The sequence below is a fragment of the Oncorhynchus nerka genome, linkage group LG5 (genome assembly GCF_034236695.1).
Source record: "Oncorhynchus nerka isolate Pitt River linkage group LG5, Oner_Uvic_2.0, whole genome shotgun sequence".
In the NCBI taxonomy this organism is placed as follows: domain Eukaryota; kingdom Metazoa; phylum Chordata; class Actinopteri; order Salmoniformes; family Salmonidae; genus Oncorhynchus; species Oncorhynchus nerka.
Window position 1 is genome coordinate 28,607,864 of NC_088400.1, and position 69,089 is coordinate 28,676,952.

The window sequence follows — 69,089 nt, forward strand, 5'->3', positions numbered from 1 at the left end:
CCTGAGGAGTGGTGGCTACAGCTGCAGTGTCGATGGCCTGAGGAGTGGCTACAGCTGCAGTGTCCATGGCCTGAGGAGTGTCGATGGCTACAGCTGCAGTGTCGATGGCCTGAGGAGTGGCTACAGCTGCAGTGTCCATGGCCTGAGGAGTGGCTACAGCTGCAGTGTCGATGGCCTGAGGAGTGGCTACAGCTGCAGTGTCGATGGCCTGAGGAGTGGCTACAGCTGCAGTGTCGATGGCCTGAGGAGTGGCTACAGCTGCAGTGTCGATGGCCTGAGGAGTGGCTACAGCTGCAGTGTCCATGGCCTGAGGAGTGGCTACAGCTGCAGTGTCGATGGCCTGAGGAGTGGCTACAGCTGCAGTGTCGATGGCCTGAGGAGTGGCTACAGCTGCAGTGTCGATGGCCTGAGGAGTGGCTGCACAGCTGCAGTGTCGATGGCCTGAGGAGTGGCTACAGCTGCAGTGTCGATGGCCTGAGGAGTGGCTACAGCTGCAGTGTCCATGGCCTGAGGAGTGGCTACAGCTGCAGTGTCGATGGCCTGAGGAGTGGCTACAGCTGCAGTGTCGATGGCCTGAGTGGCTACAGCTGCAGTGTCGATGGCCTGAGGAGTGGCTACAGCTGCAGTGTCGATGGCCTGAGGAGTGGCTACAGCTGCAGTGTCCATGGCCTGAGGAGTGGCTACAGCTGCAGTGTCGATGGCCTGAGAGTGGGAGTGGCTACAGCTGCAGTGTCGATGGCCTGAGGAGTGGCTACAGCTGCAGTGTCGATGGCCTGAGGATGGCTACAGCTGCAGTGTGATGGCCTGAGTGGCTACAGCTGCAGTGTCGATGGCCTGAGGAGTGGCTACAGCTGCAGTGTCGATGGCCTGAGGAGTGGCTACAGCTGCAGTGTCGATGGCCTGAGGAGTGGCTACAGCTGCAGTGTCGATGGCCTGAGGAGTGGCTACAGCTGCAGTGTCGATGGCCTGAGGAGTGGCTACAGCTGCAGTGTCGATGGCCTGAGGAGTGGCTACAGCTGCAGTGTCGATGGCCTGAGGAGTGGCTACAGCTGCAGTGTCGATGGCCTGAGGAGTGGCTACAGCTGCAGTGTCGATGGCCTGAGGAGTGGCTACAGCTGCAGTGTCGATGGCCTGAGGAGTGGCTACAGCTGCAGTGTCGATGGCCTGAGGAGTGGCTACAGCTGCAGTGTCGATGGCCTGAGGAGTGGCTACAGCTGCAGTGTCGATGGCCTGAGGAGTGGCTACAGCTGCAGTGTCGATGGCCTGAGGAGTGGCTACAGCTGCAGTGTCGATGGCCTGAGGAGTGGCTACAGCTGCAGTGTCGATGGCCTGAGGAGTGGCTACAGCTGCAGTGTCCATGGCCTGAGGAGTGGCTACAGCTGCAGTGTCCATGGCCTGAGGAGTGGCTACAGCTGCAGTGTCGATGGCCTGAGGAGTGGCTACAGCTGCAGTGTCCATGGCCTGAGGAGTGGCTACAGCTGCAGTGTCGATGGCCTGAGGAGTGGCTACAGCTGCAGTGTCGATGGCCTGAGGAGTGGCTACAGCTGCAGTGTCGATGGCCTGAGGAGTGGCTACAGCTGCAGTGTCGATGGCCTGAGGAGTGGCTACAGCTGCAGTGTCGATGGCCTGAGTGCTACAGCTACAGCTGCAGTGTCGATGGCCTGAGGAGTGGCTACAGCTGCAGTGTCCATGGCCTGAGGAGTGGCTACAGCTGCAGTGTCCATGGCCTGAGGAGTGGCTACAGCTGCAGTGTCGATGGCCTGAGGAGTGGCTACAGCTGCAGTGTCGATGGCCTGAGGAGTGGCTACAGCTGCAGTGTCGATGGCCTGAGGAGTGGCTACAGCTGCAGTGTCGATGGCCTGAAAGAGTGGCTACAGCTGCAGTGTCGATGGCCTGAGGAGTGGCTACAGCTGCAGTGTCGATGGCCTGAGGAGTGGCTACAGCTGCAGTGTCGATGGCCTGAGGAGTGGCTACAGCTGCAGTGTCGATGGCCTGAGGAGTGGCTACAGCTGCAGTGTCGATGGCCTGAGGAGTGGCTACAGCTGCAGTGTCGATGGCCTGAGGAGTGGCTACAGCTGCAGTGTCGATGGCCTGAGGAGTGGCTACAGCTGCAGTGTCGATGGCCTGAGGAGTGGCTACAGCTGCAGTGTCGATGGCCTGAGGAGTGGCTACAGCTGCAGTGTCGATGGCCTGAGGAGTGGCTACAGCTGCAGTGTCGATGGCCTGAGGAGTGGCTACAGCTGCAGTGTCAGTGTCTGATGGCCTGAGGAGTGGCTACAGCTGCAGTGTCGATGGCCTGAGGAGTGGCTACAGCTGCAGTGTCGATGGCCTGAAAGAGTGGCTACAGCTGCAGTGTCGATGGCCTGAGGAGTGGCTACAGCTGCAGTGTCGATGGCCTGAGGAGTGGCTACAGCTGCAGTGTCGATGGCCTGAAAGAGTGGCTACAGCTGCAGTGTCGATGGCCTGAGGAGTGGCTACAGCTGCAGTGTCGATGGCCTGAGGAGTGGCTACAGCTGCAGTGTCGATGGCCTGAAGAGTGGCTACAGCTGCAGTGTCGATGGCCTGAAAGAGTGGCTACAGCTGCAGTGTCGATGGCCTGAGGAGTGGCTACAGCTGCAGTGTCCATGGCCTGAGGAGTGGCTACAGCTGCAGTGTCGATGGCCTGAGGAGTGGCTACAGCTGCAGTGTCCATGGCCTGAGGAGTGGCTACAGCTGCAGTGTCGATGGCCTGAAAGAGTGGCTACAGCTGCAGTGTCGATGGCCTGAAGAGTGGCTACAGCTGCAGTGTCGATGGCCTGAGGAGTGGCTACAGCTGCAGTGTCGATGGCCTGAGGAGTGGCTACAGCTGCAGTGTCGATGGCCTGAGGAGTGGCTACAGCTGCAGTGTCGATGGCCTGAAAGAGTGGCTACAGCTGCAGTGTCGATGGCCTGAGGAGTGGCTACAGCTGCAGTGTCGATGGCCTGAGGAGTGGCTACAGCTGCAGTGTCGATGGCCTGAAAGAGTGGCTACAGCTGCAGTGTCGATGGCCTGAAAGAGTGGCTACAGCTGCAGTGTCGATGGCCTGAGGAGTGGCTACAGCTGCAGTGTCGATGGCCTGAAAGAGTGGCTACAGCTGCAGTGTCGATGGCCTGAAAGAGTGGCTACAGCTGCAGTGTCGATGGCCTGAGGAGTGGCTACAGCTGCAGTGTCGATGGCCTGAGGAGTGGCTACAGCTGCAGTGTCGATGGCCTGAGGAGTGGCTACAGCTGCAGTGTCTGAGGAGTGGTAGCCAGATGGCCTGAGGAGTGGCTACAGCTGCAGTGTCGATGGCCTGAGGAGTGGCTACAGCTGCAGTGTCCATGGCCTGAGGAGTGGCTACAGCTGCAGTGTCGATGGCCTGAAGAGTGGCTACAGCTGCAGTGTCGATGGCCTGAAAGAGTGGCTACAGCTGCAGTGTCGATGGCCTGAGGAGTGGCTACAGCTGCAGTGTCGATGGCCTGAGGAGTGGCTACAGCTGCAGTGTCGATGGCCTGAGGAGTGGCTACAGCTGCAGTGTCGATGGCCTGAGGAGTGGCTACAGCTGCAGTGTCGATGGCCTGAGGAGTGGCTACAGCTGCAGTGTCGATGGCCTGAGGAGTGGCTACAGCTGCAGTGTCGATGGCCTGAAAGAGTGGCTACAGCTGCAGTGTCGATGGCCTGAAAGAGTGGCTACAGCTGCAGTGTCGATGGCCTGAGGAGTGGCTACAGCTGCAGTGTCGATGGCCTGAGGAGTGGCTACAGCTGCAGTGTCGATGGCCTGAGGAGTGGCTACAGCTGCGGTGTCGATGGCCTGGAAGAGTGGCTACAGCTGCAGTGTCGATGGCCTGAAAGAGTGGCTACAGCTGCAGTGTCGATGGCCTGAAAGAGTGGCTACAGCTGCAGTGTCGATGGCCTGAGGAGTGGCTACAGCTGCAGTGTCGATGGCCTGAGGAGTGGCTACAGCTGCAGTGTCGATGGCCTGAGGAGTGGCTACAGCTGCAGTGTCGATGGCCTGAGGAGTGGCTACAGCTGCAGTGTCGATGGCCTGAGGAGTGGCTACAGCTGCAGTGTCGATGGCCTGAGGAGTGGCTACAGCTGCAGTGTCGATGGCCTGAGGAGTGGCTACAGCTGCAGTGTCGATGGCCTGAGGAGTGGCTACAGCTGCAGTGTCGATGGCCTGAGGAGTGGCTACAGCTGCAGTGTCGATGGCCTGAGGAGTGGCTACAGCTGCAGTGTCGATGGCCTGAGGAGTGGCTACAGCTGCAGTGTCGATGGCCTGAGGAGTGGCTACAGCTGCAGTGTCGATGGCCTGAAAGAGTGGCTACAGCTGCAGTGTCGATGGCCTGAGGAGTGGCTACAGCTGCAGTGTCGATGGCCTGAGGAGTGGCTACAGCTGCAGTGTCGATGGCCTGAGGAGTGGCTACAGCTGCAGTGTCGATGGCCTGAGGAGTGGCTACAGCTGCAGTGTCGATGGCCTGAGAGTGGCTACAGCTGCAGTGTCGATGGCCTGAGGAGTGGCTACAGCTGCAGTGTCGATGGCCTGAGGAGTGGCTACAGCTGCAGTGTCGATGGCCTGAGGAGTGGCTACAGCTGCAGTGTCGATGGCCTGAAGAGTGGCTACAGCTGCAGTGTCGATGGCCTGAGGAGTGGCTACAGCTGCAGTGTCGATGGCCTGAGGAGTGGCTACAGCTGCAGTGTCGATGGCCTGAGGAGTGGCTACAGCTGCAGTGTCGATGGCCTGAGTGGCTACAGCTGCAGTGTCGATGGCCTGAGGAGTGGCTACAGCTGCAGTGTCGATGGCCTGAGGAGTGGCTACAGCTGCAGTGTCGATGGCCTGAGGAGTGGCTACAGCTGCAGTGTCGATGGCCTGAGGAGTGGCTACAGCTGCAGTGTCGATGGCCTGAGGAGTGGCTACAGCTGCAGTGTCGATGGCCTGAGGAGTGGCTACAGCTGCAGTGTCGATGGCCTGAGGAGTGGCTACAGCTGCAGTGTCGATGGCCTGAGGAGTGGCTACAGCTGCAGTGTCGATGGCCTGAGGAGTGGCTACAGCTGCAGTGTCCATGGCCTGAGGAGTGGCTACAGCTGCAGTGTCGATGGCCTGAGGAGTGGCTACAGCTGCAGTGTCGATGGCCTGAGGAGTGGCTACAGCTGCAGTGTCCATGGCCTGAGGAGTGGCTACAGCTGCAGTGTCGATGGCCTGAGGAGTGGCTACAGCTGCAGTGTCGATGGCCTGAGGAGTGGCTACAGCTGCAGTGTCGATGGCCTGAGGAGTGGCTACAGCTGCAGTGTCGATGGCCTGAGGAGTGGCTACAGCTGCAGTGTCGATGGCCTGAGGAGTGGCTACAGCTGCAGTGTCGATGGCCTGAGGAGTGGCTACAGCTGCAGTGTCCATGGCCTGTGGCTACAGGAGTGGCTACAGCTGCAGTGTCGATGGCCTGAGGAGTGGCTACAGCTGCAGTGTCGATGGCCTGAGGAGTGGCTACAGCTGCAGTGTCGATGGCCTGAGGAGTGGCTACAGCTGCAGTGTCGATGGCCTGAGGAGTGGCTACAGCTGCAGTGTCCATGGCCTGAGGAGTGGCTACAGCTGCAGTGTCGATGGCCTGAGGAGTGGCTACAGCTGCAGTGTCGATGGCCTGAGGAGTGGCTACAGCTGCAGTGTCGATGGCCTGAGGAGTGGCTACAGCTGCAGTGTCGATGGCCTGAGGAGTGGCTACAGCTGCAGTGTCATGGCCTGAGGAGTGGCTACAGCTGCAGTGTCCATGGCCTGAGGAGTGGCTACAGCTGCAGTGTCGATGGCCTGAGGAGTGGCTACAGCTGCAGTGTCGATGGCCTGAGGAGTGGCTACAGCTGCAGTGTCGATGGCCTGAGGAGTGGCTACAGCTGCAGTGTCGATGGCCTGAGGAGTGGCTACAGCTGCAGTGTCGATGGCCTGAGGAGTGGCTACAGCTGCAGTGTCGATGGCCTGAGGAGTGGCTACAGCTGCAGTGTCGATGGCCTGAGGAGTGGCTACAGCTGCAGTGTCGATGGCCTGAGGAGTGGCTACAGCTGCAGTGTCGATGGCCTGAGGAGTGGCTACAGCTGCAGTGTCGATGGCCTGAGGAGTGGCTACAGCTGCAGTGTCGATGGCCTGAGGAGTGGCTACAGCTGCAGTGTCGATGGCCTGAGGAGTGGCTACAGCTGCAGTGTCGATGGCCTGAGGAGTGGCTACAGCTGCAGTGTCGATGGCCTGAGGAGTGGCTACAGCTGCAGTGTCGATGGCCTGAGGAGTGGCTACAGCTGCAGTGTCGATGGCCTGAGGAGTGGCTACAGCTGCAGTGTCGATGGCCTGAAAGAGTGGCTACAGCTGCAGTGTCGATGGCCTGAGGAGTGGCTACAGCTGCAGTGTCGATGGCCTGAGGAGTGGCTACAGCTGCAGTGTCGATGGCCTGAAAGAGTGGCTACAGCTGCAGTGTCGATGGCCTGAGGAGTGGCTACAGCTGCAGTGTCGATGGCCTGAGGAGTGGCTACAGCTGCAGTGTCGATGGCCTGAAAGAGTGGCTACAGCTGCAGTGTCGATGGCCTGAAAGAGTGGCTACAGCTGCAGTGTCGATGGCCTGAGGAGTGGCTACAGCTGCAGTGTCGATGGCCTGAGGAGTGGCTACAGCTGCAGTGTCGATGGCCTGAGGAGTGGCTACAGCTGCAGTGTCCATGGCCTGAGGAGTGGCTACAGCTGCAGTGTCGATGGCCTGAGGAGTGGCTACAGCTGCAGTGTCGATGGCCTGAAAGAGTGGCTACAGCTGCAGTGTCGATGGCCTGAGGAGTGGCTACAGCTGCAGTGTCGATGGCCTGAGGAGTGGCTACAGCTGCAGTGTCGATGGCCTGAGGAGTGGCTACAGCTGCAGTGTCGATGGCCTGAAAGAGTGGCTACAGCTGCAGTGTCGATGGCCTGAGGAGTGGCTACAGCTGCAGTGTCGATGGCCTGAGGAGTGGCTACAGCTGCAGTGTCGATGGCCTGAAAGAGTGGCTACAGCTGCAGTGTCGATGGCCTGAAAGAGTGGCTACAGCTGCAGTGTCGATGGCCTGAGGAGTGGCTACAGCTGCAGTGTCGATGGCCTGAAAGAGTGGCTACAGCTGCAGTGTCGATGGCCTGAAAGAGTGGCTACAGCTGCAGTGTCGATGGCCTGAGGAGTGGCTACAGCTGCAGTGTCGATGGCCTGAGGAGTGGCTACAGCTGCAGTGTCGATGGCCTGAGGAGTGGCTACAGCTGCAGTGTCGATGGCCTGAGGAGTGGCTACAGCTGCAGTGTCGATGGCCTGAGAGTGGCTACAGCTGCAGTGTCCATGGCCTGAGGAGTGGCTACAGCTGCAGTGTCCATGGCCTGAGAGTGGCTACAGCTGCAGTGTCGATGGCCTGAAAGAGTGGCTACAGCTGCAGTGTCGATGGCCTGAAAGAGTGGCAGCTGCAGTGGATGGCCTGAGGAGTGGCTACAGCTGCAGTGTCGATGGCCTGAGGAGTGGCTACAGCTGCAGTGTCGATGGCCTGAGGAGTGGCTACAGCTGCAGTGTCGATGGCCTGAAGAGTGGCTACAGCTGCAGTGTCGATGGCCTGAGGAGTGGCTACAGCTGCAGTGTCGATGGCCTGAGGAGTGGCTACAGCTGCAGTGTCGATGGCCTGAGGAGTGGCTACAGCTGCAGTGTCGATGGCCTGAAAGAGTGGCTACAGCTGCAGTGTCGATGGCCTGAGGAGTGGCTACAGCTGCAGTGTCGATGGCCTGAGGAGTGGCTACAGCTGCAGTGTCGATGGCCTGAGGAGTGGCTACAGCTGCAGTGTCGATGGCCTGCAAAGAGTGGCTACAGCTGCAGTGTCGATGGCCTGAGGAGTGGCTACAGCTGCAGTGTCGATGGCCTGAAAGAGTGGCTACAGCTGCAGTGTCGATGGCCTGAGGAGTGGCTACAGCTGCAGTGTCGATGGCCTGAAGGAGTGGCTACAGCTGCAGTGTCGATGGCCTGAGGAGTGGCTACAGCTGCAGTGTCGATGGCCTGAGGAGTGGCTACAGCTGCAGTGTCGATGGCCTGAGGAGTGGCTACAGCTGCAGTGTCGATGGCCTGAGGAGTGGCTACAGCTGCAGTGTCGATGGCCTGAGGAGTGGCTACAGCTGCAGTGTCGATGGCCTGAGGAGTGGCTACAGCTGCAGTGTCGATGGCCTGAGGAGTGGCTACAGCTGCAGTGTCGATGGCCTGAGGAGTGGCTACAGCTGCAGTGTCGATGGCCTGAGGAGTGGCTACAGCTGCAGTGTCGATGGCCTGAGGAGTGGCTACAGCTGCAGTGTCGATGGCCTGAGGAGTGGCTACAGCTGCAGTGTCGATGGCAGTGTCGATGGCCTGAGGAGTGGGCTACAGCTGCAGTGTCGATGGCCTGAGAGTGGTGTGCAGTGTCGATGGCCTGAGGAGTGGCTACAGCTGCAGTGTCGATGGCCTGAGGAGTGGCTACAGCTGCAGTGTCGATGGCCTGAAAGAGTGGCTACAGCTGCAGTGTCGATGGCCTGAGGAGTGGCTACAGCTGCAGTGTCGATGGCCTGAGGAGTGGCTACAGCTGCAGTGTCGATGGCCTGAGGAGTGGTACAGGCAGTGTCGATGGCCAGCTGCAGTGTCGATGGCCTGAGGAGTGGCTACAGCTGCAGTGTCGATGGCCTGAGGAGTGGCTACAGCTGCAGTGTCGATGGCCTGAGGAGTGGCTACAGCTGCAGTGTCGATGGCCTGAGGAGTGGCTACAGCTGCAGTGTCGATGGCCTGAGGAGTGGCTACAGCTGCAGTGTCGATGGCCTGAGGAGTGGCTACAGCTGCAGTGTCGATGGCCTGAGGAGTGGCTACAGCTGCAGTGTCGATGGCCTGAGGAGTGGCTACAGCTGCAGTGTCGATGGCCTGAGGAGTGGCTACAGCTGCAGTGTCGATGGCCTGAGGAGTGGCTACAGCTGCAGTGTCGCATGGCAGCTGCAGGATGGCCTGAGGCTACAGCTGCAGTGTCGATGGCCTGAGGAGTGGCTACAGCTGCAGGCGATACTGAGGAGCTACAGCTGCAGTGTCGATGGCCTGAGGAGTGGCTACAGCTGCAGTGTCGATGGCCTGAGGAGTGGCTACAGCTGCAGTGTCGATGGCCTGAGGAGTGGCTACAGCTGCAGTGTCGATGGCCTGGCAGCTGCAGTGTCGATGGCTGAGGAGTGGCTACAGCTGCAGTGTCGATGGCCTGAAAGAGTGGCTACAGCTGCAGTGTCGATGGCCTGAGGAGTGGCTACAGCTGCAGTGTCGATGGCCTGAGGAGTGGCTACAGCTGCAGTGTCGATGGCCTGAGGAGTGGCTACAGCTGCAGTGTCGATGGCCTGAGGAGTGGCTACAGCTGCAGTGTCGATGGCCTGAGTGGCTACAGCTGCAGTGTCGATGGTGGCTACAGCTGCAGTGTCGATGGCCTGAGGAGTGGCTACAGCTGCAGTGTCGATGGCCTGAGTGTCGATGGCTAGTGGCAGCTGCAGTGTCGATGGCCTGAGGAGTGGCTACAGCTGCAGTGTCGATGGCCTGAGGAGTGGCTACAGCTGCAGTGTCGATGGCCTGAGGAGTGGCTACAGCTGCAGTGTCGATGGCCTGAGGAGTGGCTACAGCTGCAGTGTCGATGGCCTGAGGAGTGGAGCTGCAGTGTCGTGGCTACAGCTGCAGTGTCGATGGCCTGAGGAGTGGCTACAGCTGCAGTGTCGATGGCCTGAGGAGTGGCTACAGCTGCAGTGTCGATGGCCTGAGGAGTGGCTACAGCTGCAGTGTCGATGGCCTGAGGAGTGGCTACAGCTGCAGTGTCGATGGCCTGAGGAGTGGCTACAGCTGCAGTGTCGATGGCCTGAAAGAGTGGCTACAGCTGCAGTGTCGATGGCCTGAAAGAGTGGCTACAGCTGCAGTGTCGATGGCCTGAGGAGTGGCTACAGCTGCAGTGTCGATGGCCTGAAAGAGTGGCTACAGCTGCAGTGTCGATGGCCTGAGGAGTGGCTACAGCTGCAGTGTCGATGGCCTGAGGAGTGGCTACAGCTGCAGTGTCGATGGCCTGAGGAGTGGCTACAGCTGCAGTGTCGATGGCCTGAGGAGTGGCTACAGCTGCAGTGTCGATGGCCTGAGGAGTGGCTACAGCTGCAGTGTCGATGGCCTGAGGAGTGGCTACAGCTGCAGTGTCGATGGCCTGAGGAGTGGCTACAGCTGCAGTGTCGATGGCCTGAGGAGTGGCTACAGCTGCAGTGTCGATGGCCTGAGGAGTGGCTACAGCTGCAGTGTCGATGGCCTGAGGAGTGGCTACAGCTGCAGTGTCGATGGCCTGAGGAGTGGCTACAGCTGCAGTGTCGATGGCCTGAGGAGTGGCTACAGCTGCAGTGTCGATGGCCTGAGGAGTGGCTACAGCTGCAGTGTCGATGGCCTGAGGAGTGGCTACAGCTGCAGTGTCGATGGCCTGAAAGAGTGGCTACAGCTGCAGTGTCGATGGCCTGAAAGAGTGGCTACAGCTGCAGTGTCGATGGCCTGAGGAGTGGCTACAGCTGCAGTGTCGATGGCCTGAAAGAGTGGCTACAGCTGCAGTGTCGATGGCCTGAGGAGTGGCTACAGCTGCAGTGTCGATGGCCTGAGGAGTGGCTACAGCTGCAGTGTCGATGGCCTGAGGAGTGGCTACAGCTGCAGTGTCGATGGCCTGAGGAGTGGCTACAGCTGCAGTGTCGATGGCCTGAGGAGTGGCTACAGCTGCAGTGTCGATGGCCTGAAAGAGTGGCTACAGCTGCAGTGTCGATGGCCTGAAAGAGTGGCTACAGCTGCAGTGTCGATGGCCTGAAAGAGTGGCTACAGCTGCAGTGTCGATGGCCTGAGGAGTGGCTACAGCTGCAGTGTCGATGGCCTGAAAGAGTGGCTACAGCTGCAGTGTCGATGGCCTGAGGAGTGGCTACAGCTGCAGTGTCGATGGCCTGAAAGAGTGGCTACAGCTGCAGTGTCGATGGCCTGAGGAGTGGCTACAGCTGCAGTGTCGATGGCCTGAGGAGTGGCTACAGCTGCAGTGTCGATGGCCTGAGGAGTGGCTACAGCTGCAGTGTCGATGGCCTGAGTGGCTACAGCTGCAGTGGCTACAGCTGCAGTGTCGATGGCCTGAAAGAGTGGCTACAGCTGCAGTGTCGATGGCCTGAGGAGTGGCTACAGCTGCAGTGTCGATGGCCTGAGGAGTGGCTACAGCTGCAGTGTCGATGGCCTGAGGAGTGGCTACAGCTGCAGTGTCGATGGCCTGAAGGAGTGGCTACAGCTGCAGTGTCGATGGCCTGAGAGTGGCTACAGCTGCAGTGTCGATGGCCTGATGGCCTGGAGTGGCTACAGCTGCAGTGTCGATGGCCTGAGGAGTGGCTACAGCTGCAGTGTCGATGGCCTGAAAGAGTGGCTACAGCTGCAGTGTCGATGGCCTGAGGAGTGGCTACAGCTGCAGTGTCGATGGCCTGAGGAGTGGCTACAGCTGCAGTGTCGATGGCCTGAGGAGTGGCTACACAGCTGCAGTGTCGATGGCCTGAGGAGTGGCTACAGCTGCAGTGTCGATGGCCTGAGGAGTGGCTACAGCTGCAGTGTCGATGGCCTGAAGAGTGGCTACAGCTGCAGTGTCGATGGCCTGAAAGAGTGGCTACAGCTGCAGTGTCGATGGCCTGAGGAGTGGCTACAGCTGCAGTGTCGATGGCCTGAGAGTGGCTACAGCTGTGTCGATGGCCTGAAAGAGTGGCTACAGCTGCAGTGTCGATGGCCTGAAAAGAGTGGCTACAGCTGCAGTGTCGATGGCCTGAGGAGTGGCTACAGCTGCAGTGTCGATGGCCTGAGGAGTGGCTACAGCTGCAGTGTCGATGGCCTGAGGAGTGGCTACAGCTGCAGTGTCGATGGCCTGAGGAGTGGCTACAGCTGCAGTGTCGATGGCCTGAGGAGTGGCTACAGCTGCAGTGTCGATGGCCTGAGGAGTGGCTACAGCTGCAGTGTGTCGATGGCAGCTGCTGATGGGAGGAGTGGCTACAGCTGCAGTGTGTGGCCGATGGCCTGCAGTGTCGAGTGGCTACAGCTGCAGTGTCGATGGCCTGAGGAGTGGCTACAGCTGCAGTGTCGATGGCCTGAAAGAGTGGCTACAGCTGCAGTGTCGATGGCCTGAAAGAGTGGCTACAGCTGCAGTGTCGATGGCCTGAAAGAGTGGCTACAGCTGCAGTGTCGATGGCCTGAGGAGTGGCTACAGCTGCAGTGTCGATGGCCTGAAAGAGTGGCTACAGCTGCAGTGTCGATGGCCTGAAAGAGTGGCTACAGCTGCAGTGTCGATGGCCTGAGGAGTGGCTACAGCTGCAGTGTCGATGGCCTGAGGAGTGGCTACAGCTGCAGTGTCGATGGCCTGAGGAGTGGCTACAGCTGCAGTGTCGATGGCCTGAAAGAGTGGCTACAGCTGCAGTGTCGATGGCCTGAAAGAGTGGCTACAGCTGCAGTGTCGATGGCCTGAGGAGTGGCTACAGCTGCAGTGTCGATGGCCTGAAAGAGTGGCTACAGCTGCAGTGTCGATGGCCTGAAAGAGTGGCTACAGCTGCAGTGTCGATGGCCTGAGGAGTGGCTACAGCTGCAGTGTCGATGGCCTGAGCCTGAGTGGCTACAGCTGCAGTGTCGATGGCCTGAGGAGTGGCTACAGCTGCAGTGTCGATGGCCTGAGGAGTGGCTACAGCTGCAGTGTCGATGGCCTGAGGAGTGGCTACAGCTGCAGTGTCGATGGCCTGAGGAGTGGCTACAGCTGCAGTGTCGATGGCCTGAGGAGTGGCTACAGCTGCAGTGTCGATGGCCTGAGGAGTGGCTACAGCTGCAGTGTCGATGGCCTGAGGAGTGGCTACAGCTGCAGTGTCGATGGCCTGAGGAGTGGCTACAGCTGCAGTGTCGATGGCCTGAAAGAGTGGCTACAGCTGCAGTGTCGATGGCCTGAAAGAGTGGCTACAGCTGCAGTGTCGATGGCCTGAAAGAGTGGCTACAGCTGCAGTGTCGATGGCCTGAAAGAGTGGCTACAGCTGCAGTGTCGATGGCCTGAAAGAGTGGCTACAGCTGCAGTGTCGATGGCCTGAAAGAGTGGCTACAGCTGCAGTGTCGATGGCCTGAAAGAGTGGCTACAGCTGCAGTGTCGATGGCCTGAAAGAGTGGCTACAGCTGCAGTGTCGATGGCCTGAGGAGTGGCTACAGCTGCAGTGTCGATGGCCTGAAAGAGTGGCTACAGCTGCAGTGTCGATGGCCTGAAAGAGTGGCTACAGCTGCAGTGTCGATGGCCTGAGGAGTGGCTACAGCTGCAGTGTCGATGGCCTGAGGAGTGGCTACAGCTGCAGTGTCGATGGCCTGAGGAGTGGCTACAGCTGCAGTGTCGATGGCCTGAGGAGTGGCTACAGCTGCAGTGTCGATGGCCTGAGGAGTGGCTACAGCTGCAGTGTCGATGGCCTGAGGAGTGGCTACAGCTGCAGTGTCGATGGCCTGAGGAGTGGCTACAGCTGCAGTGTCGATGGCCTGAGGAGTGGCTACAGCTGCAGTGTCGATGGCCTGAGGAGTGGCTACAGCTGCAGTGTCGATGGCCTGAGGAGTGGCTACAGCTGCAGTGTCGATGGCCTGAGGAGTGGCTACAGCTGCAGTGTCGATGGCCTGAGGAGTGGCTACAGCTGCAGTGTCGATGGCCTGAGGAGTGGCTACAGCTGCAGTGTCGATGGCCTGAAAGAGTGGCTACAGCTGCAGTGTCGATGGCCTGAGGAGTGGCTACAGCTGCAGTGTCGATGGCCTGAGGAGTGGCTACAGCTGCAGTGTCGATGGCCTGAGGAGTGGCTACAGCTGCAGTGTCGATGGCCTGAGGAGTGGCTACAGCTGCAGTGTCGATGGCCTGAAAGAGTGGCTACAGCTGCAGTGTCGATGGCCTGAGGAGTGGCTACAGCTGCAGTGTCGATGGCCTGAGGAGTGGCTACAGCTGCAGTGTCGATGGCCTGAAAGAGTGGCTACAGCTGCAGTGTCGATGGCCTGAAAGAGTGGCTACAGCTGCAGTGTCGATGGCCTGAAAGAGTGGCTACAGCTGCAGTGTCGATGGCCTGAAAGAGTGGCTACAGCTGCAGTGTCGATGGCCTGAAAGAGTGGCTACAGCTGCAGTGTCGATGGCCTGAGGAGTGGCTACAGCTGCAGTGTCGATGGCCTGAAAGAGTGGCTACAGCTGCAGTGTCGATGGCCTGAAAGAGTGGCTACAGCTGCAGTGTCGATGGCCTGAAAGAGTGGCTACAGCTGTGGTGTCGATGGCCTGAAAGAGTGGCTACAGCTGCAGTGTCGATGGCCTGAAAGAGTGGCTACAGCTGCAGTGTCGATGGCCTGAAAGAGTGGCTACAGCTGTGGTGTCGATGGCCTGAAAGAGTGGCTACAGCTGCAGTGTCGATGGCCTGAGGAGTGGCTACAGCTGCAGTGTCGATGGCCTGAAAGAGTGGCTACAGCTGCAGTGTCGATGGCCTGAAAGAGTGGCTACAGCTGCGGTGTCGATGGCCTGAAAGAGTGGCTACAGCTGCAGTGTCGATGGCCTGAGGAGTGGCTACAGCTGCAGTGTCGATGGCCTGAAAGAGTGGCTACAGCTGTGGTGTCCATGGCCTGAGGAGTGGCTACAGCTGTGGTGTCCATGGCCTGAGGAGTGGCTACAGCTGTGGTGTCCATGGCCTGAGGAGTGGCTACAGCTGCAGTGTCGATGGCCTGAAAGAGTGGCTACAGCTGCAGTGTCGATGGCCTGAAAGAGTGGCTACAGCTGCAGTGTCGATGGCCTGAAAGAGTGGCTACAGCTGCAGTGTCGATGGCCTGAAAGAGTGGCTACAGCTGCGGTGTCGATGGCCTGAAAGAGTGGCTACAGCTGCAGTGTCGATGGCCTGAAAGAGTGGCTACAGCTGCAGTGTCGATGGCCTGAAAGAGTGGCTACAGCTGCGGTGTCGATGGCCTGAGGAGTGGCTACAGCTGCGGTGTCGATGGCCTGAGGAGTGGCTACAGCTGCGGTGTCGATGGCCTGAGGAGTGGCTACAGCTGCGGTGTCGATGGCCTGAAAGAGTGGCTACAGCTGTGGTGTCCATGGCCTGAAAGAGTGGCTACAGCTGCGGTGTCGATGGCCTGAAAGAGTGGCTACAGCTGCGGTGTCGATGGCCTGAGGAGTGGCTACAGCTGTGGTTTAGAGTGGCTACAGCTGTGGTTTAGAGTGGCTACAGCTGTTGTTTAGAGTGGCTACAGCTGTGGTGTCGATGGCCTGAGGAGTGGCTACAGCTGTGGTTTAGAGTGGCTACAGCTGTGGTTTAGAGTGGCTACAGCTGCGGTTTAGAGTGGCTACAGCTGCGGTTTAGAGTGGCTACAGCTGCGGTTTAGAGTGGCTACAGCTGCGGTTTAGAGTGGCTACAGCTGCGGTTTAGAGTGGCTACAGCTGCTGTTTAGAGTGGCTACAGCTGCGGTTTAGAGTGGCTACAGCTGTGGTGTCGATGGCCTGAGGAGTGGCTACAGCTGTGGTGTCGATGGCCTGAGGAGTGGCTACAGCTGTGGTTTAGAGTGGCTACAGCTGCGGTTTAGAGTGGCTACAGCTGCGGTTTAGATGGTGGCTACAGCTGTGGTGTCGATGGCCTGAAAGAGTGGCTACAGCTGTGGTTTAGAGTGCTCGATGGCCTGAAAGAGCTGTGGTTTAGAGTGGCTACAGCTGCGGTTGGCCTGAAAGAGTGGCTACAGCTGCGGTTTAGAGTGGCTACAGCTGCGGTTTAGAGGAGTGGCTACAGCTGCGGTTTAGATGGTGGATACAGCTGAAAGAGTGGCTACAGCCGGTTTGAGTGGCTACAGCTGCGGTTTAGAGTGGCTACAGCTGCGGTCGATGGCCTGAGGGGTGGCTACAGCTGCGGTTTAGAGTGGCTACAGCTGCGGTTTAGAGTGGCTACAGCTGCGGTTTAGAGTGGCTACAGCTGCGGTTTAGAGTGGATACAGCTGTTAAGAGTGGCTACAGTTTAGAGTGGCTACAGCTGCGGTTTAGAGTGGCTACAGCTGCGGTTTAGAGTGGCTACAGCTGCGGAGTGGCTACAGCTGCGGTTTAGAGTGGATACAGCTGCTGTTTAGAGTGGATACAGCTGCTGTTTAGAGTGGCTACAGCTGCTGTTTAGAGTGGCTACAGGGAGACTAGTCAGGATTGAGGGAAAGATGAGTGGAGCAAAGTACAGAGAGATCCTTAATGAAAACCTGCTCCAGAGAGAGCTCAGGACCTCAGACTGGGGCGAGGGTACACCTTCCAACAGGTCAACAACCCTAAGCACACAGCCAAGACACCGCAGGAGTGGTTTCAGGACAAGTCTCTAAATGTCCGTGAGTGGCCCAGCCAGAGCCCAGACTTGAACCCGATCGAACATCTCTGGAGAGACCTGAAATAGCTGTGCAGCGACGCTCCCCATCCAACCTGACAGAGTTTGAGAGGATCTGCAGAGAAGAATGGGACAAACTCCTCAAATACAGGTCTGCCAAGCTTGTCGCATCATGCCCCAGTAGATTCAAAGCTGTAATCGCTGCCAAAGGTGCTTCAACAAAGTACTGAGTAAAGGGTCTGAATATTTGTATAAATGTGATATTTCATTTTTTAAATTTTGTAAATCAGCAACAATTTCTGAAAACCTGTTTTTGCTTTGTGATTATGGGGTATTGTGTGTTGATTGATGCAGATTTTTTTTTAAATGTAATACATTTTAGAATAAGGCTGGAACGTAACAAAATGTGGAAAAAGTCATTACTCTAGGACAAGTTGACATTTTCAAATCTGAGAGTAAAATAGAGCCGACTATACTGATAAAAGTCACCTTGTCCGAGAGAGATTTACATGGTTATCAAGACATCACACCAGGGTAAGCCTACACGAAACACAGACCTTGTGTTTCTAAAATCCCATATAGGAAAAATGAATGGTGGAAAAACGATTGGAACCATTTTCCTGTTTGACCGCTAGGTTTTATGGGTAGTATGACACCTCCAATGTGGGGCTCTATTCAAATCAAATCAAAATGTATTGGTCACATACACATGGTTAGCAGACGTTAATGCGAGTGTAGAGAAATGCTTTTGCTTCCAGTTCCGACAGTACAGTAATATCTTACAGTAATCTAACAATTACACAACAACTACCTAATACACACAAATCTAAAGGGATGCAATAAGAATATTTACATATAAAAATATGGATGAGCGATGACCGTGTGGCATAGACAAGATGCAATAGATGGTATAAAATGGAGTACGGTATATACAGTTGAAGTCGGAAGCTTACATAACATTCACCTTAGCCAAATACATTTAAACTCAGTTTTTCACAATTCCTGACATTTAATGAAGTAAAAAAATCCCAGTTTTAGGTCAGTTAGGATCAACACTTGATTTTAAGAATATGAAATGTCAGAATAATAGTAGAGAGAATGAGTTATTTCAGCTTGTATTTCTTTCATCACATTCCCAGTGCCTCAGAAGTTTACATACACTCAATTAGTATGTGGTAGCATTGCCTTTAAATTGTTTAACTTGAGTCAAACGTTTCAGGTAGCCTTCCCACAATAAATTGGGTGAATTTTGGCCATTTCCTCCTGACAGAGTTGGTGTAACTGAGTCAGGTTTGTAGGCCTCCTTGCTCGCACACGCTTTTTCAGTTCTGCCCACAAATTTTCTATAGGTGTGAAGTCAGGGCTTTGTGATGGCTACTCCAATACCTTGACTTTGTTGTCTTTTGTCCACAACTTTGGAAGCATGCTTGGGGTCATTGTCCATTTGGAAGACCCACTTGCGACCAAGCTTGAACTTCCTGACTGATGTCTTGAGATGTTGCTTCTATATATCCACATAATTTCCCATCCTCATGATGCCATCTATTTTGTGAAGTGCACCAGTCCCGCTTGCAGCAAAGCACCCCCACGACATGATGCTGCCACCCCCGTGCTTCACAGTTGGGATGGTGTTCTTCGGCTTGCAAGCCTCCCCCTTTTTCCTCCAAACATAATGATGGTCATTATGGCCAAACAGTTCTATTTTTGTTTCATCAGACCAGAGGACATTTCTCCAAAAAGTACGATCTTTGTCCCCATGTGCAGTTGCAAAACGTAGTCTGGCTTTTTTATGGCGGTTTTGGAGCAGTGGCTTCTTCCTTGCTGAGTGGCCTTTCAGGTTATGTCAATATAAGACTTGTTTTACTGTGGATACAGATACTTTTGTACCTGTTTCCCCCAGTATCTTCACAAGGTCCTTTGCGGTTGTTCTGGGATTGATTTGCACTTTTCGCACCATTGTACGTTCATCTCTAGGAGACAGAACGCGTCTCCTTCCTGAGCGGTATGGCTGCTGCATGGTCCTATGGTGTTTATATTTAGGTACTACTGTTTGTACAGATGAACGTCGTACCTTCAGGCGTTTGGAAATAGCTCCCAAGGATGAACCAGACTTGTGGAGGTCTACAATTTTTCTTGGCTGATTTCTTTTGATTTTCCCACGATGTCAAGAAAAGAGGCACTGAGTTTGAAGGTAGGCCTTGAAATACATCCACAGGTACACCTCCAATTGACTCAAAATATGTCAATTAGCCTAACAGAAGCTTCTAAAGCCATAACATAATTTTCTAGAATTTTCCAAGCTGTTTAAAGGCACAGTCAACTTAGTGTATGTAAACTTCTGACCCACTGGAATTGTGATACAGTGAATTATAAGTGAAATAATCTGTCTATAAACAATTGTTGGAAAAATGACTTGTGTCATGCACAAAGTAGATATCCTAACCGACTTGCCAAAACTGTAGTTTGTTAACAAGAAATTTGTGGAGTGGTTGAAAAACGAGTTCTAATGACTCCAACATAAGTGTACGTAAACTTACAACTTCAACTGTATATATATATATATATTTCAGTCTCTCGGCCCCAGCTGTGATGCATCTGTACTGACCTCACCTTCTGGATGGTAACTGGGTGAACAGGCAGTGGCTCGGGTGATTGTTGTCCTTGTTGTCCAGGATGCTCTCAATTGTGTACATCTGTAAAAGTTTGAGAGTTTTAGGTGACAAGCCAAATTTCTCCAGCCTCCTGAGGTTGAAATGGCGCTGTTGCGCCTTCTTCACCACATTGTCTTTCTCCACTGGTTTCTCCACTGCTGTTAAATTGCGACTCCACTTCGTCCCTATTCATTTCACTTGCTTGATTGCCTTGCAGAGGGAATAACTACACTGTTAATATTCAGCCATATACCCAGTCATCTTTCCATGGTTAAATGTGGTGGATCGTGCTTTCAGTTTTGCACAAATGCCACCATCTATCCATGGTTTCTGGTTAGGGTAGGTTTAAATAGTCACACTGGGTACAACATCTCCAATACACTTCCTTATAAACTCACTCACTGAATCCGTTTATAAATCGATGTTATTCTCTGAGGCTACCTGTAATATTTCCCAGTCTGCGTAATCAAAACAATCTTGAAGCATGGATTCCGATTGGTCAGACTAGCGTTGAATAGTTCTTGTCACGGGTACATCCTGTTTGAGATTCTGCCTATAGGGCGGTAGAAGAAAAATTGAGTTGTGTTCGGATTTGCTGAAGGGAGGGCAGGGGAGGGCCTTGTATGCATCATGAAGTAAGAGTAGCAGCGATTCAGTGTATTGCCCGCACAAGTGCTACAATCAATGTGCTGATAGAATTTAGGTAGCTTTGTTCTCAAAAGTGCTTTGTTAAAATCCCCAGCTACAATAAATGCATCCTTGGGATATATAGTTTCCTGTTTACATGGAGTCTAGTGAACTTCCTTGAGGGCCATCGTGGTATCTGCTTGAGGGGGGATATACACGGCTGTGACAATAAGCGATGAGAATTCTTTTGGGAGATAATATGGTCGGCATTTGATTGTACGAAATTCTCGGTCAGGTGAACAATAATACTTGAGTTCCTGTTGTTATGATTACACCATGAGTTGTTAATCATGAAGCATACACCCCCGCCCTTCTTCCCAGAGAGATGTTTATTTCTGTTGGCTCGACGCATGAAGAAACCCAGTGGATGTATCGACACCGACAACATATCCCGAGAGAGAGCCATGTTTCCGTGAAACAGAGAATGTTACAATCTCTGTAGAAGGCAACCCTTGCCTTAACTTCATCTACCTTGTTGTCTAGAGACTGGACATTGGAGAGTAATATACTCGGAAGCAGTGGGTGGTGTGCTAACAATGTAAGAAATAATAAATAAATAAAAAATACTGCATAGTATTAGGATCTAAGGATCTCTGTCGGCGCCATCTTATTGTCTTCATCACTCTAAACAGGAAGTGGCAAACCTGAGTTGGGTAATTCTAAGCATATAATTAGATAATATAGTTAGAATTAGAATACATTAGGAATTAGAAGAAATTTGAATATAAATGTAATAAGATCTTTATGATTCTAACAACATTAGTAAATGTTTGATCTTTGGTACATCCTTACAATAAACCCTAAACTTAACCCCTAACCCTTACATAACTCTAACCTTATCCCATACCTTAACCATTTTACATTTAAATGGGTAGGAATGACCCAAGGATCCCTGAGAGCAAATACCCATTAGTAAAGGGGCACCCTCAGTGGGGTGGAATCTTCAGGGGAAAAGTAGAAATGAGGTAAAGGCTGAAAATCAGTTTATTCCGGATGCTTTTGGTTTTCTTCCAACCCACTCAATCGTTACAGAGGATTATACCACAGAGTTTATCAACCCAGAGGCACAGCACTTCCGTAAACGCTTGCAAAACAAACCAAGCAGACCAGGCCGGGGTTCCGGGTTTGAGAAGTGAACAATTTTTCCTTAGTTGTTAATGTTCTCAAAATCTAAAATGCACAACCTAGACTCTAGCCAATCACGTAAGTAGTCTAACATGTTATTACTCCAACTTTGTGAAAGAGACAAATTGACATGTTAACATTTTTAGTAAAAAACAACTTTATATTGAAGGAGTGCCTTTGATTTAATGGCCTGCACATGTGCAGTTCGGTGCGAGATGACCTTTAGACCCAATGACGTGTTGCTGCACATGTGCTTAGCTAGCCAACATAGCCATGACATCGCCTACAACTATGACCGGGGATTTCTATTGGAGAAGCAGTCTCTGCCTATATTCATACTATACTGTCTGTCTTTGATTATACCTTACAAGTGGCACTCGTTCATATAGCACTCCTCACAGAACACAGGCATAAATACACTGCGGATAATGGGGAACATTGGCGACACCTGGAGGGCGGTGGAGACCAGCACAAAGACAGGTGAAACAGATTAGTGTGTTACAGAATAATAGATGTTTGGCGAATCTATTAATTACACTACCGGTCAAAAGTTTTAGAACACCTACACATTCAAGGGTTTTTCTTTATTTGTACTATTTTCTACATTGTAGAATAATAGTGAAGACATCAAAACTATGAAATAACACATATGGAATCATGTAGTAACCAAAAACGTGTTAAACAAATCAAAATATATGTTATATTTAAGATTCTTCAAATAGCCACCCTTTGCATTGATGACAGCTTTGTAGAAAATGGTCAAAATAATGAGTAACCCTTGAATAAGTAGGTGTTCAAAAACATTTGACCAGTGTATGTACGACCACCACGGTGGGAAAAGTATCCAATTGTCTAAAGTCAAATTCACCCCCAAAAATACTAATTGAGTAAAAGTCTAAAAGTATTTGTTTTTAAATAAACTTAAGTATCAAACGTAGAAATAATTTCAAATTGCTTATAGTATGAAAATAAGACGGCACCATTTTATTTTTGTAATTTTATTTACGGAGAGCCAGGGGCACACTACAACACACAGACATCATACACAACCAACACATGTGTTTAATGACTCCTCCAGATCAGAGGCTGTAGGGATGACCAGGGATGTTCTCTTAATAAGTGAGTGAATTTGACCACTTTCCTGTCCTGCTAAACATTGAAACTTCTTGGGTGTGACGGAAAATTGATGGAGTAAAAAGTACATTATTTTCTTTAGGAATCTAGTGAAGTAAAAGTAGTCAAAAATATAAATATTAAAGTAAAGTACAGATACCTAAAAAAAACTACTTAAGTAGTGCTTTAAAGTATTTTTACTTAAGTACTGATGACAGCTGGAGATTTCGCCACTCAAAACATTTTTGTATAGAATCTTTCCAAAAGTATATTCTGTCGGAAGGGTTAATATGAATTTAAAATAATTTGACATGATTTATATGAATAGGGTCATGAACATTGAAATAAACAAGGGAGTATTTAAACGTATGTTAAGTCTGGCATATGCTTTATCCCATACTTTACAATAACTCTTTTGGTCTTAGGTAGTCTCCGATTAGGCTATTCACTCCATAGTTACACTGCTGTGATCGCCATTCAGCACCATAGCACCTTGCGCCTTTGGAAAAGCACCCCTCTGTCTCAGAAGATGCCCTTCTGGAGGCATGAAGCCATAGAGTCATTATAGAATACGTACGTTCAACCTTTTGGCAGCTATCTGGCTCCATAGTGTATGGCTGTGTTCGTGATGATCAAAACCGTAAAGGGTCAATTGTAACCGACTGATCTACAACTAATGAGTAGTTGTTATGATGCATGTTTTTTTGTATATCAGTCGGAAGTCACCTGCACCTTTGGCTGTGATATCGAACACACCCAATGGCTCCCGATGTTTTACCAAGCGATGCCGCTTCCTAGTATACAGGTCGTAGGTTAGTAAAGGGGCTCCACCCTTAGGGTTCAGATCATTTTGTAATCTTGTTTTTTAGGCCAGTTACATTTTATTTGGCAGGGAAAAAAGTACCACTAGATGTCCCCATAGTACAGGCTACTGCCATCAACCTACTGAAATTGGGGCACATATAGGTTAGGTCAAATTCAACATTAGGCGTAATCAATAGAAAGGAAAAGTTAGTGACCCGACATCTCAAGAAAAAAAATCAACACTGAGGTGATGTGAGCTTGGACTGGCGAACCTGTTCTTAGAAAAGAGACATGATTGAGGGTTCAAAGACGTTCAACAAGAAGATAATTATGATGTGAAGAGCGGAGGATGTTTACTCGTCTGAAAGATATTTTTATCCCCCAGTCATTAGGACCCACACTACGGCCATGCAGTTTCCTGCTATCCCTGGAATCCAAGTGTCCACCCCTGTGGGCCGAGAGACTGGGACCGAGAGACTGTTGCACAATTTTTTGTCAACAGTAGACTACTTACTGTAATTAAATTCTCAAATTAAAAATAGTTTGTCACAGATATATATGTCATTAATCCAGCTCTGCAGCATTCCTTGGCCCAATGCCAATGTTATCAACTCAGACGACATGCCTGAATGTTTCACATTCCTACGGAATCAAGCAGATAATATGTAGTTTCCGCAATACTTGTGTGTTCCTTGTTGCCCCTGAAATAGTTGTCAGTTAGTTGAATTGTTCCTCTGTAAATATCTGACAAATTCTATTTCCCTCATGATAAACATTTACTGTAAACTCCATATGATGTTATTGTCTTGTGCTGAGACACACACACACAAATAACAATAGGCTACAATGCATTGCACTGACGTGACGTCAGCCTTGCCTGGCGAACCTGTTCTTAGAAAAGGGACATGTGATTGAGGGTTGGAAGACACACAAGACTTAAAGGTGCGCGTGTGTTTAGTGACAGTGCTGCCTCCGTAGACTAACAGCTACAATTTCTACAGGTATGTTCTCTCTATTAAATATTATAATGTTATCCCCTTGGATAAGAGTTCTCTGTGTGTGCACTGACCTTGTAGTTGGAGCACCACATCTTATGCGAGGAGAAGCTGCTGTTGCTTTAAAGCCAAAGGTCTGTTTCTCTTTTTGTTATCTATATTTCATGTGACTAACTAAGTATCTGACCATGCTAGATCTTATTGCACTGTGTTGTAATATAACATCATACCATGTTTCCGATCTATCACTGATCTACTGTATATACACTTTTGTAAAAGGAAATGTGAATTTATTAGAGCCAGTCTACTGCTGTAATCCTTCTACAGTCCAGTACTGTACTACGCCTAGTACAATCTGTAGAGGTAGTAGGCCTAATGTACTACAACAATCTGCTACTGTACATTGAACTGGGCCATGACCTGCAGTAAGAAAGGAAGATAATTATGATGTGAAGAGTGGAGGATGTTTACTCATCTGAAATATATTTTTATCCCCCAGTCATTAGGACCCACCCATCGGCCATGCAGTTTCCTGCTATCCCTGGAACCCAAGTGTCCACCCCTGTGTATGGGAAGAGTAAGTTATTAATGTTACATGTTGTACAAATCTTTTGTGAACAGTAGACAATTTTGTGAAATGAAATACTCAAATGAAAAATGAGTTTTGGTCATTAGTTTATTTAAAACTACAAGTCAGCATAATGATGACTCCGCAGGTAATTAAACCAGCTCTGCTGCATTCCTTGGCCCAATTCCAATGTTATCAACTCAGACATGCCTGAATGTTTCACATTCCTACGGAATCAACCAGTTAAACACGTAGTTTCCTCAATACTTGTGTGTTCCTTGTTGCCTCTGAAATAGTTGTTAGTGAGTTGAATTGTTCCTCTGTAAATATCTGAGAAAATGTCATTACCCTCATGATAAATACTTACTGTAAACTCCAAATGATTGTATTGTCTTGTGCTGAGACATCCACACAAAGGACACACGTCTAAATTCTTACAGACGGAAAATCAGTACAATTACTTGGGCGGCAATTGCCATTGAATTCACTTGGAGCGTTTACTTCCTGTGAGAAAACATCAGTCGGCGTAGCGCTGTGTCTCCACTTGGCGGGCCAGCCTGTCTTCTTAAATGGGGGCCAGTCAATGAGCTTTTGCCTAAGCAGGCTTCACTTCCTTTCTACAGGCTGCTGCATTCAATCAGCTGATTCAGCACAGAGAGAGGCTGTGTGCTGTGTCTTCTCTGGCCTCCACACTGCTATAGCCTTTCACCTCCTCCCTGCCTCCACCCTTTCCCCCTAACAAACAGCCCAACTGAGCCTCCCATCCCCCCCACAAGCCTCCACTCACACACCCATGCCACATGAAGCCCAGCTCTTAGTGAGTGAGTGGAAAAAGTTACACCAGTCTTTCTGTGTGTTGGCCAGGCAATCGAATGCAGCAGCACACGCCACTGTCCCACAAGCTGAGCTGCGTCTGATCCCAGTCCTCTACTCAAGGTATTGATGCACTTTAATGGCTTTATTCTGCTGTCATTCACTGAGAAACTTCTATTTTCAGCCTGAGGTGAGGTTGTTGCTCAGTGCGACTATTCTATTTAATTGGATGTTTAAACTAGAAATCCAGAGACCAGGGTTGTTATGATTCTGTCTTTGTTTTAATGTACATGTTAATTATGACTCATCAGATACAGATACAACTTTGTTTTAGGTAACTTTTGTTCGGTCGTAAATCACAGGCAAACTACACTTAAAAGTACAATTAATGTTGAAGTCACTGCCGGTGACTGTCCCTCCACATGTTTTTACTCACTATTCCTTTGACACAATCAGTCAAACACAGGGGCTGCCTTTTAAACAGCTAAGCAGTATTACATTGATTGAAATCTGCTAACAAAATGAAATGAAATTGCTTCAGCGGCAACAGCTTTTTAAGAGCAGGACCATCTCGTTTGAACACATCGTATTCCAGCTCAGAGGACAGGCAACAATGCAAAGTAGTCTCCTTATGTCTGCTATAAGCCATTCAGCCCCGCTATAATAACACTGCCACGGGCTGCTACTGCTGGGTGGGATACAGACCTCAGGCTCACATGGAGCTAACGTCCTTTTCTCCGACAGACAGCCCCAGCATGGAGAGCCCCTTGAGTGCAGAATCAGCTCCGCCAACCCCAACCCCAGCTCCCAGAAACCATACTCCTTCTCCAAGTCCAAGAGCTGAGGCCCAAGAGTTGAGAATGGAGGAGAAAGAGAGAACAGCGGACACAGAGGAGGACCCTATATATCTGTCTCTGTTATCAGAAGTGTCAGTGCTTGTGGATGAGCCAGCAGAGGATGCATCAGAGAGGGCTGAGGAGAGAGCTGAGAGAGAGGCTCAGAGGCAGCTCCTGGCCACAGAGGAGCTGGTCTACACAGAGAGGAACTACCTGAGACTCCTCCAGGTCTGCACCTGCACCATCAGGAGCAACCTGCAGAAACTCCAGGTACTGTGCTGCATAGGGCTAAGAGGGTTTCCTGAACATGTAACCTGACCAGTGAAAGCTCTGGGCCCTACTGGGACTACAGTCAAATTACCGCTCTCTAAGATATGGTTCTCTTGAAGCACCATGCTTTATTTCCTTTCACGTCTCGGAAAGTTTTTCAATGACCATATAATCCAATGTCTTTGATTACAAGGCCACGCTTAAAACAGGAGTCTGTTAAAAACAAGTTGGTATCCCATTTTATGGGGTGGAAGACAGGCCTGTCTATGCATCAGCCAGTTGTAATGATGAAGGGGATAATGTCATTATATGTGGGAGAGAGGATGGAGGGAGGAGGATAAAGAGATGGAGGGGATAATGTCATTGTACATGGGAGAGAGGATGGAGGGAGGAGGATAAAGAGATGGAGAGGAGGAGGGGATAATGTCATTGTATATGGGATAGAGGATAGAGGGAGGAGGATGGAGAGGAGGAGGGGATAATGTCATTATATATGGGATAAAGGATGAAGGGAGGAGGATGGAGAGGGGATAATGTCATTGTATATGGGAGAGAGGATGAAGGGAGGAGGATGGAGAGATGGAGAGGATAATGTCATATATGGGATAGAGGATGGAGGGAGGAGGATGGAGAGGAGGAGGGGATAATGTCATTGTATATGGGAGAGAGGATGGAGAGGAGGAGGGGATAATGTCATTATATATGGGATAGAGGATGGAGGGAGGAGGATGGAGAGGAGGAGGGGATAATGTCATTATATATGGGATAGAGGATGGAGGGAGGAGGATAGAGAGGAGGAGGGGATAATGTCATTGTATATGGGAGAGAGGATGGAGAGGAGGGGATCATGTAATTGTATATGGGAGAGAGGATGGAGAGATGGAGAGGAGGAGGGGATAATGTAGTGGTGGGTGAGCAGTAAAGTCAGTCTGTACCTTCTCCCCTACCACAGCCACAGCTGCCTAACCTGGACAGCATGTTCCTGTACATAGAGGAGGTGATCGACGTGTCAGGGCGCCTCCTTAGCCTCCTGGACCAGAAGCAGTTGACACCCCATGATCCTCTCTTCCTGGAGACTCTATGTAAGTAGTAAGAATAGTTCAGTGCTGTATCAGTACAGTTTCCTTGGCTGGAATACACCTAGTGATTTTCACTCCTGGGTAGTTACTAATATATTTGCACCTGCACTACCACACCTACTAATCCTATGAGGCCATCATGAACAGGCTCATGTCCACCCCCTCTGTTGATACCAGCTGCTTGTCATGATGTGTTCTACATGGCTGTGTGTATTAAAGTCCTATTAGCACATTTTCCACCATGGTTATTAGCAACACTTACACATACAGTCCCCCTTGCAGTCAAGCTGCTTGGATGGGTCAGCTAGATAGCGAAAAACAAGAAGTCTCTCTCTGTGGGGACCTTGTTAGCCTCGGTTATATTTCAATGTGGAGCAAACAACAGTGCCAAGTTCCATTTTTCCATTATTTGTTGACCTTGTTCAGCACCTGGACTGCTAGGTGTTCAAACATTGATATTTTCTGCAGAGATCAAACCTGCAAGAACGACTACACAACAGCAACAAAATTAAATTAATTTGTATCACCTTAGCAACGTTCCATGGGATGGATAAAGGACAACATGGGAGGCATACAAGTACATTTATATCACTTCATGAATACTTGATTCATATCCCCTTCAGGTGATGCCTTCCTCAGTCTATCAACAGACATGGAGTCGGCATACAAGGAGTACCTGGCCAACTACAACACCGTCACAGCGTTAGAGAACAGCTACAAGCAGAAAGATGCCCTGTGGACTGAGATGGTGAAAGTCATCAAGTCCTCAGAGTATGTTCATATCTCCCTCTGCATTCCTGTTCCTGACATTCTTTGTCTCTAAAGTCCCATTAAAATCCACGACTGAAACTGGCCTTGATATCACACCCCATCTCTGTGTTATGAACCTCCATGTTTTCTCACTATAAGTCCAGGAAGTATGACCAAGTGAGACTGTTGTGTACAGGCCAGAGGTGAATGCCACCTCTCTGAGCTTCTTCCTGGTGATGCCAGTCCAGAGGATCGCCCGCTACCCTCTTCTCCTCCAGACCATCATGAAACACACAGAGCCTGGGCACCCGGCCTACTCTCTTCTGGAGCAGACTGCCCGCACCGCCATAGCCCTGAACTGCAGGATCAATGAGTACAAACGCTTCAGAGAAGTAGGTGAGAACATGAGCTAGCTAATCACCATCTAGTAATCATTCCCTGTGGTTGGTTCTACTATTCAGGCAGGGATGAGGAATTGATAGATTGTGGCCCTTGCCTTCACTTATTCCTGAACACCCATATTAGAATTTGTTGTCTTGTCATCACAGCCGACAAATACAAGAAGACGGAAACCCTGACTATAAGGGATAAGATGAATCGTCTGAACAGCCACAGCATCGCTAAGAAGACGGCCAGACTGAGTCAGTTCATCAAGCATGAGACGGGGATTGCACCAAAGGTAAGGTACTGTCTGTGTCGGTCCTTGTTAAGATCACTCAGCCATAAAATGAAGCTACACTTTCAACAAGTAAGAGAAACCGTGGTAAGAGAACAAATGATGACTAGTGTTTACCTGCTGTATTCAAACCTTGATGCCATTGAGGAGCATTTGTTACATAAAGTATGTAGAGAGTCGTTGACCACAATGACTCATGCTATGCTGGAGGATTCTCACATGGTTATGAGTATTCCTTTGCGGACATTTTTATACATATTATTCATCAAGTCACAAACTGAAGCTCTGGTTCTCTTTTTAGCTATGGATGGTAGAACTACTAGAATGTTCCTCTTTTAATATCTGTTACGATTTATAGAGTTTACTGTTAAAAGGGTACTTTGGGAGTTTGGCAATGAGGCCCTTGATCTACTTCCTCAGAGTCAAATGCACATGTAGACACTATTTACATCTCAGTGTCCAGTATGAAGGAAGTTAGAGGTAGTTTCTAGAGCCAATGCTAACTAGCATGCTAGCAGATACCAATAGACTAACGCTAGTTAACATTGGTTCACGAAACTACCTCAAACTTCCTTCATACTGGACACAGAGATGTAAAAATGGTATCCGTGAGGTCATCTGACTCTGGGGAAGTAAATAAAAAACCTCATTGCTAAAATCCCAAAGTGTCCCTTTAATAACTTCCCTCTGTTCAATTCCAGCTGGTAGATGAGGAGTTTGATGCCTTGGAGGGTTTTTTCTACATCCTTGAAAATGGTATCACCGTGCTACATGAAAATGTGGAGACATATCTAGACCATCTACAGGTGAGCTTTTGTTGACCCTAGCCCTTTGTCATGGAGACCAGAGTAAGATCACCATGACAACACTGGAATCACTTTGTTTATGTGTGGCTTTCCACTCAACATATAATTAGTGCACAATCCCTTAGCATTCACTTCCGTCTTGGCATCCTCTTCCACTAAAGAATGGCTACAGCTCTGATCTGAAATACTTTTTTTATTCTTCAGTGGTGAGCAGTTGACAATTTAGAGACAACGTAACTGTAAGAAAATCAGTTTAAAGTATTCAGCCTGCTACTCACTGCCCCACCTAATATGTGAATGCAGTCCCTCCCTACTGCCAACAACCACAGCCACCACTGCCGCTCATAAACCATGCATTACTGCCACACAGATGTGTTTACGTTTCCCCCCATGTCTAATTCTAGTTCATGTTGTAACTTTCCTTCCATTGTTATATTCCAGAGGTTTCTGAGCTGTCGACCAGAGGAGTTTGATCTTGACATGGATGGTGAGAAGCCTGCTATATGCTACAAAGAAATCATAACAGCACTGAGGCAATGGATACTTCCTACATTTGTAAGTTAAACTGCAGTACCATTTTGTTATGTTACAAAAATAGGCATCAGAAAAATACTTCTGCCTATGGACGAGTTTCACTTTCCCTCTTGTCAGGCCTGTCCTTCAGGCTTCAGACTACGCTGTCTGGACCTCACACTTGTAACTCCCCTCCCCCGCTCATCCCTCTATCCCATCCCCCTCTCTCTCTCCAGGAGAAGAGGATGAGGACTTTGGTCCACAAGCCCATCTGTGCCCTGAGAGAGCTCCTGGTGGGGCCTCGTAACCTGATCAGTAAGCGTCTGGACAAGCTGCTGGACTACGAGCTGATCGAAGAGAAGCCCAGTCTGAGCTACGATGAGCAGGCGGTGGCTAACACCTATAAGACCATCAACACCCTGCTCCTCAACGAGCTGCCCCAGTTCAACGGCCTGGCCCTCACCCTGCTCTGGGGCATGCTGGGGGCTTTCAGCTGCCTGCACAAGGACCTGGCTAAAGACATGGAGCAGCTCTTCCAGGGCATCACCCAACAGGTACACAATAATACAGTACTGGAGTAGAGGGGATGACTAGCATGTTTCTTGTGGGGGTACAGACAGATGCCTATTTTCTCTATGATCCTAAAGGCTACATTAGTGAAGTAGCAATTTGCTCATGTATTTGTTACTACTTTTAGAATCAGATTTCAGTGGGAGCTATACCAAAAGCAGAGATGATGCTGAAGTTAAACTTGACTATTTGTCTCATCTCATTGGGTTTAACATGTCTCTTTGCAGCTCCCTCACGGTTCCCTGGAGCCGAATGCATTCTGGGAGTGGGCGGAGTGTTCGATGCTGGAGGGTGCAAGGAGGCTGGAGAGCCTGTGTTGGAATGTGAAGGACCAACTCAATGCTCCTATTGTCCAGGTCAGTCTCAACAGAAGCTCCACTATAATCTGTTTGGTGGCGATGGGACTTGTTGTTGGGTAACATTGCCAGGGACAGTGTGTGTACACATCCACAGCCCCACAGTACTTGTCAAATAGCAGCAGGATGATTCATTCTACACCTACTGTATTCACTGTCAATGTTCTGATGCCGCATTATGTGTTTGGAATAACCTGAAATGGATCATGATTGCTATTTCTACTAGCCTTGGGGTTAACTGTTGATGGTTCTGAGGAAGGTGAGTCACCTGAAGGGACAACACTAAACACAAGCCCATTTGTCAAAACCAACACAGTGGAACACATCATGTCACAACTCACAACATTAACCTGTATTTCCTGTGATAAACCCCTAGCAAAAATATACTGGAAATTACATGACATTTTCCCCCCAGTCAGAAACAGAAACAGAAATTTAGCTTGGTCATAATACAGCAATAACTTTACTCTGGCTAGCTCATGGCTCCTATCATCACCACACCATTGCTCATTACTTTAACTGGTGAGAATGTGAAACTGCCGAGTGGGGAGGGAGGAGGAGGGGAGAGAGAAATGGTGTAGATTCATCTTCCAGACTAATCTAGACATCTCACAGCCCATGTTATAAACTGCACTATGTCTGTCTGTGGTGTTAAGGAGCAGCTCTCCTGGCTGTAGGCCTCACAGAACCACAGCAACCTATTCCCTATATAGTTCACCAGCCCTGCTCAAAAGTAGTGCACTATATAGGGAATAGGGTGCGATTTGGGACACAGCCAGAGATAGTAATGAGACTGTCAGGTCTAGAGGAATACATGACAGCACTAGGGAGGATGGGCTGCTCATCTGTGGCTAGAGATGACTCCTACTTCCAGGTAGCTACCAGTTCTACAGTACTAGAAAGAAACAGGATCGCTTCATTAGCTACTCTTAGATGACATAGTGAAGCCATTTCAACTCTAGAAGTCACCCTGGCTGGTAGCTGAGCAGGTGAACACCAGTGAACATGGTGAATGACTAGCTGTCAAAGCCATTGCTTTACTATGTTCCTGATGGGTCCTTACCAGTTCCAATATCTCTACCAGAGTCGTGTTCATTAGGGTACACCTCAGAAAAACGTTTAACACATTTTTGCAATAGAAATAAAGAATTGACATTTCTTATTGAATGAATTCAGGTCCTCCCTTCCTATTTGTCTTCTCTTCCATTTGGTGTGCAATGACCACAACGCTGTCCTCCCAGCCTCTCAGCCCTGGCTCTCAGAGGCGTCTGAAGGTCCTCACAGACAAGCACGGATCAGGGAAGATCTACCAGCTGATGAGTCATGTGGTGGGGACCAGAGACCTGGACCTGAGCCTGAACAGAGGAGAGCTGGTGGCCATCATCAGTGAGATGGACACACGGGGGGACAAACGACGCTGGCTGGTCGACGCTGGGGGTAAGACCACCAAGACATTTAGCCTTTTCACTAGAGGGGCTGATCTTTAAAATAACAAACAGCTTTACTTTCTAAAAGGAAAGTCGTTCCTTCATTCTGTCAATGTAGCAGTGAATACCAAACCATAACGCTTATAATGCAGCTTCATTCACCACCAGTTAAGGTGGAGACACCTAATGGTTGTTTACTGTTACTGCTGCATGGGAACCAACTATGCCAGTGAGATCTATCAAGCCAAATAGATTTGATTAATTATAGGACAACGTGGTTTATATACCGTACATCTCATCAGATTATAATGACTTATGAATTCACGTCTTCCACTCATCTACACCGATCTCCCTGTGTCCAGGTCCAAGAGGATACGTCCCCTCCTCCAAGCTGGTACGTTACCACCAGGTAACTATGGATCCTCCCCCATCCCCTCATCTGATCACTACCATGGTTCACGCTGGGGGGGTCAGACGACACTCCTGCACGCCTGGCGCCAGGCGACCCTCCTACACCCCTGATACACCCCAGCCCCGGCTCCTGAGGTCTATGTCGATGACAGTTCCCTGCCTCCAGGTCAGTGACTCTGAGCTGCTTGCCCTTGGCAGCCAGGTTGAAATGCAGAGTTCCCCAAACCTTCTCCTGAGTGCTTTATTCATCTATTTGTTTTAGTTCTTCAAACATCATCATACATTGTTGGAGTGTCTTTCACTCAATCTCCCGGCCATCTAATGACAGAGCCAGGACACACACACACACACACACACACACACACACACACACACACACACACACACACACACACACACACGTAGAAGAATTGTATCTGTCTGTGTGGCTGAGCTGTTGAAATGCAGCTCTCCTGGTTGTTAAAGTGAGTGATTCTCCTCGTGACCTTTGGGAGGCATCTATCATACTCTTATAGCCCTCTTCATGCACCACTGACAGTATGATCACTAATCATAGGCAGGTGACATGCGATCCTGCTAAGGCTTTAGTCTGTTCTTCCTGTCCAACATCCTTGCCATAGCTAAGTGTGTGTCTGTCAGAGCAGAGGAGACCGTGGTTGGGCTCAATTCAGAATTCCAATTGAATGCTTACATTTTTACTGAATTTGAATTTAAGTAGTAAACATAATATAGAATTACAATTTGAATTAAAGGAATAGAATTTAATTCAGTAAAATTCTATAAACAGGTGTAGTCTACACAAATATACACGGAGTGTACAAAACATTAGGAAACGTGCTCTTCCGTGACAGACTGACCAGGGGAATCACGTTGAAGCTATGATCCCTTACTGATGTCACTTGATAAATCCACTTCAATCAGTGTAGATTTTATGTTTATTATTTTATTTAACCTTTATTTAACAAGCCAAGTCAGTTAAGAAAAAATCTTATTTACAATGACGGCCTAGCTGAAGGGGAGGAGACGAAGGATTTTTAAGCCTTGAGACAATTGAGACATGGATTGGGTATGTGTGCCATTCAGAGGGTGAATGGGGAAGACAAATGATTTAAGTACCTTTTGAACAGGGTATGGTAGTAGATGCCAGGTGCACCGGTTTGTGTGTCAAGAACTGCAACGCTGCTGGGGTTTTTCACGCTCAACAGTTTCCCATGTGTATCAAGAATGGTCCAACAACCAAAGGACATCCAGCCAACTTGACACAACTGTGGGAAGCATTGGGGTCCACATGGGCCAGCATCCCTGTGGAATGCTTTCGACACCTTGTGGAGTCCATGTCCCAACGAATTGAGGCTGTTGTGAAGGCAAAAGGGGGTGCAATTCAATATTAGTAAGTTGTTCTTAATGTTTGGTATAGTCAGTGTATAAGGTAGGGTCTAATATAACTGCATTGTTTGTTGAGAAATATAATGAGCTATTCTAAGCACTAAGGTTAAAAGAGGAAGGGGATAATTCTGACCTGAGTTAAGCATGCGTAAATGGAACGTAATTACCTTTTTTAAATGCCCTTTTCTACTCATATTCTAACCTTGATCCTAAGCGTGACAATAGCATGCTATTCACCGCTATTCAGTTGGGGTGGAGATGTAAGAAATGAAGGTGTGGCAGAGGAGTGTCTAGAGATGCGCTGTATTCTGACCTTGACTAAACGCCGTAATTCCACCACCTTCACGTGTGAGGAATCCATGAATAAGGTTGAGCAAACCTACAGGTTCCAAGTGGAAAAAGCTTTTACTTTATTTTTTCAGATAAAAAAGTTATATATTCTTTGATATCTGGTAATGTGACATGTTGGATTCAGTGAAACTCATGTTCTATGACTGAACAGAATTTCTTTGAATTGCAAATAAATTATATTTCCTGTCACTGAAACTCAAATCAAAGATTGTCTATTATATTGACAAAATAGTCAAGTGACCACTCTAATAAAGGAAATACACGTCTTCAAAGATGAAAGGTAGGCGGGAAGAAGCAAGATCAGGCAAGACCATTCTAGCCAATAAAGGTGAGATGGGCGCGTGAACAACAGGCCATAGAGATGGATGACTCACCTTTATATCAGTGTCATTTCGGCGTATGTGACAGCATGGACAATTTTAAAGTAGTTCATTTTATTCTTCTTCATTGGCTGATTTGCTCCCAACAATTATGAATCCCCACCCAGTGTACTTCTTCACCCAGTTTACTTCTTTCAAGGGCAATGTCCATGCTAATACAGGTTATAGCCGTGATGAGTCCTCTGTCTCCGTGACAACAGGCACAACTCCGATGTAGTCTATTTTTGGTTGTTGTTTCCAAAATGCCATGTGCGTCCACTTATATCAGTGCATTCGTAACAACCTAATAACCATTATGAAACATATTTTTGAAGCCTTACATGTAGCAAAATAGAAATAACATTCAACACCTCCATACAAAAATTCATCAGGTGCTTATTTTCGTGAAGCCTCTTCCTCTCTGTTTAAATAAAAATTCCACACCCTGTGTCATGTGACTAATTCTGAAGCGAGCCCAACCCTGGAGGAGACAGATGGTAATTAGTAGTCCAATACCATCACAGGCCACCTGGTGGAGCCATTAACCTGCACTTACATGCCCTGCTGATGTTTCTCTAGTTATGTTGTCCAGAGGTGAGCTGTGTTTTCTGATGGCCACCAGGCTAAATACAATCAATCTCTAGGACATCATGCTCATTACTAAAGCCTTGTTTGCTCTGTCTATTCTGACCTCTGCGGTGTCTTTGCAGGTGCTCGCAGGCTATGACTTCATGGCAAGGAGCAGTCACGAGGTCTCTCTGAGGGCGGGGGAAACAATCAGAGTCCTGGAACCCCATGACAAGAAGGGTAGCTGTGACTGGAGCCTGGTGGAGGTGCGGGGGCAGAGGGGATACGTGCCCTCCAACTACCTGACAGTGATGCCCACATCCACAACGCCCACCGCCCCTTACCGCTAGGGTTGCCCAGGGTAACCAGCCACCAGCCGGTCTGAGCTAGACACTGCCACTCAACCCTTCACTGCCACACAGCTCATCTTAGCAGGGGAAGCCTACATCCACAGGAGAGAGAGAGAGAGAGAGAGAGAAGGAGAATTTGTGTGCTGTTGATTGAATCACAGATTTATGTGTGAAGTGGCGAGGCCGGCATTTGCAGGTAGAGTGCTCCAAGCCCTCAACTGCAGCTCTTATTAGCATGTAAGTGGGAGGCCGCTTCCATCACCAGGAACCAGGGGTGCAATCCTTGTTTTTTTCCTGGAGAGACTGACTGACTGACAGGCAGGTAGGAATGCCTCAGCACAGCATGATGATAGAGAAGAGCAGGCAGTCCATCAAGCTTATCTGTCTGTCTGGAGTTCTCATTCACTCACTCACTCACTCACTCACTCACTCACTCACTCACTCACTCACTCACTCACTCACTCACTCACTCACTCACTCACTCACTCACTCACTCACTCACACACACGCACACACACACACTACATAGTCTGGGCGCTGGCAGTTAAACTGATGGAAATATGTACAAACTACATTTTGATGTACCACTAGCACTGTCAGGTGACTTGGCCACTGACTTTGACAGTAATGCAGTTTATGCTCAGGCAAAATAGTTTTCTGATTTCTAGGAAGAATGAGGTCGGCAAACCTTAATGCTAGATTGCATGATGAAATAAGGAAAGTGGTTAAGATAACTTGTTCAAATGGATGAAGCGGATCTAGTTTGATTCCAGACATGAAATAGCAGCAAAGGTGTGTTACTAAAGCAATGACATCATTAGGTTGATATGGCTTTAATAAGACCGTTGTTGTACTGCAGCTAGTGGAGCCTTCTCATTGGTCCAAATATCAGGGCATCGTGAGAAGACCAGACATTACCTGGTGCTGAATCTGGGCTGACATACATAACTGTCTTCTCTCAGCTGGCCACAAGGGGGCGCACCACACCAGCGCTCACCCAACAGATGTCTGTTGGCTTTACCTTTAGCCTCTTCAATATTAGCTCAGTCGACAGTGACGTTAATCTTCTGGTGGATGTCACACAACCTAAACATGTTCATATCTTACCGGTGTGGTCATGGCATTCCTTTTGCTGTCAATATCTGCTACATAATATGATCTAAAGAGAATGTTCTCTCTGTAGGCCCACTGTCAAGGTATAGATGTCATGTTTTTTAAATAGTTTTTATTTCATTGATTTAACACAGCAGGACCGTGCGTCAGGCTTTTTATAATAATCTCTGATGGTATGAAGGAAGAAATCGCTGTTTGAAAGGGAGCACGGCTCTGTCAGTGCAGCAGAGTCATTGTTATGCAGATTGGTGCAGAGTAGTCACTGTGCCCTGGGTAATACAGCGCTCAAGCTGGGTATGCAGCTCTTCAGATAGTCACCTCTATTTTACCATGTTGACTCAGAACAGAATTTGTATTAGGCTCTAAGATGGTGCAGTTTCTGAATTTGAGATATAATTTAAGGAAAGGCCACATACCTGTAGATAGTGGTGGCCTATATGTGAGTTATGATAACAGAGCTTTCACTATGTTAGCAACAAAATGGAGAGTAATGACGTGTAAAAATGGATGTCAGGGCTTTTAATGTTGTACTAACCAAACGATGCTACTGAGTGACGCGTGTTGTCCTCCACATGACATTTAAACGTGTGGCGTATTCTGTGTTTGTGGTCGTCACTGCCTCAGCTAAGGAGGCAGATGACTCCCTGCAGCTACCGCTAACCCTAGCATGACAACCCTATGCAGCTCTAAAAATAAACGTTCTCTCATTCAATGGTTCTATAAATAGCCCACTGTCTGTATAGGATCTTCTGTTGGACCCTTGGTCTCCCCCCGCTGGTCACTGTTGGAACAGCAGTTTTACTCCAGCTACCTCTTCTGGGTGGTACATCGCAAAACAGCTACTGCAATACTACCTCTACAGTGTTTCTGGGCTGCTCCTGGCGTAATGCTACAAGGGAGTATACAGAAAGCAATTAGATTGGTTTTACTCTCTGTCTTAGATAATTGGGCTCCTGATTGTGAGGGAAATCCAGTGCTTTAATCAGGCAGGGCTGAATCAAGGCGTCCATGTTGTTTCTGTCAGAATGTAGATCAGCGGCTGCCTATCTGGCTGCAGCCTCATATTTGTGCTGGGCAGAATTTATTGTCCAATCACAGGGGGCTATATTACGGTAGTCAAGGGAGAGAGCATCTGTGTGCCGGGGGGCATTTTTCCTGGAAGAGTTCCCCTCCCAATTTGGGAGGAAGAGTTGAATCACATTGAATGTGATGGGGGCTGATCCATCCAAGCCGCACTAGGCTGGCCACAGAAATGGCAGCAGTAGGCCTGTCCTGGGAGCTTTAAACCAGGGCTATATTTGGTAACCATTTGGCAACGCTCCTGATGCCGTTGCTTCTTTAAGGCCCTGTCAGCTGATCTCTCTGGCACAACCAATTTAGTTTTAACAATAGCTCGTCCCCTGTACTGCTGGACTAGAATGTGGAAGTCTCCCCTGGCTTGTAGCAAATGTCTGGGGTTTAGAAGGTAGTGGTGAGACAGGTTAGGGAGGCACATGACCCTCTGCCCCCATGCAGCCAGGAAGCCCCTTTCTCCTGATGTTCCCCTCGGGGACCTGGGGAGAGAGCCACTGACATGGTGCAATCACCTCACCGTCCACTGGCTAACTGTGTGTGAGTCAGTCGAGGGACAGAGCGGGAGAGGGCTACGGCAGTCAAGCGGAGCAGATCTCCTAGTCAGGGGGATTGACTAGGCAAAAAATTCACAAAAATCCACAACATCAGGAGTTTATTGCTTTCTCCTTCAGTTTCCAGACCCTCTGAATAAGACATGAATAGAGATGGAACATGGACACACACACACTGACATTCTGTAAGAGATGCAGTTCACCACGTTCCCTTAAACTTGATATAATTGAATCCATACATTTGCTACACATTGACTTGAAACTTAATTCGTTATGCCTTTTGCATTTGAAGGAGGTTATTTGGCCTGCAATAGACTAGAGTCCTGTCCAGAGAGTGTACTTGTCCAGAGAGTGTACTTGTCCAGAGAGTGTACTTGTACATCAAGCTGCTGCACGCTACTGAAAGAGGAGACACAACGGCCCATAGGTCAGAAGCCTGTCTTCAACAGGGACACTTAAGTGACATTTATAAAGTCATTGCTTTGATGTTTTATAACTCCATGCTTTCAATTGGCCAAACATATTTTGTAACCAAAGAGTCGTCAAGGATTGTTTACATGTTGATCTGCCCTGTGCTGTATAGGGCAGTGCCCTTTCCCTTAGGGGAAATCACATTAACCACTGTGTGTGGTGACAGTGGGACAGAATGGTCTGGGACCTAATCAGATTGAAGGAGGGGCCCAGGCAAGAGTGGAGATTTGAGGGCCAGGGGGATATGTGGCTAAAGGGGCAGGCAACACCCCCTCCCTCCTGACTTTTACTAAAATGATGGCTAACTCTGACTCCATGGCCTCCTCTCTTTCTCTTTCGCTATCTGCGAATTGTGGCACTGAGATGCCACTCTTTCCTTATTTAAACCCTTCGATATGCAAGCATGGACTGTCATGGCTACTGGCCAGCATTTGTCCCGCATGGTGGACAGGCAGCCGCTCAAGGTCTGTCTTGTTTTTCAACAGGGAGGACACGGCACTACCTCTCCAATTATGTGAAGAGCCTGACTGTGTTTTGAAACAGCCAGGCAGGCGGTCCATACGCAAGCTCTAGAGCCCTCTCCCTACTCGCTAGAGCTCTCTCCTCCTCTCCCTGCTCTCTAGAGCTCTCGCCTCCTCTCCCTGCTCTCTAGAGCTCTCTCCTCCTCTCCCTACTCCCTAGAGCTCTCTCCTCCTCTCCCTCCTCCCTAGAGCTCTCTCCTCCTCTCCCTCCTCCCTAGAGCTCCCTTCTCCTCTCCCTACTCCCTAGAGCTCCCTCCTCCTCTCCCTACTCTCTAGAGCTCTCTCCTCCTCTCCCCGCTCTCTAGAGCTCTCTCCTCCTCTCCCTACTCCCTAGAGCTCTCTCCTCCTCTCCCTGCTCTCTAGAGCTCTCTCCTCCTCTCCCTGCTCTCTCTTCCTCTTCCCATCTCTAGAGCTCTCTTCCCCTCTCTAGAGCACTCTCCCCTTCTCCCCCTCTACCTGTTCTTCTCTCTAGAGCGCTCTTCCCCTCTCTAGAGCTCTCTCTCCCTACACTCTCTTGTAAACAGTACTGGCCTAGGATGTCAGGGATGTAAACAGTCATCACATGGGTGCAGGACTTAGCGCTTGCGACAGTTTGGCACTCAGAGACACGCAGAGGGGGGAAGGAAGAGGGGGATGTTTATGTTCAATGTTAGAAAGAAGCCCATCCCAGTCATCCAACCTGGCACAAACTATATGGCATGTCCCCCTCTGGCAACCCGATAAGGCACTTTATAACACTTACATGACACTAAGCTCTATAGCGTTTCATTTATTCAAACTCTTGGAGTTCAAATTCGTAATCGCTGCAGTGAAAGTTTAGCTGATGCTGTGGGCTAGAGAAATATTTGTTTTGATTAGATTTGGTACTATTTTAATCTCGCTCTTTAAACTGTCAATCATCTCATGTTCTCTTGTTGCTGTAGTGTACAGTATGGACTATAGCTTACAGCCAAATTAAGTGCTATATTGCTATAGTAGGAAATAACTTTGTGTTTGCAGTTGTACATGTTTACATTAAACATATATACAGTACTACTGGGCGATGTATGTGCTTATGTCCTGTTACTCATATTATTCTTCCCATGTACTGTTTCATTCTTCATGAAGTTGGAATGATCAGTGATGAGAAACTTAGGCATTGAAGGGAACATACAGGGAAGATAAGACACATTGGATCCTTCGAGACACAGCCAGCAGTCAAGCCTCGTCTCAGCCAGTAGTGTGTGTCCTGAAAACAAATGTGCTATCTCTCTCAGGATACATCCTGTGCTTTACAACTACACACTGGGCCTGGAAGCCTTACAACTACACTCTGGGCCTGGAAGCCTTACAACTACACTCTGGGCCTGGAAGCCTTACAACTACACACTGGGCCTGGAAGCCTTACAACTACACTCTGGGCTTGGAAGCCTTACAACTACACTCTGGACTTTGAAGCCAGTTCCACTGATTTGATTCATTGTTCCCCTATAAGCAGGGCCTGATTTAGACCTCGGACGCCAGGTGGGTGTATTTAATTGAGGTAGAATAGAACCAGTATGCTCCTTACCTCGTAGGGTAAGAGTTGAATGCCCCTGCTATATAGCATGTTCACACCCCTCTGTATTTGGCACCTGTGATCGATGCCAGGTGAAGCTGGCTCATGCTACAGAAGACGCTTCACGCGGCGGCTAAATCTTTTGACCTTCCTCTGCTCAATTCATCCCAATCCACCAATTCCTTAAAGCTGCCATCTTTTATGGATCCTCTCCCCAACTCTGTGGCCGTAAAATGAATAATTGGTCATTTGTCTTTGAGGAGAGGGCACAGTTATGAAGACCATACCTCTCTGGAATGGAGTCATTTGCTATTTTATTAGGATCCTCATTAGCTGTTGCAAAAGCAGCAGTGACTCTTCCTGGGGTCCAACACAGAACATGAAACATAATACAGAATGACATAATACAGAACATCATTAGACAAGAACAGCTGAAGGACAAGTCACACCAAGCCTAGTATGAGGTGTTGAGGTGAGGAGTTGAGGTGAGGTGTGGCTTTATCTGTGTTTTGAAACCAGGGTTGTTGTTTATTTGAGCAATATGAGATGGAAGGAAGTTGCAATAAGAACTTTATATAATACTGTACGCTTTACGCTTTTTTGAACTGTGAAAAGACACCTGGTGGCATGTCTGGTGGGGTAAGTGTGTGTGTGTCAGCTGTGTGTAAGTTAACTATGCAAACCATTTGGGATTTCCAACACATTAATGGTTCTTACAGCTGGGTCAGCTGCATCTTAACTAGGTCTTTCCTTGCACCACTGGACCATACAACTGGACAATAATCAAGATTCTCTCTCCAGAATTATGGAAACCAGCACCCTCTGGAATGGAGTTGCTTCAGGCCTGGCCAAGGAGAAGCTGATTTTGCAACATAACATAATGTCTTCGCCCCCCCCCCCCCCCCCCTCTGAACACCTCATCCACCTTCACACAGCTACCCCCCCCTCTCCAGAATCTGTTATATGACCCTCCAGGGTGCTCTGAAAGTCTGCTGGCTTACATGAATAAGCATGGTTTCATCATGGAAGGGTAAGTATGTGTGGTTAGCTATGGGAGAGGGAACGGAGTGAGTTGGCTGCTTGGTGTTGATGGACTCCCTGTCTTGTTTGTGAAACTGCCTGTGAGGAAGCCCAGAGCAGAGACTGGAGTGGATTGGAGACCGTGGGTTGAGATTAACAGAGAGCAGAGCAGACAACACCCACAACAGCCTCAGTCTGCCTTGCTGCCTCAGTCTGCCTTGCTGCCTCAGTCTGCCTTGCTGCCTCAGCCTGCCTTGCTGCCTCAGCCTGCTATGGCGACGGCTATTAGGAAAACACACGATACAAACAACATACTGTAGATCATTTGAGAGCTGTAGCTGCCCCTCTCTGCCTCCCAGCCCCAGCCAGCCACTCAGTCAAGGTTACCTTGGAGCACAAGGTTGTCCATAATAGTGCTGACATCCAGGGAATACTACCACAGAACAATAAAACATGTTTGATTCTACTGTGATAAAAACATAAGTCAGAGCAGCAGGGACAGGACCCAGAGCATTCAGGAGCCAATGGATGGGGTCACACCAGAGGTCAAGAGGATCAGGAATGCACAAGGCCCTAACTGACTTTTTAGGATTTCCTTTCTTGCGGCCACTCACGTCCCAGTCATGTCCCAGCCAGCACCCATTCGTCCTAGCTCTAGCCCAGCTATCACTACAAGTGACACGTTGGAGAGTTCAGTACGTTCATCTCAAACCGATTGAGGTCTTTGAGGAATCTGTGTTCTCTTTTGAAGGTATGTTTATTGACTTGCAGAATATGTCACAAACACCTGTTCCACTTGCACTGTAATCCCTTTGCAGATGAAGGAATTTCAGGCTCTAATCCTGGCTTTAACACCACCCTCAGTGCACCATGCTGCCTGCCTGGTGTAAACAGTGTTGTCACTGTAAACAGTCAACATGTTGGATCATGAGGCCCCAAAACAACACAGTTCTGATAGTCAACATGGTGGCTCATGAGCACCCAAAACAACACAGTTCTGATAGTCAACATGGTGGCTCATGAGCACCCAAAACAACACAGTTCTGATAGTCAACATGGTGGCTCATGAGCACCCAAAACAACACAGTTCTGATAGTCAACATGGTGGCTCATGAGCACCCAAAACAACACAGTTCTGATTATCAATCCTGATAACAGATGCCTTGTGAATCTTTTCTATAAAGTAAGGATTTTCATAATGACCATGACTGCATTTACACAAGTATTAGCTGTATGCTGTAAGCCCTACATTCATCATCATTTAACATCCACTGTTGTGAAATGGCACCTAAACAATACCTTTTAACAATCACTGTTGTGAAATAGCACCTAAACAATACCTTTTAACAATCACTGTTGTGAAATAGCACCTAAACAATACCTTTTACCTGTTGTGAAATTAAACAATACCTTTTAACAATCACTGTTGTGAAATGGCACCTAAACAATACCTTTTAACAATCACTGTTGTGAAATAGCACCTAAACAATACCTTTTAACAATCACTGTTGTGAAATAGCACCTAAACAATACCTTTTAACATCCACTGTTGTGAAATAGCACCTAAACAATACCTTTTAACATCCACTGTTGTGAAATAGCACCTAAACAATACCTTTTAACAATCACTGTTGTGAAATAGCACCTTTTAAACTAAACAAATACACTGTTGTGAAATAGCACCTAAACAATTGAAAACAATACCAACAATCACTGTTGTGAAATAAAGCACCTTTAAACAATACTGTTGTGAAATTTTAACAATACCTTTTAACCACTGTTGTGAAATAGCACCTAAACAATACCTTTTAACATCCACTGTTGTGAAATAGCACCTAAACAATACCTTTTAACAATCACTGTTGTGAAATAGCACCTAAACAATACCTTTTAAATCACTGTTGTGAAATAGCACCTAAACAATACCTTTTAACAATCACTGTTGTGAAATAGCACCTAAACAATACCTGTTTTTAACAATACCTTTTAACATCCACTGTTGTGAAATAGCACCTAAACAATACCTTTTAACATCCACTGTTGTGAAATAGCACCTAAACAATACCTTTTAACAATCACTGTTGTGAAATAGCACCTAAACAATACCTTTTAACAATCACTGTTGTGAAATAGCACCTAAACAATACCTTTTAACAATCACTGTTGTGAAATAGCACCTAAACAATACCTTTTAACAATCACTGTTGTGAAATAGCACCTAAACAAACCTTTTACCTGTTGTTTAACACCTTTTCAATCACTGTTGTGAAATAGCACCTAAACAATACCTTTTAACATCCACTGTTGTGAAATAGCACCTAAACAATACCTTTTAACATCCACTGTTGTGAAATAGCACCTAAACAATACCTTTTAACATCCACTGTTGTGAAATAGCACCTAAACAATACCTTTTAACAATCCTGTTTTTAACATCCACTGTTGTGAAATAGCACCTAAACAATACCTTTTATCCACTGTTGTGAAATAGCACCTAAACAATACCTTTTAACATCCACTGTTGTGAAATAGCACCTAAACAATACCTTTTACCTTTTAACAATCCACTGTTGTGAAATAGCACCTAAACAATACCTTTTAACAATCACTGTTGTGAAATAGCACCTAAACAATACCTTTTAACAATCCACTGTTGTGAAATAGCACCTAAACAAACCTTTTACACTGTTGTGAAATTAAACAATACCTTTTAAATCACTGTTGTGAAATAGCACCTAAACAATACCTTTTAACAATCACTGTTGTGAAATAGCACCTAAACAATACCTTTTAACAATCACTGTTGTGAAATAGCACCTAAACAATACCTTTTAACAATCACTGTTGTGAAATAGCACCTAAACAATACCTTTTAACAATCACTGTTGTGAAATAGCACCTAAACAATACCTTTTAACAATCACTGTTGTGAAATAGCACCTAAACAATACCTTTTAACAATCACTGTTGTGAAATAGCACCTAAACAATACCTTTTAACAATCACTGTTGTGAAATAGCATGTAAACAAGACCAAGCAAGTCCAAATACCTCTTCATGATTTGGTGGAACCGAAAACATTTCCTTGCTTGGCTTGTGAGCTCAGCCTTAGTTGTAAAGTGTGTGTGTGTGTGTGCTCATGCTTCTCACATTAAAATGTTATTTGTCACATGCTTTGTAAATGATAGGTGTAGAATAACGTTTAAATGCTTATTTACGGGCCCCTTGCTACAACATAGACAGAGAAAGATAGAAATAATGTAAAACACAAGGAATACAACCACAATGAGTAAATAACTTGTCTATATACACAGGGTGCCAGTACCGAGTCCATGTGCAGGGGTACAAGGTAATTGAGGTAGCAATGTACATATAGGTAGGGGTAAAATGACTAGGCAACAGGATAGATAATAAACAGTAGCAGCAGCGTATGTGACGAGTCAAAAGTTAGTGGCCAACCAAGGACGATGTACAGAGTTGACTGAGGAAACAACACTCCCTGGCCCGGGAGCCTGCTGTCAATTAAGGTTAGTGTTACTGTCTGACAACCTTTAAACTGAATTCCAATTCCCTCCTGGAGAGAGAGGAACATCAAAAAACTATTTTGTGTTACGCAGTCCATCAGTCTTCATATGGAAAGACATTTCTGGTCCTTAGGATTGCATCAATACATGCCTTACTATAATAGTAACAGCACACAGCTACAACCCAAGGACCACATATTTATACAGTTGAAGTGGGAAGTTTACATAGACTTAGGTTGGAGTCTTTAAAACTCGTTTTTAAACCACTCCACAAATTTCTTGTTAACAAACTATAGTTTTGGCAAGTCAGTTAGGACATCTACTTTGTGCATGACAAATAATTTTTCCCAAAATTGTTTACAGACAGATTATTTCACTTATAACTCACTGTACCACAATTCCAGTGGGTCAGAAGTTTACATACACTAAGTTGACTGTGCCTTTAAACAGCTTGGAAAATGTCATGGCTTTAGAAGCTTCTAATAGGCTAATTGACATCATTTGAGTCAATTGGAGGTGTACCTGTGGATGTATTTCAAGGCCTACCTTCAAACTCAGTGCCTCTTTTCTTGACATCAAATCAAATCAAATGTGTTTATATAGCCCTTCGTACATCAGCTGATATCTCAAAGTGCTGTACAGAACCCAGCCAAAAACCCCAAACAGCAAGCAATGCAGGTGTAGAAGCACGGTGGCTAGGAAAAACTCCCTAGAAAGGCCAAAACCTAGGAAGAAACCTAGAGAGGAACCAGGCTATGTGGGGTGGCCAGTCCTCTTCTGGCTGTGCCGGGTGGAGATTATAACAGAACATGGCCAAGATGTTCAAATGTTCATAAATGACCAGCATGGTCGAATAATAATAAGGCAGAACAGTTGAAACTGGAGCAGCAGCACAGCCAGGTGGACTGGGGACATGGTCCTAGAGCTCAGGTCCTCCGAGAGAGAGCAAGAGAGAGCAAGAAAGAGAGAAGGAGAGAATTAGAGAACGCACACTTAGATTCACACAGGACACCGAATAGGACAGGAGAAGTACTCCAGATATAACAAACTAACCCTAGCCCCCCGACACATACCCCGACATAATGGGAAATTCAAAAGAAATCAGACAAGACCTCAGAAAAAAATTGTAGACCTCCACAAGTCTGGTTCATCCTTGGGAGCAATTTCCAAACGCCTGAAGGTACCACGTTCATCTGTACAAACAATAGTACACAAGTATAAACACCATGGGACCATGCAGCCATCATACCGCTCAGGAAGGAGATGCGTTCTGTCTCCTAGAGATGAATGTACTTTGGTGCGAAAAGTGCAAATCAATCCCAGAACAACAGCAAAGATCCTTGTGAAGATGCTGGAGGAAACAGGTACAATGTATCTATATCCACAGTAAAACAAGTCCTATATTAACATAAAGGCCATTCAGCAAGGAAGAAGCCACTGCTCCAACACCGCCATAAAAAAGCCAGACTATGGTTTGCCACTGCACATGGGGACAAAGATCGTACTTTTTGGAGAAATGCCCTCTGGTCCTGATGAAACAAAAATAGAACTGTTTAGCCATAATGACCATCGTTATGTTTGGAGGAAAAAGGGGGAGGCTTGCAAGCCAAAGAACACCATCCTAACCGTGAAGCACGGGGGTGGCAGCATCATGTTGTGGGTGTGCTTTGCTGCAGGAGGGACTGGTGCACTTCACAAAATAGATGGCATCATGAGGAGAGAAAATTATGTGGATATATTGAAGCAACATCTCAAGACATCAGTCAGGAAGTTAAAGCTTGGTCGCAAATGGGTCTTCCAAATGGACAATGACCCCAAGCATACTTACAAAGTTGTGTCAAAATGGCTTAAGGACAACAAAGTCAAGGTATTGGAGTGGCCATCACAAAGCCCTGACCTCAATTCCATAGAAAATTGAAGAACTAAAAAAGTGTGTGCGAGGAATGGGCCAAAATTCACCCATCTTATTGTGGGAAGCTTGATGAAGGCTACCCAAAATGTTTGACCCAAGTTAAACAATTTAAAAGCAATGCCATATATACCATATACTAATTGAGTGTATGTAAATTTATGACCCACTGGGAATGTGATGAAAGAAATAAAAGCTGAAATAAATCATTCTCTTTACTATTATTCGGACATTTCACATTCTTAAAATAAAGTGGTGATCCTAACTGACCTAAAACAGGGCATTTTGACTTGGATTAATTGTCAGGAATGTATTTAGCTAAGGTGTATATAAACATCCGACTTCAACTGTATATTCTTATTCTATTCCTTTACTTAGATTTGTGTGTATTAGGTATTTGTTGTGAATTTGTTAGATATTACTTGTTAGATTTTGCTGCACTTTCAGAACTAGAAGCACAAGCACTTCGCTACACTCGCATTAACATCTGCTAAACACGTGTATGTGACCAATACAACTTGATTTACACTACAACCTCTGTCTGGTACATTTTTATTAACAAATGATCTCAGAATATTAGAGAGCAGTTTTGAAATGTAAAAACCAAACAGGATAGATGTTTTCTGTATGAGGACATTCCATGTCCCCATGCTCCTCCACTGTCACTTCATTGTGTTTTCTCCAACAGACGACACCCCCATATCTCACCACTTTTATTACTTCTGTCATTTCAAAAGGATGGAGAGAAACAAGATATCAAGCAGGTGTGAAGCAGCAGCACAATCCCATTCTGATGGACTATGGGCTGTCTGTGTAATCTCAATGACATTTTAAAGTTGACCTGGTTGTCTTCCCTGTGGATCAACTGAGCACTCTGGACCGGTGGTTTGTGTGGATTACCGCCTTGTGTGTGCACTTTGGTCCCCCCCCCCCCTCCCTACACACTGGCCAGATTGTAGTCTCCTGTCAGTCAGGTAGGAAGGCTCTCCTGTCTCCTGTCAGTCAGGTAGGAAGGCTCTCCTGTCTCCTGTCAGTCAGGTAGGAAGGCTCTCCTGTCTCCTGTCAGTCAGGTAGGAAGGCTCTCCTGTCTCCTGTCAGTTAGGTAGGAAGGCTCTCCTGTCTCCTGTCAGTCAGGTAGGAAGGCTCTCCTGTCTCCTGTCAGTCAGGTAGGAAGGCTCTCCTGTCTCCTGTCAGTCAGGTAGGAAGGCTCTCCTGTCTCCTGTCAGTCAGGTAGGAAGGCTCTCCTGTCTCCTGTCAGTCAGGTAGGAAGGCTCTCCTGTCTCATTTAACATTTACATTTAAGTCATTTAGCAGACGCTCTTATCCAGAGCGACTTACAAATTGGTGCTTTCACCTTATGACATCCAGTGGAACAGCCACTTTACAATAGTGCATCTAGGTCTTTTAAGGGGGGGGGGGGGTGAGAAGGATTACTTTATCCTATCCTAGGTATTCCTTAAAGAGGTGGGGTTTCAGGTGTCTCCGGAAGGTGGTGATTGACTCCGCTGTCCTGGCGTCGTGAGGGAGTTTGTTCCACCATTGGGGGCCAGAGCAGCGAACAGTTTTGACTGGGCTGAGCGGGAACTGTACTTCCTCAGTGGTAGGGAGGCGAGCAGGCCAGAGGTGGATGAACGCAGTGCCCTTGTTTGGGTGTAGGGCCTGATCAGAGCCTGGAGGTACTGAGGTGCCGTTCCCCTCACAGCTCCGTAGGCAAGCACCATGGTCTTGTAGCGGATGCGAGCTTCAACTGGAAGCCAGTGGAGAGAGCGGAGGAGCGGGGTGATGTGAGAGAACTTGGGAAGGTTGAACACCAGACGGGCTGCGGCGTTCTGGATGAGTTGTAGGGGTTTAATGGCACAGGCAGGGAGCCCAGCCAACAGCGAGTTGCAGTAATCCAGACGGGAGATGACAAGTGCCTGGATTAGGACCTGCGCCGCTTCCTGTGTGAGGCAGGGTCGTACTCTGCGGATGTTGTAGAGCATGAACCTACAGGAACGGGCCACCGCCTTGATGTTATTTGAGAACGACAGGGTGTTGTCCAGGATCACGCCAAGGTTCTTAGCGCTCTGGGACGAGGACACAATGGAGTTGTCAACCGTGATGGCGAGATCATGGAACGGGCAGTCCTTCCCCGGGAGGAAGAGCAGCTCCGTCTTGCCGAGGTTCAGCTTGAGGTGATGGTCCGTCATCCACACTGATATGTCTGCCAGACATGCAGAGATGCGATTCGCCACCTGGTCGTCAGAAGGGGGAAAGGAGAAAATTAATTGTGTGTCGTCTGCATAGCAATGATAGGAGAGACCATGTGAGGTGATGACAGAGCCAAGTGACTTGGTGTATAGCGAGAATAGGAGAGGGCCTAGAACAGAGCCCTGGGGGACACCAGTGGTGAGAGCACGTGGTGAGGAGACGGATTCTCGCCACGCCACCTGGTAGGAGCGACCTGTCAGGTAACACGCAATCCAAGCGTGGGCCGCGCCGGAGATGCCCAACTCGGAGAGGGTGGAGAGGAGGATCTGATGGTTCACAGTATCGAAGGCAGCCGATAGGTCTAGAAGGATGAGAGCAGAGGAGAGAGAGTTAGCTTTAGCAGTGCGGAGCGCCTCTGTGATACAGAGAAGAGCAGTCTCAGTTGAATGACTAGTCTTGAAACCTGACTGATTTGGATCAAGAAGGTCATTCTGAGAGAGATAGCGGGAGAGCTGGCCAAGGACGGCACGTTCAAGAGTTTTGGAGAGAAAAGAAAGAAGGGATACTGGTCTGTAGTTGTTGACATCGGAGGGATCGAGTGTAGGTTTTTTTCAGAAGGGGTGCAACTCTCGCTCTCTTGAAGACGGGAGGGACGTAGCCAGCGGTCAGGGATGAGTTGATGAGCGAGGTGAGGTAAGGGAGAAGGTCACCGGAGATGGTCTGGAGAAGAGAGGAGGGGATAGGGTCAAGCGGGCAGGTTGTTGGGCGGCCGGCCGTCACAAGACGCGAGATGTCATCTGGAGAGAGAGGGGAGAAAGAGGTCAGAGCACAGGGTAGGGCAGTGTGAGCAGAACCAGCGGTGTCGTTTGACTTAGCAAACGAGGATCGGATGTCGTCGACCTTCTTTTCAAAATGGTTGACGAAGTCATCTGCAGAGAGGGAGGGGGGGGGGGGAGGGGGAGGAGGATTCAAGAGGGAGGAGAAGGTGGCAAAGAGCTTCCTAGGGTTAGAGGCAGATGCTTGGAATTTAGAGTGGTAGAAAGTGGCTTTAGCAGCAGAGACAGAGGAGGAAAATGTAGAGAGGAGGGAGTGAAAGGATGCCAGGTCCGCAGGGAGGCGAGTTTTCCTCCATTTCCGCTCGGCTGCCCGGAGCCCTGTTCTGTGAGCTCGCAATGAGTCGTCGAGCCACGGAGCGGGAGGGGAGGACCGAGCCGGCCTGGAGGATAGGGGACATAGAGAGTCAAAGGATGCAGAAAGGGAGGAGAGGAGGGTTGAGGAGGCAGAATCAGGAGATAGGTTGGAGAAGGTTTGAGCAGATAGGATGGAAGAGGAGAGAGTAGCGGGGGAGAGAGAGCGAAGGTTGGGACGGCGCGATACCATCCGAGTAGGGGCAGTGTGGGAAGTGTTGGATGAGAGCGAGAGGGAAAAGGATACAAGGTAGTGGTCGGAGACTTGGAGGGGAGTTGCAATGAGGTTAGTGGAGGAACAGCATCTAGTAAAGATGAGGTCGAGCGTATTGCCTGCCTTGTGAGTAGGGGGGGAAGGTGAGAGGGTGAGGTCAAAAGAGGAGAGGAGTGGAAAGAAGGAGGCAGAGAGGAATGAGTCAAAGGTAGACGTGGGGAGGTTAAAGTCGCCCAGAACTGTGAGAGGTGAGCCGTCCTCAGGAAAGGAGCTTATCAAGGCATCAAGCTCATTGATGAACTCTCCGAGGGAACCTGGAGGGCGATAAATGATAAGGATGTTAAGCTTGAAAGGGCTGGTAACTGTGACAGCATGGAATTCAAAGGAGGCGATAGACAGATGGGTAAGGGGAGAAAGAGAGAATGACCACTTGGGAGAGATGAGGAAACCGGTGCCACCACCCCGCTGACCAGAAGCTCTCGGGGTGTGCGAGAGCACGTGGGCGGACGAAGAGAGAGCAGTAGGAGTAGCGGTGTTGTCTGTGGTGATCCATGTTTCCGTCAGAGCCAAGAAGTCGAGGGACTGGAGGGTGGCATAGGCTGAGATGAACTCTGCCTTGTTGGCCGCAGATCGGCAGTTCCAGAGGCTACCGGAGACCTGGAACTCCACGTGGGTCGTGCGCGCTGGGACCACCAGATTAGGGTGGCCGCGGCCATGCGGTGTGGAGCGTTTGTATGGTCTGTGCAGAGAGGAGAGAACAGGGATAGACAGACACATAGTTGAGAGGCTAGAGAAGAGGCTACGCTAATGCAGAGGAGATTGGAATGACAAGTGGACTACACGTCTCGAATGTTCAGAAAGTTAAGCTTACGTAGCAAGAATCTAATTGACTAAAATGATTAAAATGATACAGTACTGCTGAGGTAGGCTAGCTGCGTTGTTGACACTACCCTAATCAAGTCGTTCCGTTGAGTGTGAAGTTTCTACAATGCTGCTTTTCGGGGGCTAGCTGGCTAGCCGGTCTCCTGTCAGTCAGGTAGGAAGGCTCTCCTGTCTCCTGTCAGTCAGGTAGGTAGGCTCTCCTGTCTCCTGTCAGTCAGGTAGGAAGGCTCTCCTGTCTCCTGTCAGTCAGGTAGGAAGGCTCTCCTGTCTCCTGTCAGTTAGGTAGGAAGGCTCTCCTGTCTCCTGTCAGTCAGGTAGGAAGGCTCTCCTGTCTCCTGTCAGTCAGGTAGGAAGGCTCTCCTGTCTCCTGTCAGTCAGGTAGGAAGGCTCTCCTGTCTCCTGTCAGTCAGGTAGGAAGGCTCTCCTGTCTCCTGTCAGTCAGGTAGGAAGGCTCTCCTGTCTCCTGTCAGTCAGGTAGGAAGGCTCTCCTGTCTCCTGTCAGTCAGGTAGGAAGGCTCTCCTGTCTCCTGTCAGTCAGGTAGGAAGGCTCTCCTGTCTCCTGTCAGTCAGGTAGGTAGGCTCTCCTGTCTCCTGCCCGGTCTCCTGTCAGTCAGGTAGGAAGGCTCTCCTGTCAGTCAGGTAGGAAGGCTCTCCTGTCTCCTGTCCGGTCTCCTGTCAGTCAGGTAGGCTGCCCGGTCTCCTGTCAGTCAGGTAGGCTGCCCAGTCTCCTGTCAGTCAGGTAGGCTGCCCAGTCTCCTGTCAGTCAGGTAGGCTGCCCAGTCTCCTGTCAGTCAGGTAGGCTGCCCAGTCTGCTGTCAGTCAGGTAGGCTGTCCTGTCTCCTGTTAGTCGGGTAGGCTGTCCAGTCTCCTGTGAGTCAGGTAGGCTGTCCAGTCTCCTGTGAGTCAGGTAGGCTGTCCTGTCTCCTGTTAGTCAGGTAGGCTGCCCAGTCTCCTGTGAGTCAGGTAGGCTGCCCAGTCTCCTGTGAGTCAGGTAGGCTGCCCAGTCTCCTGTCAGTCAGGTAGGCTGCCCAGTCTCCTGTCAGTCAGGTAGGCTGTCCTGTCTCCTGTTAGTCAGGTAGGCTGCCCAGTCTCCTGTGAGTCAGGTAGGCTGCCCAGTCTCCTGTGAGTCAGGTAGGCTGCCCAGTCTCCTGTCAGTCAGGTAGGCTGCCCAGTCTCCTGTCAGTCAGGTAGGCTGCCCAGTCTCCTGTCAGTCAGGTAGGCTGCCCAGTCTCCTGTGAGTCAGGTAGGCTGTCCAGTCTCCTGTGAGTCAGGTAGGCTGCCCAGTCTCCTGTGAGTCAGGTAGGCTGTCCAGTCTCCTGTCAGTCAGGTAGGAAGGCTCTCCTGTCTCCTGTCAGTCAGGTAGGAAGGCTCTCCTGTCTCCTGTCTCCTGTCAGTTAGGTAGGAAGGCTCTCCTGTCTCCTGTCAGTCAGGTAGGAAGGCTCTCCTGTCTCCTGTCAGTCAGGTAGGAAGGCTCTCCTGTCTCCTGTCAGTCAGGTAGGAAGGCTCTCCTGTCTCCTGTCAGTCAGGTAGGTAGGCTCTCCTGTCTCCTGTCAGTCAGGTAGGAAGGCTCTCCTGTCTCCTGTCAGTTAGGTAGGAAGGCTCTCCTGTCTCCTGTCAGTCAGGTAGGAAGGCTCTCCTGTCTCCTGTCAGTTAGGTAGGAAGGCTCTCCTGTCTCCTGTCAGTCAGGTAGGTAGGCTCTCCTGTCTCCTGCCCGGTCTCCTGTCAGTCAGGTAGGAAGGCTCTCCTGTCTCCTGTCAGTTAGGTAGGAAGGCTCTCCTGTCTCCTGTCAGTCAGGTAGGAAGGCTCTCCTGTCAGTCAGGTAGGAAGGCTCTCCTGTCTCCTGTCAGTCAGGTAGGTAGGCTCTCCTGTCTCCTGCCCAGTCTCCTGTCAGTCAGGTAGGCTGCCCAGTCTCCTATCAGTCAGGTAGGCTGCCCAGTCTCCTGTCAGTCAGGTAGGCTGCCCAGTCTCCTGTCAGTCAGGTAGGCTGCCCAGTCTGCTGTCAGTCAGGTAGGCTGTCCTGTCTCCTGTTAGTCAGGTAGGCTGTCCAGTCTCCTGTGAGTCAGGTAGGCTGTCCAGTCTCCTGTGAGTCAGGTAGGCTGTCCTGTCTCCTGTTAGTCAGGTAGGCTGTCCTGTCTCCTGTTAGTCAGGTAGGCTGTCCAGTCTCCTGTGAGTCAGGTAGGCTGCCCAGTCTCCTGTGAGTCAGGTAGGCTGCCCAGTCTCCTGTCAGTCAGGTAGGCTGCCCAGTCTCCTGTCAGTCAGGTAGGCTTCCCAGTCTGCTGTCAGTCAGGTAGGCTGTCCTGTCTCCTGTTAGTCAGGTAGGCTGTCCTGTCTCCTGTTAGTCAGGTAGGCTGTCCAGTCTCCTGTGAGTCAGGTAGGCTGTCCAGTCTCCTGTCAGTCAGGTAGGCTGTCCTGTCTCCTGTTAGTCAGGTAGGCTGTCCAGTCTCCTGTCAGTCAGGTAGCCTGTCCAGTCTCCTGTCAGTCAGGTAGCCTGTCCAGTCTCCTGTCAGTCAGGTAGGCTGTCCAGTCTCCTGTTAGTCAGGTAGGCTGTCCAGTCTCCTGTCAGTCAGGTAGGCTGCCCAGTCTGCTGTCAGTCAGGTAGGCTGTCCTGTCTCCTGTTAGTCAGGTAGGCTGTCCAGTCTCCTGTGAGTCAGGTAGGCTGCCCGGTCTCCTGTCAGTCAGGTAGGAAGGCTCTCCTGTCTCCTGTCAGTCAGATAGGAAGGCTCTCCTGTCTCCTGTCCGGTCTCCTGTCAGTCAGGTAGGCTGCCCAGTCTCCTGTCAGTCAGGTAGGCTGCCCAGTCTCCTGTCAGTCAGGTAGGCTGCCCAGTCTCCTGTCAGTCAGGTAGGCTGCCCAGTCTCCTGTCAGTCAGGTAGGCTGTCCAGTCTCCTGTCAGTCAGGTAGGCTGCCCAGTCTGCTGTCAGTCAGGTAGGCTGTCCTGTCTCCTGTGAGTCAGGTAGGCTGTCCAGTCTCCTGTGAGTCAGGTAGGCTGCCCAGTCTCCTGTGAGTCAGGTAGGCTGCCCAGTCTCCTGTGAGTCAGGTAGGCTGCCCAGTCTCCTGTCAGTCAGGTAGGCTGCCCAGTCTCCTGTCAGTCAGGTAGGCTGCCCAGTCTCCTGTCAGTCAGGTAGGCTGCCCAGTCTCCTGTCAGTCAGGTAGGCTGCCCAGTCTCCTGTCAGTCAGGTAGGCTGCCCAGTCTCCTGTCAGTCAGGTAGGCTGTCCTGTCTCCTGTTAGTCAGGTAGGCTGTCCAGTCTCCTGTGAGTCAGGTAGGCTGTCCTGTCTCCTGTTAGTCAGGTAGGCTGCCCAGTCTCCTGTGAGTCAGGTAGGCTGCCCAGTCTCCTGTGAGTCAGGTAGGCTGCCCAGTCTCCTGTCAGTCAGGTAGGCTGCCCAGTCTCCTGTCAGTCAGGTAGGCTTCCCAGTCTGCTGTCAGTCAGGTAGGCTGTCCTGTCTCCTGTTAGTCAGGTAGGCTGTCCTGTCTCCTGTTAGTCAGGTAGGCTGTCCAGTCTCCTGTGAGTCAGGTAGGCTGTCCAGTCTCCTGTCAGTCAGGTAGGCTGTCCTGTCTCCTGTCAGTCAGGTAGGCTGTCCAGTCTCCTGTCAGTCAGGTAGGCTGTCCAGTCTCCTGTCAGTCAGGTAGGCTGTCCAGTCTCCTGTCAGTCAGGTAGGAAGGCTCTCCTGTCTCCTGTCAGTCAGGTAGGAAGGCTCTCCTGTCTCCTGTCTCCTGTCAGTCAGTCAGTAGGTAGGCTCTCCTGAAGGCTCTCCTGTCTCCTGTCAGTCAGGTAGGAAGGCTCTCCTGTCTCCTGTCAGTCAGGTAGGAAGGCTCTCCTGTCTCCTGTCAGTCAGGTAGGAAGGCTCTCCTGTCTCCTGTCAGTCAGGTAGGAAGGCTCTCCTGTCTCCTGTCAGTCAGGTAGGAAGGCTCTCCTGTCTCCTGTCCAGGTAGGAAGGCTCTCCTGTCTCCTGTCAGTCAGGTAGGAAGGCTCTCCTGTCTCCTGTCAGTTAGGTAGGAAGGCTCTCCTGTCTCCTGTCAGTCAGGTAGGTAGGCTCTCCTGTCTCCTGCCCGGTCTCCTGTCAGTCAGGTAGGAAGGCTCTCCTGTCTCCTGTCAGTCAGGTAGGAAGGCTCTCCTGTCAGTCAGGTAGGAAGGCTCTCCTGTCTCCTGTCAGTCAGGTAGGTAGGCTCTCCTGTCTCCTGCCCGGTCTCCTGTCAGTCAGGTAGGCTGCCCAGTCTCCTGTCAGTCAGGTAGGCTGCCCAGTCTCCTGTGAGTCAGGTAGGCTGCCCAGTCTCCTGTCAGTCAGGTAGGCTGCCCAGTCTCCTGTCAGTCAGGTAGGCTGTCCTGTCTCCTGTTAGTCAGGTAGGCTGTCCTGTCTCCTGTTAGTCAGGTAGGCTGTCCAGTCTCCTGTCAGTCATGTAGGAAGGCTCTCCTGTCTCCTGTCAGTTAGGTAGGAAGGCTCTCCTGTCTCCTGTCAGTCAGGTAGGAAGGCTCTCCTGTCTCCTGTCAGTCAGGTAGGAAGGCTCTCCTGTCAGTCAGGTAGGAAGGCTCTCCTGTCTCCTGTCAGTCAGGTAGGTAGGCTCTCCTGTCTCCTGCCCGGTCTCCTGTCAGTCAGGTAGGCTGCCCAGTCTCCTGTCAGTCAGGTAGGCTGCCCAGTCTCCTGTCAGTCAGGTAGGCTGCCCAGTCTCCTGTCAGTCAGGTAGGCTGTCCTGTCTCCTGTTAGTCAGGTAGGCTGTCCAGTCTCCTGTGAGTCAGGTAGGCTGTCCTGTCTCCTGTTAGTCAGGTAGGCTGTCCAGTCTCCTGTGAGTCAGGTAGGCTGTCCAGTCTCCTGTGAGTCAGGTAGGCTGTCCTGTCTCCTGTTAGTCAGGTAGGCTGTCCAGTCTCCTGTCAGTCAGGTAGGCTGCCCAGTCTCCTGTCAGTCAGGTAGGCTGCCCAGTCTCCTGTCAGTCAGGTAGGCTGTCCAGTCTCCTGTCAGTCAGGTAGGCTGCCCAGTCTCCTGTCAGTCAGGTAGGCTGTCCAGTCTCCTGTCAGTCAGGTAGGCTGTCCTGTCTCCTGTCAGTCAGGTAGGCTGTCCTGTCTCCTGTCAGTCAGGTAGGCTCTCCTGTCTCCTGTCAGTCAGGTAGGTGTCCAGTCTCCTGTCAGTCAGGTAGGCTGTCCTGTCTCCTGTCAGTCAGGTAGGTGGTCTCCTGTCCTCTCCTGTCAGTCTCCTGTCAGTCAGGTAGGCTGTCCAGTCTCCTGTCAGTCAGGTAGGCTGTCCAGTCTCCTGTCAGTCAGGTAGGAAGTCAGGTAGGCTGTCCAGTCTCCTGTCAGTCAGGTAGGCTGTCCAGTCTCTCCTGTCAGTCAGGTAGGCTGTCCAGTCTCCTGTCAGTCAGGTAGGCTGGCAGTCTCCTGTCTCCTGTCAGTCAGGTAGTCTCCTGTCAGTCAGGTAGGAAGGCTCTCCTGTCTCCTGTCAGTCAGGTAGGAAGGCTCTCCTGTCTCCTGTCAGTCAGGTAGGAAGGCTCTCCTGTCTCCTGTCAGTCAGGTAGGAAGGCTCTCCTCCTGTCTCCTGTCCAGTCAGGTCAGGTAGGAAGGCTCTCCTGTCTCCTGCCCGGTCTCCTGTCAGTCAGGTAGGCTGCCCAGTCTCCTGTCAGTCAGGTAGGCTGCCCAGTCTCCTGTCAGTCAGGTAGGCTGTCCAGTCTCCTGTTAGTCAGGTAGGCTGTCCAGTCTCCTGTCAGTCAGGTAGGCTGTCCAGTCTCCTGTCAGTCAGGTAGGCTGTCCAGTCTCCTGTTAGTCAGGTAGGCTGTCCAGTCTCCTGTGAGTCAGGTAGGCTGTCCAGTCTCCTGTCAGTCAGGTAGGCTGCCCAGTCTCCTGTCAGTCAGGTAGGCTGCCCAGTCTCCTGTCAGTCAGGTAGGCTGTCCAGTCTCCTGTCTCAGGTAGGCTGCCCAGTCTCCTGTCAGGTAGGCTGTCCTGTCTCCTGTTAGTCAGGTAGGCTGTCCTGTCTCCTGTCAGTCAGGTAGGCTGTCCTGTCTCCTGTCAGTCAGGTAGGCTGTCCAGTCTCCTGTCAGTCAGGTAGGCTCTCCTGTCAGTCAGGTCAGGAAGGCTCTCCTGTCTCCTGTCAGTCAGGTAGGTAGGCCCAGTCTCCTGTGAGTCAGGTAGGCTGCCCAGTCTCCTGTCAGTCAGGTAGGCTGCCCAGTCTCCTGTCAGTCAGGTAGGCTGCCCAGTCTGCTGTCAGTCAGGTAGGCTGTCCTGTCTCCTGTTAGTCAGGTAGGCTGTCCAGTCTCCTGTGAGTCAGGTAGGCTGTCCAGTCTCCTGTCAGTCAGGTAGGCTGTCCAGTCTCCTGTCAGTCAGGTAGGCTCTCCAGTCTCCTGTCAGTCAGGTAGGCTGTCTCCTGTCTCCTGTCCTGTCAGTCAGGTAGGCTGTCCAGTCTCCTGTCAGTCAGGTAGGCTGCCCAGTCTCCTGTCAGTCAGGTAGGCTCTCCAGTCTCCTGTCAGTCAGGTAGGGTAGGCTCTCCTGTCTCCTGTCAGTCAGGTAGGAAGGTCCTGTCTCCTGTCAGGTAGGAAGGCTCTCCTGTCTCCTGTCAGTCAGGGGAAGGCTCTCCTGTCCAGTCTCCTGTCAGTCAGGTAGGCTCTCCTGTCTCCTGTCAGTCAGGTAGGCTGTCCAGTCTCCTGTCAGTCAGGTCAGGTAGGCTGTCCAGTCTCCTGTCAGTCAGGTAGGCTGTCCAGTCTCCTGTCAGTCAGGTAGGCTGTCCAGTCTCCTGTCAGTCAGGTAGGCTGTCCAGTCTCCTGTCAGTCAGGTAGGCTGTCCAGTCTCCTGTCAGTCAGGTAGGCTGCCCAGTCTCCTGTCAGTCAGGTAGGCTGCCCAGTCCTGTCAGTCAGGTAGGCTGTCCAGTCTCCTGTCAGTCAGGTAGGCTGTCCAGTCTCCTGTCAGTCAGGTAGGAAGGCTGCCCAGTCTCCTGTCAGTCAGGTAGGCTCTCCCCTGTCTCCTGTCAGTCAGGTAGGAAGGCTCTCCAGTCTCCTGTCAGTCAGGTAGGCTGTCCTGTCTCCTGTTAGTCAGGTAGGCTGTCCAGTCTCCTGTCAGTCAGGTAGGAAGGCTCTCCTGTCTCCTGTCAGTCAGGTAGGAAGGCTCTCCTGTCTCCTGTCAGTCAGGTAGGAAGGCTCTCCTGTCTCCTGTCAGTCAGGTAGGAAGGCTCTCCTGTCTCCTGTCAGTCAGGTAGGAAGGCTCTCCTGTCTCCTGTCAGTCAGGTAGGTAGGCTCTCCTGGCTCCTGTCTCCTGTCAGTCTCCTGTCAGGTCAGGTAGGCTGCTCCTGTCTCCTGTCAGTCAGGTAGGCTGTCCAGTCTCCTGTCAGTCAGGTAGGCTGCCCAGTCTCCTGTCAGTCAGGTAGGCTGCCCAGTCTCCTGTCAGTCAGGTAGGCTGTCCTGTCTCCTGTTAGTCAGGTAGGCTGTCCAGTCTCCTGTGAGTCAGGTAGGCTGTCCTGTCTCCTGTTAGTCAGGTAGGCTGTCCAGTCTCCTGTGAGTCAGGTAGGCTGCCCAGTCTCCTGTGAGTCAGGTAGGCTGCCCAGTCTCCTGTCAGTCAGGTAGGCTGCCCAGTCTCCTGTCAGTCAGGTAGGCTGCCCAGTCTCCTGTCAGTCAGGTAGGCTGCCCAGTCTCCTGTCAGTCAGGTAGGCTGCCCAGTCTCCTGTCAGTCAGGTAGGCTGTCCTGTCTCCTGTTAGTCAGGTAGGCTGTCCAGTCTCCTGTGAGTCAGGTAGGCTGTCCAGTCTCCTGTCAGTCAGGTAGGCTGTCCTGTCTCCTGTCAGTCAGGTAGGCTGTCCAGTCTCCTGTCAGTCAGGTAGGCTGTCCAGTCTCCTGTCAGTCAGGTAGGAAGGCTCTCCAGTCTCCTGTCAGTCAGGTAGGAAGGCTCTCCTGTCTCCTGTCAGTTAGGTAGGAAGGCTCTCCTGTCTCCTGTCAGTCAGGTAGGAAGGCTCTCCTGTCTCCTGTCAGTCAGGTAGGAAGGCTCTCCTGTCTCCTGTCAGTCAGGTAGGAAGGCTCTCCTGTCTCCTGTCAGTCAGGTAGGAAGGCTCTCCTGTCTCCTGTCAGTCAGGTAGGTAGGCTCTCCTGTCTCCTGTCAGTCAGGTAGGTAGGCTCTCCTGTCTCCTGTCAGTCAGGTAGGAAGGCTGTCCTGTCTCCTGTCAGTCAGGTAGGTCCAGGCTCTCCAGTCTCCTGTCAGTCAGGTAGGCTCTCCTGTCTCCTGTCAGTCAGGTAGGCTCTCCAGTCTCCTGTCAGTCAGGTAGGCTGTCCTGTCTCCTGTTAGTCAGGTAGGCTGCCCAGTCTCCTGTGAGTCAGGTAGGCTGCCCAGTCTCCTGTGAGTCAGGTAGGCTGCCCAGTCTCCTGTCAGTCAGGTAGGCTGCCCAGTCTCCTGTCAGTCAGGTAGGCTGCCCAGTCTCCTGTCAGTCAGGTAGGCTGTCCTGTCTCCTGTTAGTCAGGTAGGCTGTCCAGTCTCCTGTTAGTCAGGTAGGCTGTCCTGTCTCCTGTTAGTCAGGTAGGCTGTCCAGTCTCCTGTCAGTCAGGTAGGCTGTCCAGTCTCCTGTCAGTCAGGTAGGCTGTCCTGTCTCCTGTCAGTCAGGTAGCCTGTCCAGTCTCCTGTCAGTCAGGTAGGCTGTCCAGTCTCCTGTCAGTCAGGAAGGCTCTCCTGTCTCCTGTCAGTCAGGTAGGAAGGCTCTCCTGTCTCCTGTCAGTCAGGTAGGAAGGCTCTCCTGTCTCCTGTCAGTCAGGTAGGAAGGCTCTCCTGTCTCCTGTCAGTCAGGTAGGAAGGCTCTCCTGTCTCCTGTCAGTCAGGTAGGAAGGCTCTCCTGTCTCCTGTCAGTCAGGTAGGAAGGCTCTCCTGTCTCCTGTCAGTCAGGTAGGAAGGCTCTCCTGTCTCCTGTCAGTCAGGTTAGGAAGGCTCTCCTGTCTCCTGTCAGTCAGGTAGGAAGGCTCTCCTGTCTCCAGTCAGGTAGGAAGCTGCTCCTGCCCGGTCTCCTGTGTCTCCTGTCTCCTGTCAGTCAGGTAGGCTGTCCAGTCTCCTGTGAGTCAGGTAGGCTGCCCAGTCTCCTGTGAGTCAGGTAGGCTGCCCAGTCTCCTGTGAGTCAGGTAGGCTGTCCAGTCTCCTGTCAGTCAGGTAGGCTGTCCAGTCTCCTGTCAGTCAGGTAGGCTGCCCAGTCTCCTGTCAGTCAGGTAGGCTCCCAGTCCTGTGAGTCAGGTAGGCTGTCCAGTCTCCTGTTAGTCAGGTAGGCTGCCCAGTCTCCTGTGAGTCAGTCAGGTAGGCTGTCCAGTCTCCTGTAGTCAGGTAGGCTGTCCAGTCTCCTGTCAGTCAGGTAGGCTGCCCAGTCTCCTGTCAGTCAGGTAGGCTGTCCAGTCTCCTGTCAGTCAGGTAGGCTGTCCAGTCTCCTGTCAGTCAGGTCAGGAAGGCTGCTCCAGTCTCCTGTCAGTCAGGTAGGCTGTCCTGTCTCCTGTCAGTCAGGTAGAAGGCTCTCCTGTCTCCTGTCAGTCAGGTAGGAAGGCTGTCTCAGTCAGGTAGGAAGGCTCTCCTGTCTCCTGTCAGTCCTGTCAGTCAGGTAGGCTGTCCTGTCTCCTGTCAGTCAGGTAGGGCTGTCTCCTGTCTCCTGTCAGTCAGGTAGGCTTCCCAGTCTCCTGTCAGTCAGGTAGGCTGCCCAGTCTCCTGTCCAGGTAGGCTGCCCAGTCTCCTGTCAGTCAGGTAGGCTGTCCAGTCTCCTGTCAGTCAGGTAGGCTGTCCAGTCTCCTGTCAGTCAGGTAGGCTGTCCTGTCTCCTGTCAGTCAGGTAGGAAGGCTGTCCTGTCTCCTGTCAGTCAGGTAGGAAGGCTCTCCTGTCTCCTGTCAGTCAGGTAGGCTGTCCTGTCTCCTGTCAGTCAGGTAGGCTGTCTCCAGTCTCCTGTCAGTCAGGTAGGCTGTCCAGTCTCCTCAGTCTCCTGCCCAGTCTCCAGTCAGGTAGGCTGCCCAGTCTCCCCAGTCTCCTGTCAGTCAGGTAGGCTGTCCAGTCTCCTGTCAGTCAGGTAGGCTGTCCAGTCTCCTGTCAGTCAGGTAGGCTGTCCAGTCTCCTGTCAGTCAGGTAGGCTGTCCAGTCTCCTGTCAGTCAGGTAGGCTGTCCTGTCTCCTGTTAGTCAGGTAGGCTGTCCTGTCTCCTGTTAGTCAGGTAGGCTGTCCAGTCTCCTGTGAGTCAGGTAGGCTGTCCAGTCTCCTGTCAGTCAGGTAGGCTGTCCTGTCTCCTGTCAGTCAGGTAGGGTGTAGGCTGTCCAGTCTCCTGTCAGTCAGGTAGGCTGTCCAGTCTCCTGTCAGTCAGGTAGGCTGTCCAGTCTCCTGTAGTCAGGTAGGCTGTCCAGTCTCCTGTCAGTCAGGTAGGCTGTCCAGTCTCCTGTCAGTCAGGTAGGCTGCCCAGGTAGGCTGCCCAGTCTCCTGTCAGTCAGGTAGGCTGTCCAGTCTCCTGTCAGTCAGGTAGGCTGTCTCCCAGTCTCCTGTCTCCTGTCAGTCAGGTAGGCTGTCCAGTCTCCTGTCAGTCAGGTAGGCTGTCCAGTCTCCTGTCAGTCAGGTAGGCTGTCCAGTCTCCTGTCAGTCAGGTAGGCTGTCCAGTCTCCTGTCAGTCAGGTAGGCTGTCCTGTCTCCTGTCAGTCAGGTAGGCTGTCCAGTCTCCCTGTCAGTCAGGTAGGCTGTCCAGTCTCCTGTCAGTCAGGTAGGCTGTCCAGTCTCCTGTCAGTCAGGTAGGCTGTCCAGTCTCCTGTCAGTCAGGTAGGCTGTCCAGTCTCCTGTCAGTCAGGTAGGCTGTCCAGTCTCCTGTCAGTCAGGTAGGCTGTCCAGTCTCCTGTCAGTCAGGTAGGCTGTCCTGTCTCCTGTCAGTCAGGTAGGCAGGTAGGTCAGGTAGGCTGTCCAGTCTCCTGTCAGTCAGGTCAGGTAGGCTGTCCAGTCTCCTGTCAGTCAGGTAGGCTGTCCTGTCTCCTGTCAGTCAGGTAGGCTGTCCTGTCTCCTGTCAGTCAGGTAGGCTGTCCAGTCTCCTGTCAGTCAGGTAGGAAGGTCAGGTAGGCTGTCCAGTCTCCTGTCAGTCAGGTAGGCTGTCCAGTCTCCTGTCAGTCAGGTAGGCTGTCCAGTCTCCTGTCAGTCAGGTAGGAAGGCTCTCCTGTCTCCTGTCAGTCAGGTAGGAAGGTCCTGTCTCCTGTTAGTCAGGTAGGTCCAGTCTCCTGTCAGTCAGGTAGGCTGTCCTGTCTCCTGTCAGTCAGGTAGGCTGTCCAGTCTCCTGTCAGTCAGGTAGGCTGCCCAGTCTCCTGTCAGTCAGGTAGGCTGCCCAGTCTCCTGTCAGTCAGGTAGGCTGTCCAGTCTCCTGTCAGTCAGGTAGGCTGTCCAGTCTCCTGTCAGTCAGGTAGGCTGTCCTGTCTCCTGTCAGTCAGGTAGGCTGTCCAGTCTCCTGTGAGTCAGGTAGGCTGTCCTGTCTCCTGTCAGTCAGGTAGGCTGTCCAGTCTCCTGTCTCCTGCCCAGTCTCCTGTCAGTCAGGTAGGCTGCCCAGTCTCCTGTCAGTCAGGTAGGCTGCCCAGTCTCCTGTCAGTCAGGTAGGCTGTCCAGTCTCCTGTCAGTCAGGTAGGCTGCCCAGTCTCCTGTCAGTCAGGTAGGCTGTCCTGTCTCCTGTTAGTCAGGTAGGCTGTCCAGTCTCCTGTCAGTCAGGTAGGCTGTCCAGTCTCCTGTGAGTCAGGTAGGCTGTCCAGTCTCCTGTCAGTCAGGTAGGCTGTCCAGTCTCCTGTCTGAGTCAGGTAGGCTGTCCAGTCTCCTGTCAGTCAGGTAGGCTGTCCCAGTCTCCTGTCAGTCAGGTAGGCTCTCCTGTCTCCTGTCAGTCAGGTAGGAAGGCTGTCTCCTGTCTCCTGTCAGTCAGGTAGGAAGGCTCTCCTGTCTCCTGTCAGTCCTGTCTCCTGTCAGTCAGGTAGGAAGGCTCTCCTGTCTCCTGTCAGTCAGGTAGGAAGGCTCTCCTGTCTCCTGTCAGTCAGGTAGGAAGGCTCTCCTGTCTCCTGTCAGTCAGGTAGGAAGGCTCTCCTGTCTCCTGTCAGTCAGGTAGGAAGCCCAATCTCTCAGTCTGTCTGCCCAGTCTCCTGTCAGGTCAGGTAGGCTCTCCTGTCTCCTGTCAGTCAGGTAGGCTCTCCTGTCTCCTGTCAGTCAGGTAGGCTGTCCTGTCTCCTGTTAGTCAGGTAGGCTGTCCTGTCTCCTGTTAGTCAGGTAGGCTGTCCAGTCTCCTGTGAGTCAGGTAGGCTGCCCAGTCTCCTGTCAGTCAGGTAGGCTGCCCAGTCTCCTGTCAGTCAGGTAGGCTGCCCAGTCTCCTGTCAGTCAGGTAGGCTGCCCAGTCTCCCCAGTCAGTCCTGTCAGTCAGGTAGGCTGTCCTGTCTCCTGTCAGTCAGGTAGGCTGTCCTGTCTCCTGTCAGTCAGGTAGGCTGTCCAGTCTCCTGTCAGTCAGGTAGGCTGTCCTGTCTCCTGTCAGTCAGGTAGGCTGTCCTGTCTCCTGTCAGTCAGGTAGGCTGTCCAGTCTCCTGTCAGTCAGGTAGGCTGTCCTGTCTCCTGTCAGTCAGTCAGGTAGGCTCTCCTGTCTCCTGTCAGTCAGGTAGGCTGTCCAGTCTCCTGTCAGTCAGGTAGGCTCCCAGTCTCCTGTCAGTCAGGTAGGCTGTCCTGTCTCCTGTCAGTCAGGTAGGCTGTCCTGTCTCCTGTCAGTCAGGTAGGCTGTCCTGTCTCCTGTCAGTCAGGTAGGCTGTCCAGTCTCCTCCTGTCAGTCCTGTCAGTCAGTAGGTAGGCTCTCCTGTCTCCTGTCAGTCAGGTAGGCTGTCCAGTCTCCTGTCAGTCCTGTCCAGTCCTGTAGGAAGGTCCAGTCTCCTGTCAGTCAGGTAGGCTGTCCTGTCTCCTGTCAGTCAGGTAGGCTGTCCAGTCTCCTGTCAGTCAGGTAGGCTGTCCAGTCTCCTGTCAGTCAGGTAGGCTGTCCCAGTCCTGTCTCCTGTTAGTCAGGTAGGCTGTCCAGTCTCCTGTCAGTCAGGTAGGCTGCCCAGTCTCCTGTCAGTCAGGTAGGCTGCCCAGTCTCCTGTCAGTCAGGTAGGCTGTCCCAGTCTCCTGTCAGTCAGGTAGGCTGTCCTGTCTCCTGTTAGTCAGGTAGGCTGTCCTGTCTCCTGTCAGTCAGGTAGGCTGTCCTGTCTCCTGTTAGTCAGGTAGGCTGTCCAGTCTCCTGTCAGTCAGGTAGGCTGTCCAGTCTCCTGTCAGTCAGGTAGGCTGTCCAGTCTCCTGTCAGTCAGGTAGGCTGTCCAGTCTCCTGTCAGTCAGGTAGGCTGTCCAGTCTCCTGTCAGTCAGGTAGGCTGTCCAGTCTCCTGTCAGTCAGGTAGGAAGGCTCTCCTGTCTCCTGTCAGTCAGGTAGGCTCTCCTGTCTCCTGTCAGTCAGGTAGGCTGTCTCCTGTCAGTCTCCTGTGAGTCAGGTAGGGTCCTGTCTCCTGTTCAGTCAGGTAGGCTGCCCAGTCTCCTGTCAGTCAGGTAGGCTGTCCCAGTCTCCTGTCAGTCAGGTAGGCTGTCCAGTCTCCTGTCAGTCAGGTAGGCTGTCCAGTCTCCTGTCAGTCAGGTAGGCTGTCCAGTCTCCTGTCAGTCAGGTAGGCTGTCCAGTCTCCTGTCAGTCAGGTAGGCTGCTCCAGTCTCCTGTCAGTCAGTCAGGTAGGCTGTCCTGTCTCCTGTCAGTCAGGTAGGAAGGCTCTCCTGTCTCCTGTCAGTCAGGTAGGCTGCTCCAGTCTCCTGTCAGTCAGGTAGGCTGTCCTGTCTCCTGTCAGTCAGGTAGGCTGCCCAGTCTCCTGTCAGTCAGGTAGGCTGCCCAGTCTCCTGTCAGTCAGGTAGGCTGCCCAGTCTGCTGTCAGTCAGGTAGGCTGTCCTGTCTCCTGTTAGTCAGGTAGGCTGTCCAGTCTCCTGTGAGTCAGGTAGGCTCTGTCCAGTCTCCTGTGAGTCAGGTAGGCTGCCCAGTCTCCTGTCAGTCAGGTAGGCTGCCCAGTCTCCTGTCAGTCAGGTAGGCTGTCTCCTGTCAGTCAGGTAGGCTGTCCAGTCTCCTGTCAGTCAGGTAGGCTGTCCAGTCTCCTGTCAGTCAGGTAGGCTGTCCAGTCTCCTGTCAGTCAGGTAGGCTGTCCAGTCTCCTGTCAGTCAGGTAGGCTGTCTCCTGTCTCCTGTTAGTCAGGTAGGCTGTCAGTCAGGTAGGCTGCCCAGTCTCCTGTCAGTCAGGTAGGCTGCCCAGTCTCCTGTCAGTCAGGTAGGCTGCCCAGTCTCCTGTCAGTCAGGTAGGCTGTCCTGTCTCCTGTTAGTCAGGTAGGCTGTCCTGTCTCCTGTTAGTCAGGTAGGCTGTCCAGTCTCCTGTGAGTCAGGTAGGCTGTCCAGTCTCCTGTCAGTCAGGTAGGCTGTCCAGTCTCCTGTCAGTCAGGTAGGCTGTCCAGTCTCCTGTCAGTCAGGTAGGCTGTCCAGTCTCCTGTCAGTCAGGAAGGCTGTCCAGTCTCCTGTCAGTCAGGTAGGCTGTCCTGTCTCCTGTCAGTCAGGTAGGCTGTCCTGTCTCCTGTCAGTCAGGTAGGCTGTCCAGTCTCCTGTCAGTCAGGTAGGCTGTCCAGTCTCCTGTCAGTCAGGTAGGCTGTCCTGTCTCCTGTCAGTCAGGTAGGCTGTCCTGTCTCCTGTCAGTCAGGTAGGCTGTCCTGTCTCCTGTCAGTCAGGTAGGCTGTCCTGTCTCCTGTCAGTCAGGTAGGCTTCCCAGTCTCATGTCAGTCAGGCAGGCTGTCCTGTCTCCTGTTAGTCAGGTAGGCTGTCCAGTCTCCTGTCAGTCAGGTAGGCTGTCCAGTCTCCTGTCAGTCAGGTAGGTAGGCTCTCCTGTCTCCTGCCCGGTCTCCTGTCAGTCAGGTAGGAAGGCTCTCCTGTCAGTCAGGTAGGAAGGCTCTCCTGTCTCCTGTCAGTCAGGTAGGAAGGCTCTCCTGTCTCCTGTCAGTCAGGTAGGTGGGCTCTCCTGTCTCCTGCCCGGTCTCCTGTCAGTCAGGTAGGCTGCCCAGTCTCCTGTCAGTCAGGTAGGCTGCCCAGTCTCCTGTCAGTCAGGTAGGCTGCCCAGTCTCCTGTCAGTCAGGTAGGCTGCCTAGTCTGCTGTCAGTCAGGTAGGCTGTCCTGTCTCCTGTTAGTCAGGTAGGCTATCCAGTCTCCTGTGAGTCAGGTAGGCTGTCCTGTCTCCTGTTAGTCAGGTAGGCTGTCCAGTCTCCTGTGAGTCAAGTAGGCTGCCCAGTCTCCTGTGAGTCAGGTAGGCTGCCCAGTCTCCTGTCAGTCAGGTAGGCTGCCCAGTCTCCTGTCAGTCAGGTAGGCTGCCCAGTCTCCTGTCAGTCAGGTAGGCTTCCCAGTCTGCTGTCAGTCAGGTAGGCTGTCCTGTCTCCTGTTAGTCAGGTAAGATGTCCTGTCTCCTGTGAGTCAGGTAGGCTGTCCAGTCTCCTGTCAGTCAGGTAGGCTGTCCTGTCTCCTGTTAGTCAGGTAGGCTGTCCAGTCTCCTGTCAGTCAGGTAGGCTGTCCAGTCTCCTGTCAGTCAGGTAGGAAGGCTCTCCTGTCTCCTGTCAGTCAGGTAGGAAGGCTCTCCTGTCTCCTGTCTCCTGTCAGTTAGGTAGGAAGGCTCTCCTGTCTCCTGTCAGTCAGGTAGGAAGGCTCTCCTGTCTCCTGTCAGTCAGGTAGGTAGGCTCTCCTGTCTCCTGTCAGTCAGGTAGGAAGGCTCTCCTGTCTCCTGTCAGTCAGGTAGGTAGGCTCTCCTGTCTCCTTTCAGTCAGGTAGGTAGGCTCTCCTGTCTCCTGTCAGTCAGGTAGGAAGGCTCTCCTGTCTCCTGTCAGTCAGGTAGGTAGGCTCTCCTGTCTCCTGTCAGTCAGGTAGGAAGGCTCTCCTGTCTCCTGTCAGTTAGGTAGGAAGGCTCTCCTGTCTCCTGTCAGTCAGGTAGGAAGGCTCTCCTGTCTCCTGTCAGTCAGGTAGCCTGCCCAGTCTCCTGTGAGTCAGGTAGGCTGCCCAGTCTCCTGTGAGTCAGGTAGGCTGCCCAGTCTCCTGTCAGTCAGGTAGGCTGCCCAGTCTCCTGTCAGTCAGGTAGGCTGCCCAGTCTCCTGTCAGTCAGGTAGGCTTCCCAGTCTGCTGTCAGTCAGGTAGGCTGTCCTGTCTTCTGTTAGTCAGGTAGGCTGTCCTGTCTCCTGTTAGTCAGGTAGGCTGTCCAGTCTCCTGTGAGTCAGGTAGGCTGTCCAGTCTCCTGTCAGTCAGGTAGGCTGTCCTGTCTCCTGTTAGTCAGGTAGGCTGTCCAGTCTCCTGTCAGTCAGGTAGGCTGTCCTGTCTCCTGTCAGTCAGGTAGGTAGGCTCTCCTGTCTCCTGTCAGTCAGGTAGGAAGGCTCTCCTGTCTCCTGTCAGTCAGGTAGGAAGGCTCTCCTGTCTCCTGTCAGTCAGGTAGGAAGGCTCTCCTGTCTCCTGTCACTCAGGTAGGAAGGCTCTCCTGTCTCCTGTCAGTCAGGTAGGAAGGCTCTCCTGTCTCCTGTCAGTCAGGTAGGAAGGCTCTCCTGTCTCCTGTCAGTTAGGTAGGAAGGCTCTCCTGTCTCCTGGCAGTCAGTTAGGAAGGCTCTCCTGTCTCCTGGCAGTTAGGTAGGAAGGCTCTCCTGTCTCCTGGCAGTCAGGTAGGAAGGCTCTCCTGTCTCCTGTTAGTCAGGTAGGCTGCCCAGTCTCCTGTGAGTCAGGTAGGCTGCCCAGTCTCCTGTGAGTCAGGTAGGCTGCCCAGTCTCCTGTGAGTCAGGTAGGCTGCCCAGTCTCCTGTCAGTCAGGTAGGCTGCCCAGTCTCCTGTCAGTCAGGTAGGCTGCCCAGTCTCCTGTCAGTCAGGTAGGCTTCCCAGTCTGCTGTCAGTCAGGTAGGCTGTCCTGTCTCCTGTTAGTCAGGTAGGCTGTCCTGTCTCCTGTCAGTCAGGTAGGCTGTCCTGTCTCCTGTTAGTCAGGTAGGCTGTCCAGTCTCCTGTCAGTCAGGTAGGCTGTCCAGTCTCCTGTCAGTCAGGTAGGCTGTCCAGTCTCCTGTCAGTCAGGTAGGCTGTCCAGTCTCCTGTCAGTCAGGTAGGAAGGCTCTCCTGTCTCCTGT

The 69,089-nt window shown here is 50.9% G+C and overlaps 1 protein-coding gene across 1 annotated transcript; it reads left to right on the forward strand.

Moving 5' to 3' along the window:
- Nucleotides 1-23,548: 23,548 nt before the first annotated feature.
- On the forward strand, nucleotides 23,549-40,586 carry LOC115126613 (rho guanine nucleotide exchange factor 37-like). Its single transcript, XM_029656258.2, has 15 exons — nucleotides 23,549-23,742; nucleotides 24,236-24,313; nucleotides 25,169-25,240; nucleotides 25,862-26,223; nucleotides 27,176-27,305; nucleotides 27,926-28,073; nucleotides 28,249-28,448; nucleotides 28,601-28,731; nucleotides 29,430-29,534; nucleotides 29,976-30,089; nucleotides 30,284-30,601; nucleotides 30,845-30,973; nucleotides 32,215-32,410; nucleotides 32,763-32,977; nucleotides 35,618-40,586. Exons 4-15 carry the CDS (start codon nucleotides 25,873-25,875, stop codon nucleotides 35,822-35,824), a joined length of 2,244 nt encoding a protein of 747 aa, XP_029512118.1. The 5' UTR covers nucleotides 23,549-23,742; nucleotides 24,236-24,313; nucleotides 25,169-25,240; nucleotides 25,862-25,872; the 3' UTR covers nucleotides 35,825-40,586.
- Nucleotides 40,587-69,089: the final 28,503 nt, after the last annotated feature.

Coding starts and splice junctions, on each gene's coding strand:
- LOC115126613 (XM_029656258.2), top strand. CDS start 25,873: ATGGAGAGCCCCTTGAGTGCAGAATCAGCTCCGCCAACCCCAACCCCA. Junction 27,306..27,925: donor TCTCTTCCTGGAGACTCTAT/GTAAGTAGTAAG, acceptor TATCCCCTTCAG/GTGATGCCTTCCTCAGTCTA. Junction 32,978..35,617: donor TGACAGTTCCCTGCCTCCAG/GTCAGTGACTCT, acceptor GTGTCTTTGCAG/GTGCTCGCAGGCTATGACTT.